We start from the raw sequence: 72089 nt of genomic DNA, 5'->3' as shown, positions 1-72089 counted from the left end.
ACATACAGCTTGCCATGGAAAGGAGTAAGAAGGATTGGATGAAGACAGTAGGAAAGCAGACAGAAGGGACAAAGCATCTCCATTCGCTTATCTGAAGTTCTCACCAATGAATTGCATAAGTATCTCTATCTTTATCTTTATGTTTTATTCATATATCATCCACAACCATTTGAGTCTGCCTGACTAAGATTTACAAGGTGACCATAGCTTGCTTCATACCAACAATCTCCGTGGGATCGACCCTTACTCGCGTAAGGTTTATTACTTGGACGACCCAGTGCACTTGCTGGTTAGTTGTGCGAAGTTGTGTTTATGCCATGGTATTGAACGCCAAGTTTTTGGATTCATTACCGGGGATTAATTGAGTTGTGAAAAGTAGTGATCACAATTTCGTGCACCATGGACCTCACCACCAACCAAACCCACCAATCACATTTCAACCCACTTCTCCAAATCCCCTACCCTCCTAACTGTTACCCCTTCCCCTATTAACCCTTCCTTTATTTTTTCTACCTTCCCATCTCCTCCCCTTCCTATAAATACACATCTCTACCACACACTTTCACCACAACAACTTTCCATCCCCTTTTCTATATTCCCAACCCCTCATCTCTTTTATTTTACTATCCCATTATTTTCCTCTTACGCACTAAATATCCCTTCCTTTTATTTTTCACACAACTTTCTTTAATCCTTTTCTTTCTTTCCCTTTAGCCTCCGTCCACCCACTGTCTTCTATATTTTCTGTTGTTTTCTTTGCTCAAGGATGATCAAATTTCTAAGTTTGGCGTGGCCGCGCTGCTATTTTTTTCTCTATCATTATTTATCTCATCCAAGGCTGGAGAGTCCTCCTCAGGTTTTCATTGTTGTTAATTTCATTAGTTTTGCTATTTTGGTTAGTGCTATTGAATTCTAGGTGTTTTGTGCTATTTTGCTTGCTTAGATGTTAAGATGGTTATTATAGATGTTTTTTTATATAAAGAGATAGAGAGAGGTCGCGCATACACTTGCCTCACGCGTACGCGTGGCACCTGGACAAAGTGTTTGGCCTGTTGTACCGGTGGCGTGCAGACACTATGCATTGGGCATAGTTGCAAGTCACGCGTACGCGAGCCTCACGCGTATGCAATACCTGGGCAGAGAGTTTTGCCTATCGTTCTTGTGTCGTGTGAATTCTATGCCTTGGGCACAATTGCAGGTCATGCGTACGTGAGCCTCAAGCGTACGCTGATGAGCGGATAATTTATACGCTTTTTGGCATTGTTTTTAGTATGTTTTAGTTAGTTTTTATTATATTTTTATTAGTTTTTCGTTAAAATTCACTTTTCTGGACTTTACTATGAGTTTGTGTATTTTTCTGTGATTTCAGGTATTTTCTGGCTGAAATTGAGGGACCTGAGCAAAAATCTGATTCAAAGGCTGAAAAGGACTGCAGATGCTATTGGATTCTGACCTCCCTGCACTCAAAGTGGATTTTCTAGAGCTACAGAAGCCCAATTGGCGCGCTCTCAATTGCGTTGGAAAGTAGACATCCTAGGCTTTCCAGCAATGTGTAATAGTCCATACTTTGCCCGAGATTTGATGGCCCAAACAGGCATTCCAAGTCAGCTCAAGAATTCTGGCGTTTAACGCCGGAACTGGCACAAGAATGGGAGTTAAATGCCCAAACTGGCACAAAAGCTGGCGTTTAACTCCAAGAAAAGTCTCTACACATGAAATCTTCAATGCTCAGCCCAAGCACACACCAAGTGGGCCCGGAAGTGGATTTTTATGTCATTTACTCATCTTTGTAAACCCTAAGCTACTAGTTCTCTACAAATAGGACATTTTGCTATTGTATTTTCTTCTTTTGATCACTTTAGATCTTAGGATCATCTTTGGACGTCTAGTTCTTAGATCATGGGGGCTGGCCATTCGGCCATGCCTAGACCTTGTTCTTATGTATTTTCAACGGTGGAGTTTCTACACACCATAGATTAAGGTGTGGAGCTCTGCTGTACCTCGAGTATTAATGCAATTACTATTGTTCTTCTATTCAATTCAGCTTATTCTTGTTCTAAGATATCACTTGTTCCTCAACTTGATGAATGTGATGATCCATGACACTCATCATCATTCTCACCTATGAACGTGTGCCTGACAACCACCTCCGTTATATCTTAGATTGAGTGGATATCTCTTGGATCCCTTAATCGGAATCTTCATGGTATAAGCTAGAATTGATGGCGGCATTCAAGAGAATCCGGAATGTCTAAACCTTGTTTGTGGTATTCTGAGTAGGATTCAAGGATTGAATGACTGTGACGAGCTTCAAACTCGCGATTGTGGGGCGTTAGTGACAGACGCAAAAGAATCACTGGATTCTATTCCGACATGATCGATAACCGACAGATGAATAGCCATGCTGTGACAGAGCGCGTTGAACATTTTCAATGAGAGGACGGGACTGTAGCCATTGACAACGGTGATGCCCAACATACAGCTTGCCATGGAAAGGAGTAAGAAGGATTGGATGAAGACAGTAGGAAAGCAGAGAGACAGAAGGGACAAAGCATCTCCATACGCTTATCTGAAATTCTCACCAATGAATTACATAAGTATCTCTATCTTTATTTTATGTTTTATTTATCTTTTAATCATTAATCCTCCATAACCATTTGAATCTGCCTGACTGAGATTTACAAGATGACCATAGCTTGCTTCATACCAACAATCTCCGTGGGATCGACCCTTACTCGCGTAAGGTTTATTACTTGGACGACCCAGTGCACTTGCTGGTTAGTTGTGCGAAGTTGTGTTAAAGAGTTGAGATTGCAATTGAGCGTACCATGTTGATGGCGCCATTGATGATCACAATTTTGTGCACCAAGTTTTTGGTGCCGTTGCCGGGGATTGTTTGAGTTTGGACAACTGACGGTTCATCTTGTTGCTTAGCTTAGGTATTTTTCTTCAGAGTTCTTAAGAATGAATTCTAGTGTTTCAAGGTGATGTTCTTATCATCACCAAAGCTGATTGATTCTCATCAATTTAGCTCTTGAATGCAATGTCCTGCTGAAGCTTGGCTAGCCATGTCTAATTTCTTTAGACTAAAGCTTTAGACTAACATTGCATGATTCCTGGAATTCTCATTAAGAATTTTGATATCCTTATTTTCTTTTTCACTCAATTTTCAAAAGAATCCAAAAAAAATTACAAAATCATAATAACCAAAAATATTTTATGTTTCTTGTTGAGTCTAGTGTCTCATTTTAAGTTTGGTGTCAATTGCATGTTTCTATTCTTCTTGCATTTTTCGAATTCATTCATGTTCTTCATTGATCTTCAAGTTGTTCTTGATGATTTCCTTGCTCTGATCTTTAAATTCTCTTGTCTTGAGTATTTTGTTGCTTCTCATATGAATTCTCAATTTGTTAGTGTCAGTAGTATACAAACTTCTAAGTTTGGTGTCTTGCATGCATTGTTTATTCAATCTTAGTGGCATTTTGATTATTCCTCATTATTAAAAATCCAAAAAAAAAATTTAATTTGTGTCTTTTCAAGTCAATAATACAGAGAATTGAAGATTCAGAACATTCAGCAGAGGAATTACACAGAAAAAGCTGGGCGTTCAAAACGCCCAGTGAGGAAGGAAAACTGGCGTTTAAACGCCAGTCAGGGTACCTGGCTGGGCGTTTAACGCCCAAAAGGGTAGCATTTTGGGCGTTAAACGCCAAAATGGATACCATTCTGGGCGTTTAACGCCAGGATGGCACAAGAGGAAAGATTTTGTTTTTAATTCAAATTTTTTTTCAAGTTTTCATAATTTTTCAAAATCAAATCTTTTTCAAATCATATCTTTTCAATCATATATTTTCAAAATCAATTTTTTTTCTATTTTTCAAAAATACTTGCTAACAATTAATGATTTGATTCAACATTTCAAGCATGTTGCCTTTTCTGTTGAGAAAGGTTTAATGTCTGAATCATATCTTTTAAATTTCTTGTTAGCCAAGTCATTAATTTTAAAAATCAAATCTTTTTTTAATTGTTTTTCAAATCATATCTTTTTAAAACTATAACTTTTCAATCATATCTTCTTAATCACATCTTTTTCAAAATAGTCTTCAATCATATCTTTTTTATTTCCACTTTCAAAAATCTTTTTCAAAAATCACTTTATTTCTTACTCAATCTTGATTTTCGAAAATCATCAATCAAAATTTCAAAATTTCTTTTAATTATTTTAAAATCTTTTACTTTAATTTCAAAAATTCTTCCCCTCTTCTCACATCCTTCTATTTATGGACTAACACTACTCCTCAATGCACAATTTGAACTCTATCTTTTTTGACAAGTTCGAATTCTTCTACCTCTTCCTTCTATTTTTATTTTCCTCTGACACCTCAAGGAATCTCTATACTATGACAAAGAGGATTCCATATTTTCTTGTTCTCTTCTCTTTCATATGAGCAGGAGCAAAGACAAAAGCATTCTTGTTGAGGCTGACCCTGAACCTGAAAGGACCTTGAAGCGAAAGCTAAGAGAAGCTAAAGCACAACTCTCTGTAGAGGACCTAACAGAAATCTTCAAACAAGAAGAACCCATGGCAGCCGAAAACAACAACAATGCCAACAATGCAAGGAAGGTGCTGGGTGACTTTACTGCACCTACTCCCGACTTCTATGGGAGATCTCTATCCCTGCCATTGGAGCAAACAACTTTGAGCTTAAGCCTCAATTAGTTTCTCTAATGCGACAGAATTGCAAGTTCCATGGACTTCCATTGGAAGATCCTCATCAGTTTTTAGCTAAATTCTTGCAAATCTGTGACACTGTCAAGACCAATGGGGTTGACCCTGAGATCTACAGACTTATGCTATTCCCTTTTGCTGTAAGAGACAGAGCTAGGATATGGTTGGACTCACAACCTAAAGAAAGCCTGAACTCTTGGGAAAAGTTAGTCAATGCCTTCTTGGCAAAGTTCTTTCCACCTCAAAAATTGAGTAAGCTTAGAGTGGAAGTCCAAACCTTCAGACAGAAGGAAGGTGAATCCCTCTATGAAGCTTGGGAAAGATACAAACATTTGATCAGAAAGTGTCCTTCTGACATGCTTTCTGAATGGAGCATCATAGGTATCTTCTATGATGGTCTGTCTAAACTGTCCAAGATGTCATTGGACAGCTCTACTGGAGGATCTCTTCATCTAAAGAAGACGCTTGCAGAAGCTCAAGAACTCATTGAAATGGTTGTAAATAACCAATTCATGTACACTTCTGAAAGGAATCCTGTGAACAATGGGACGATTCAGAAGAAAGGAGTTCTTGAGATTGATACTCTGAATGCCATATTGGCTCAGAACAAAATATTGACTCAGCAAGTCAATATGATTTCTCAAAGTCTGTCTGGAATGCAAGCTGCACCAGGCAGTACTAAGGACGCTTCATCTGAAGAAGAAGCTTATGATCCTAAGAACCCTTCAATGGAAGAGGTGAATTACATGGGAGAACCCTATGGAAACACCTATAATCCTTCATGGAGAAATCATCCAAATCTCTCATGGAAGGATCAACAGAGACCTCAACAAGGTTTCAACAACAATAATGGTGGAAGAAATAGGTTTAGCAATGGCAAGCCTTTTCCATCATCTTCTCAGCAACAGACAGAGAATTCTAAGCAGAGCCACTCTGACTTAGCAACCATGGTCTCTGATCTAATCAAAATCACTCAAAGTTTCATGACTGAAACAAGGTCCTCCATTAGGAACTTGGAGGCACAAGTGGGTCAGCTGAGTAAGAAAGTTACTGAACTCCCTCCTAGTACTCTTCCAAGCAATACAGAAGAGAATCCAAAAGGAGAGTGTAAGGCCATCAACATGGCCGAAATTGGAGAGGAGGAAGAGGCAGTGATCGCCACTGAGGAAGACCTCAATGGACGTCTACTGGCCTCCAATGAGTTCCCTAATGAGGAACCATGGGAATCTGAGGCTCAAACTGAGACCATAGAGATTCCATTGGATTAACTTCTGCCATTCATGAGCTCTGATGAGTATTCTTCCTCTGAAGAGGACAAAGATGTCACTGAAGAGCAAGTTGCTAAGTACCTTGGAGCAATCATGAAGCTAAATGACAAGTTATTTGGTAATGAGACTTGGGAGGATGAACCCCCTTTGCTCACCAAAGAACTGGATGACTTGACTAGACAGAGATTACCTCAAAAGAGACAGGACCCTGGGAAGTTCTCAATACCTTGTACCATAGGCACTATGACCTTTGAGAAGGCTCTGTGTGACCTAGGGTCAAGCATAAACCTCATGCCTCTCTCTGTAATGGAGAAGCTAGGGATCTTTGAGGTGCAAGCTGCAAGAATCTCACTAGAGATGGCAGACAATTCAAGAAAACAAGCTTATGGACTTGTAGAGGATGTTCTGGTAAAGGTTGAAGACCATTACATCCCTGCTGATTTCATAGTCCTAGAGACTGGAAAGTGCATGGATGAATCCATCATCCTTGGCAGACCCTTCCTAGCCACAGCAAAGGCTGTGATTGATGTTGACAGAGGAGAATTGATCATTCAAGTGAATGAAGAATCCCTTGTGTTTAAGGCTCAAGGATATCCCTCTGTAACCATGGAGAGGAAGCATGAAGAGCTTCTCTCAAAACAGAGTCAAACAGAGCCCCCACAGTCAAACTCTAAGTTTGGTGTTGGGAGGCCACAACCAACTTTTAAGTTTGGTGTTGAACCCCCACATTCAAACTCTAAGTTTGGTGTTGGGAGGTTCCAACATTGCTCTGAGTACCTGTGAGGCTCCATGAGAGCCCACTGTCAAGCTACTGACATTAAAGAAGCGCTTGTTGGGAGGCAACCCAATGTTATATTTATCTATTTCCCTTTGTTATTTTATGTTTTCTATAGGTTGATGATCATGGGAAGTCACAAAATCAATTGAAAAAGCAAAAACAGCATGAAAAACAGAAAGAAAAATAGCACACCCTGGAGGAAAAACTTGCTGGCGTTTAAACGCCAGTAAGGGCAGCAAATGGGCGTTTAACGCCCAGTCTGGCACCATTCTGGGCGTTTAACGCCAGAAAGGGGCACCAGACTGGCGTTTAACACCAGGAATGGGCAAGAAGCTGGCGTTAAATGCCAAAAATGGGCACCAGCCCGGCGTTTAATGCTAGGATTGGCAGAAAGGGCATTTTTGCACGCCACTTGGTGCAGGAATGAGCTATCCTTGACACCTCAGGATCTGTGGACCCCACAGGATTTCCACCTACCCCACCACTCTCCCTCTTCTTCACCCATTCACCAATCACCTCAACACTGCTTCCTCAAAAACCCCTCACCTATCAAATCCCACCATTCTCTTCACCACTCACATCCATCCTTCATAAAACCCCACCTACTTCACCATTCAAATTCAAACCACTTTCCCTCCCAAACCCACCCATACATAACCGAACCCTCACCCTCTCTCCACTCCTATATAAACTCATCTTCACTCCTTCATTTCCACACAACCTAAACACTACTTCTTCCCCCTTAGCCAAAACACAAAGCCACCTCCATCTCCTCTATTTCTTCTTCTTCTACTCTCTTCTTTCTTCTTTTGCTCGAGGACGAGCAAACCTTTTAAGTTTGGTGTGGTAAAAGCATTGCTTTTTGTTTTTTCATAACCATTTATGGCATCTAAGGCCGGAGAAACCTCTAGAAAGAGGAAAGGGAAGGCAAAAGCTTCCACCTCCGAGTCATGGGAGATGGAGAGATTCATCTCAAGGGTGCATCAAGACCACTTCTATGAAGTTGTGGCCAAGAAGAAGGTGATCCCCGAGGCCCCTTTCGAACTCAAAAAGAGTGAATATCCGGAGATCCGACATGAGATCCGAAGAAGAGGTTGGGAAGTTCTTACCAACCCCATTCAACAAGTCAGAATCTTAATGGTTCAAGAGTTTTATGCCAATGCATGGATCACCAAGAACCATGATCAAAGTGTGAACCCGGACCCAAAGAATTGGCTTACAATGGTTTAGAGGAAATGCTTAGATTTTAGTCCGGAAAATGTAAGGTTGGCATTCAACTTGCCCATGATGCAAGGAGATGAACACCCTTACACTAGAAGGGTCAACTTTGATCAAAGGTTGGACCAAGTCCTCATATGTGAAGAGGGCGCTCAATGGAAGAGAGATTCAAGAGGGAAGCCGGTTCAACTGAGAAGGCATGACCTCAAGCCCGTGGCTAGGGGATGGTTGGAGTTTATCCAACGCTCAATCATTCCCACTAGCAACCGGTCCGAAGTTACTATAGACCAGGCTATCATGATTCATAGCATCATGATTGGAGAGGAAGTAGAAGTTCATGAGGTTATATCCCAAGAACTTTATAAGGTGGCGGACAAGTCCTCTACCTTGGCAAGGTTAGCCTTCCCTCATCTCATTTGTCACCTCTGTAATTCAGTTGGAGTTAGCATAGAGGGAGACATCCTCATTGATGAGGACAAGCCCATCACTAAGAAAAGGATGGAGCAAACAAGAGATCCCACTCATCATGAAATCCCTGAGATGCCTCAAGGGATGCACTTTCCTCCACAAAACTATTGGGATCAAATCAACACCTCCCTAGGAGAATTGAGTTCCAACATGGGACAATTAAGGGTGGAGCACCAAGAACATTCCATTCTCCTCCATGAAATTAGAGAAGATCAAAGAATCATGAGAGAGGAACAACAAAGGCAAGGAAGAGACATTGAGGAGCTCAAGCACTCCATAAGATGTTCAAGAGGAAGAACAAGTCGCCATCACTAAGGTGGACACGTTCTTTAATCTCCTTGTTCTTTATTTTTCTATTTTTCGAATTTTCATGCTTATGTTTATCTATGTTTGTGTCTTATGATCATTAGTGTCTTAGTGTCTATGCCTTAAAGTTATGAATGTCCTATGAATCCATCACCTTTCTTAAATGAAAAATGTTCTTAATTGAAAAAGAGAAGAATTGCATGAATTTTGAATTTTATAACAGATTAATTATTTTGATGTGGTGGCAATACTTTAACTTCTGAATGTATGCTTGAACAGTGCATATGTCTTTTGAATTTGTTGTTCATGAATGTTGGCTCTTGAAAGAATGATGAAAAAAGGAGACATGTTACTGAGGATCTGAAAAATCATAAAAATGATTCTTGAAGCAAGAAAAAGCAGTGAATTCAAAAAAAAAATTTGTGATCCAAGACAAAAAGAGTGTGGTTAAAAACCCTGGACACCTCTAATTGGGGACTCTAGCAAAGCTGAGTCACAATCTGAAAAGGTTCACCTAGTTATGTGTCTGTGGCATGTATGTATCCGGTGATAATACTGGAAGACAGAGTGCTTTGGGCCACGGCCAAGACTCATAAAGTAGCTGTGTTCAAGAATCATCATACTTAACTAGGAGAATCAATAACATTATCTGGATTCTGAGTTCCTATAGAAGCCAATCATTCTGAATTTCAAAGGATAGAGTGAGATGCCAAAACTGTTCAGAGGCAAAAAGCTAAAAGCCCCGCTCATCTAATTAATACTTATCTTCATAGATGTTTTTAGAATTCATTGCATATACTCTTTTTTTTATCTTATTTGATCTTCAGTTTCTTGGGGATAAGCAACAATTTAAGTTTGGTGTTGTGATGAGCGGATAATTTATACGCTTTTTGGCATTATTTTTAGTATGTTTTTAGTATGTTTTAGTTAGTTTTTATTATATTTTTATTATTTTTTAGTTAAAATTCACTTTTCTGGATTTTACTATGAGTTTGTGTATTTTTCTGTGATTTCAGGTATTTTATGGCTGAAATTGAGGGACCTCAGCAAAAATCTGATTCAGAGGCTGAAAAGGACTGCAGATGTTGTTGGATTCTGACCTCCCTGCACTCAAAGTAGATTTTCTGGAGCTACAGAAGCCCAATTGGCACGCTCTCAATTGCGTTGGAAAGCAGACATCCTGGGCTTTCCAGAAATGTATAATAGTCCATACTTTGCCCGAGATTTGATGGCCCAAATAGGCATTTCAAGTCAGCTCAAGAATTCTGGCGTTTAACGCTGGAACTGGCACAAGAATGGGAGTTAAACACCCAAACTGGCACAAAAGCTGGCGTGTAACTCCAAGAAAAGTCTCTACACATGAAAGCTTCAATTCTCAGCCCAAGCACACACCAAATGGGCTCGGAAGTGGATTTTTATGTCATTTACTCATCTTTGTAAACCCTAAGCTACTAGTTCTCTACAAATAGGACCTTTTGCTATTGTATTTTCGTCTTTTGATCACTTTAGATCTTAGGATCATCTTTGGATGTCTAGTTCTTAGATCATGGGGGCTGGCCATTTGGCCATGCCTAGACCTTGTTCTTATGTATTTTCAACGGTGGAGTTTCTACACACCATAGATTAAGGTGTGGAGCTCTGCTGTACCTCGAGTATTAATGCAATTACTATTGTTCTTCTATTCAATTCAGCTTATTCTTGTTCTAAGATATCACTTGTTCCTCAACTTGATGAATGTGATTATCCGTGACACTCATCATCATTCTCACCTATGAACGTGTGCCTGACAACCACCTCCATTCTATCTTAGATTGAGTGGATATCTCTTGGATCCCTTAATCGGAATCTTCGTGGTATAAGCTAGAATTGATGGCGGCATTCAAGAGAATCCGGAAGGTCTAAACCTTGTCTGTGGTATTCTGAGTAGGATTCAAGGATTGAATGACTGTGACGATCTTCAAACTCGCGATTGTGGGGCGTTAGTGACAGACGCAAAAGAATCACTGGATTCTATTCCGACATGATCGAGAACCGACAGATGAATAGTCATGCTGTGACAGAGCGCGTTGAACATTTTCACTGAGAGGACGGAACTGTAGCCATTGACAATGGTGATTCCCAACATACAGCTTGCCATGGAAAGGAGTAAGAAGGATTGGATGAAGACAGTAGGAAAGCAGAGAGACGGAATGGACAAAGCATCCCCATATGCTTATCTAAAATTCTCATCAATGAATTACATAAGTATCTCTATCTTTATTTTATGTTTTATGTATCTTTTAATCATTAATCCTCCATAACCATTTGAATCCGCCTGACTGAGATTTACAAGATGACCATAACTTGCTTCATACCAACAATCTCCGTGGGATCGACCCTTACTCGCGTAAGGTTTATTACTTGGACGACCCAATGCACTTACTGGTTAGTTGTGCGAAGTTGTGATAAAGAGTTGAGATTGCAATTGAGTATACCATGTTGATGGTGCCATTGATGATCACAATTTCATGCACCATACGCGTAACATCCCAACCCCGAGCGAACCCCTGTTTGTGCGAGCATTGTGCCGCCACAGCATCCCTGCATGTCTTCCCTGTCGCGCGTATGCTTTCCCCACGAGTATGTGCGACCTCCGCTACTTGAATTACAGGGCACGTTGCCCTGTTCTCCATCTATTTTCCCTCTTCAATTTTTTTCTTCCTTCTTCCAACCCCCACTTCTTCTCTCCCTCTTCTGGTAGCCACCCTTCTCTCTCTTCCTCTTATTCTTCTCCTACTACCTTTACTTTTATTTATCCTCTTCTTCTTCTTCCTTCTTTTTCAAGGTTTCATTTCCTCACTTTCTTTTACTTTCTAAATTTCTTTTGGTTGTTATATTTGGATACCTTATTTGTTATTAGTTTGTATGTTAGCTTTGTTTTTGTAGCTTGTTCTTATTTTCCCTATGCTTCTTTTTTTCCTTGCATTGGTGTTGGATTTTTCTACTCCATTTTTGTGGATTTAATGAATTATTTTGGTGCTTCTTAACTTGTTTCATATTTTTTGGTGATGCTATGGTATTTGGCATTTCACTTGGTTTACATTATACACTTGGTTTCGTCAATTTGTTTGATGTTCATCTCATGCACACCAAGTGTTTGTAAAAAGGAACCAATGGAACTTGCTTCATTTTGGTTACGTTTTTCAAATCAATGCTTAATCATTTATAACACTTGTGTTCTTTGTGCATTGATGTGGAATTCTTTTCTCTTTAATGACCAAATTTTTTCTTGATTATGGCTTGCTATCTTTGTTCAATCATGCAAGATTAGTGCTTTAGTCTTCTTTAACTCAATATTTTTCACTTTTTGTGCTTCATTGTCTTGGAGTTAGATTGAGACCGGACTTTTCTCATGTTATAACTAATCTTACATGTGTTCATTGTTGTTCATCATTGATGTTTGCGATTGCTCTTTAAATACTATTTACTTATGTTCTTCTCTCCTTCTTGCATCAAGTGCTAGTTAATGTATCTCAATGCTTATATTGCTTTCTCACTTAAATTTTGTAGCTACTATGTAGTTGAGAATCTTTACCCTTGTATGGCATTATTTCTCACTTGTATCTAGACTTAATGTTTCTTCTTTTTTCTTCTTTTCAGGATGGCCACCAAAAAAGGAAAGGAAAAAACCTCTAAGAAGACAACTACTAGGACAGTGAGCAAGAAAGCACCTAGAAAAGTGTTGGCTCGCAAACTATTCATCAAGCCACCACCTCATAAGCGGCCAAAGACGGTTAAGTGCATAGATGAGGAGGAGAAACAAGTTCCCCCAGACAATCCTGTGAGATTTGCTAACCGCTATTGTGAGTGGATATATTCAAGGTTGCTTGAGAGAACCCCCCATTGTAAATAGAAACTCCTTGTGCCGGATTACCTAGCTAAATTTGTGGTGGACCACATCAAGTGGCGTGGTTGGGAGTTCTTAAATCGAGATGTGAGCGAGGCCAACCTATCTTTGGGGGATGAATTTTATGCCAATTATCACACACCATCCCTTAAATTGGTTTATGTGCACCAGAAAAATGTCCCAGTATCTGAAGACACTATTTAATAAGCGCTTAGACTTCCACCAATTCCGAAAGGGAAGGATGCTTATCAAGAAGTAGAGTTTCTCTGCAAGATATTCACTTTTAAGTGGGATGCCGTGATTAAAGTCATTGCACAACCCAGAAGCCGTTGGATTTATGCTCATGCAAGTATAATTCTAATTGCATCTAAATGAATGCGTTAACCATAGAGGCTAAGGTGTGGCAACAAATCATGTCTCACTATGTAATGCCAAGCACTCATGACTTTACCATCACTGCGGGTATGATCGTCTTTGTTTGGTGTATTTTGAAAGAGAAGCCTCTGAATCTCTCAAGACTCATTTGACAAGCCATGGGCCGAGTTCAAACAATTGACAATATCCCATTTTCCGCCTTAGTCACACGACTAGCATATGCGGTTGAAGTCCCACATGAGGCTGTTGATGAGATAGCGATAGTGCCTAAGGGAAAAGAATTTGTCCCGCATAAAAAATGGATCAAGCCTCAGGTTGCACCCAAGGACAAGTCCCCATCTTCAGATGGAAAGGGACCATCAATTCCATCATCACCATCTAAACCTATGCATCAATTGTTGATTGAGCTCACCAAGATAAATTGGCATGGCTGGATGGTCGAGCAAAGTGAGCGTTGCAACAAGAGACGCTATGAATACTTGAAGAAGCTCATCAACTATAGAAACTCTCCTTTGGAAGAGCCTGACACTCTGGAATTTACTTCAGATCATGGCGGAGAAAGTGATCAGGAGGTGGACATGGAGGCGTCCCCGTCACACCATCCTGAGGCTATTGGAGGTGAATATTTTGATCCCCTCTTGCTCATCACTCATGGAATGGAGAACCGTGCCAACGTTTAAGTGTGGAGAGGTCGGTGACTAACTTTTGTGGATAACAACTCTTATCTCCAACACCTAGACTCTAATTTCTTTTGTTTTTTATGATATTTAACGCTTTGTAGTAATTTGTTAGCATTTAGGTGTTTAGAACTCATTTTTAATACTTTTTGCATGATAGTTGTTTGTAAATATCTCTAGAACTTTGATTTGATTCTTAGTCCCTCTTTTAGGATATTTCGTTCACTTTTCTTTATTTTCATTGTGTAATTGAATGTATATAAATTGTGTTTTTCTTGCATTCCATCCAACCACTAATTTTTAGGACCACTTAGTTGAAGTAAAGATTTTTTTCAAGAAAGTTATTTTAGGGCATTCCACTAATTTGAATGAAAAGTTTTCATTGAACTTGCTTGAAGAAATCAATTTTAAAACATTGTTTAGAACTTGAACACATAAACCTAGTGAGATTTTGAGCATAATTAATTGGTTGCATCTTTTTAACTAATATATTATTGTGGTGTGTATTGGTCTCTCTAAGATTGTGATCTTTGACTTGTTTGATGCTATATATCTATTATTTGGTGTATGAATGCATTTATATAATTGAGACCTTTATTTCATTAAAGGTCACATACCCAAATGGCGTTACCCTTTCATCAACTCTTGTTAACCCATTTTGAGCCTATTTAACCCCTTTTGTTATTTACTTTAGCACATCACTAACTTTAAGTAAAAAATAATAAATGTCTTTAATTTGGATCTTTGATTAATTTAAGCTAGTAAGAGTGTACATGATTTAAGTGTGGAAAAATTGGATTTGGGAATATTGGTTGGGAGCATTGGGTATTTTACATTTTCTGTTGAAAACTTTGAAAAATTGAATACACATACATGCATCAAAAGAGAAACTATATGCATTAACCTTCTATTCATGTAAAAAAATAAAAAATAAAAATAAAAAAAAAAGAAAAAAGAAAATAAAGTAATAAAAAGGAGACAAAATATCCCAAAGTAAAGAAATAAAAACAATGCATATATAACATAAATTGAAAGGATGCATGAATGTATGGAAAAGAGGTTAATAATGGGCAGTTAGGCTTTGCATAATAGTTAAATAGGTTGTGTTAGGTTAGGTGGAAAGTTTAGGTTAATCAAAGATTTACATTTTAGTCCACTTAACCAAATACGATCTTACTTTAACCCTAGCCCCATCACAAACCTTGAAAAGACCTATTGATATTTGTATGCATGAATTGAATACTTGTTGATTGGTACAAGAAAAACAAGTTTTAAAAAGCAAGATTAGAAGAGAATTAAGAGAATCAACCCTCAAACACTAGAGAGATCAGAGTGCAAACACTTCCGGTGAGGGTTCGATTGCTCAATTCTATGTTTTCGGCTTTGATGAGCTTTCATCTTGCAAGTTTGTTTACATTTTGCTTTGAAAATCAAGCTAGTGGAAGTTGTTTTTGATAACCATACTATTTTGGCCCTATGTGCTCATATATTCTTGGAGATTGATTTATTTGTAACCAAGTGGATAGAAGTATTTTTCATTAGTTGCATTCATATGGATAGATTGTATCTCATAAGTCTTACCATCCCCTTTATTCGTTTGGTTTTCTAATGTTTAGCATGAGGACATGCTAATATTTAAGTGTTGAGAGATTGATAAACAACTATTTTATGGTTTATTTTGGATTAAATTGAGTAGATTTTTGTCAACTCTTTCACACTTATTCATATAAATTGCATGCTTTTATGATTTCTTCCTAATTATGCTTTATATTTGAAAACATTCTTCTTAGGCCCTAAAGATGCTAATTTTTAATTCTCTCCTATTATTATTTGATGTTGTGATACGTTTGCTAAGTGATTTTAGAATCTATAGGGTAAGAATGACTTAGAGGATGGAATGAACACATGCAAACATAGAAGAAACTTGAAGAATTGAAGTTTTGAGAGTCTAGTGCTCGCGAGTACGCTTGGCTTACGCGTACGTGTGACCTGTGCATAGCTCAACTTGCGCGTACACATGGCTCACGCGTATGCGTGATATGAAGCGCGTGATTTTATTAGAATTGCACGTGCCAGCAATTTCTGGACCTCTCTAGCCCAAATCAAGATAATTCTGAATTGAGGAAGGCCAAAAGTTGAAGGGGGAGTGGAAGCACACAAGCATACACACATTTACTTAATTTTTAGCTAGTTTTTGTTCATAGATTTCTAGAGAAAGAAACTCTTCATTCTCTCTAGGATTTTAGTGCACTTTAATTACATTTTGTCTCAATTACTCATTTAGATCTTGTTAGATTTCTATTTTATTGCTTTAATTGTAGTTTCTCTAGCTTAATTTCACTTAGAAACTTTGTTGACTATTCTCTCTTATTTTGTTAGTTTATGGATCTTGTTAATTTTAAATTTCCATTAATGCATTGAAGTTTCCATGATTTATATGTGTTAATTGAGTTGTGATTATTGCCAATTAGTAGTGGGTGGACTTAATTCTGTTTAATTTTCTCAATTTTATGATGTCCTTTAGTAGTGCTCACCAAGTGTTTGTGAAAATGCAACTTATGATTATGGAGTAGATTTCTATTTTTGGCTTTGAGGTTGAATAATTGGGGACTCTTGAATTGTCAAAATCAAATGTTGATTGGTAATTGAAGGTTGCTAGTTGGCTTGAATTTTACTAAAGCTAATCTTTTACTAGGATTTGATTAGGACTTGTGGACTAGAGTCAATTGTCCTCACTTGACTTTCCTTCAATTGTTAAAGAATAACTAAGTGAGAGTAACAGACAATTACCATCATAATTGATGATGATAATGAGGATAGAAACTTTAATTCTCACCCCTAGCCAAGGCTTTTTATATTAATTGATTGTCATCCCTTTTTGTCGACTTTAATCCTATAGCTCTCTTAGCTTAATTTCATATTTCTTAGTTATAGGCACTTTTTATTGCCATCATCTTATCGCATGCTTGTTAGATAGTTATTTACTTGAGTGATATTTCTAGTTGTTTTAATTTAATTGTTAATTGTTCATTGCTTTTAGAATTCTAGTCACTTTACTTTCTCCGCAAGCAATTCAAAACTCCCCAATTTTCCTAATCAATGATGTGCACTCAATAACAAGTCCTAGGAAAAATGGCCCGGGATTCTACTCCCGGTAATTGATTTAATTGTTGTGACACTCTTCTAACTTTGATTGGAGATCACTTGTCGGTTTAGGCTATACTTGCGACACTTGAGTTGAAAATCCTTTGGAATTTTTCTAGACCGGCATTTTTCCTCCATCACTAATCAATTCATCTAATAAGCAGTTTGCATTAATGAATAGTTTCTGCAAGAATTTTCAAAGTTGCAAAGTGTGTTAAATTAAATATTGCTTCCTATAAAATGTTTGTATGCATAAGAGCATAGTAAGCAACATTAGGTTAATAATCTTAAAACTGCAGCATTCAACATAAGTTAAATTTTGAGAATACACATTAGACTAGTGACTAGTTATATTAGTGTAGCGCTGTCTCAACTTATTATCCTATAACTACAAACTCTTTCAAGCCTCATACATTAGAGTATTTCTTGTGCTTAATTTCATAGTCAAATATATGTATCACATGCTTCTCTCCCATCTATATCCTCTCTTCTTACTTTCTCTTTTTATCAATGTAATATAACCATTAAATTTATATAAACTATAAGAGTTTAATTGTTATAAAATCTAAATTGGACCTTGAGAAACATTTCCAAAGGTACGTCACAAAATATTTACAAGTCTTGAAAGCTTCGTAGACTTTGACTTTAACTATATAATACATACCAAATATTGAACAAACAAAAACAAGAAACTACGGGTGAACTCTCATGAATGTCATTTCTTTGAACATCAGAGATTAAAGAGAATTCATAACTTAGAAAAGAATGGCTCAAGAAATGTAACAGCATCAACAAGTTGAGGGTCCAATCCAACTTCCTCCATTGCCTCTCTTTTTGTAGTGTTTCCATCATCCTTATCACCTTCTTCTGTCTTACTACTAGGCAAGGCCACTTCACCTGCAAAACATCACAATTTCTCTTAATATATAAAACGTAACCAATACATGTCTTACTACTCGACAAGTATCACAGCTCCATGCTCAACACATGTGTATGCTAATTTCATAATGTGGAGCCTGCTGGAAATATAGTAACGAAAAACTTTAAATATAATAATATTATTATTATATAAATACAATCTACATCATCTATACTATATATTATATAATATAAGACAAAATAATATATAAGACACTTTCTCCGTAATGTCTCTTATTTTACCCATTGGATTCAAAACTTCAATTTGAAACTCTCAAGGAATTTGAGATCTGATTCTTCAGCTACATATTCTAACATTGGTTATCTTTACTATATCACATACTGAATATTGAAAACAAGATGGGTGAAAATTACGACTATGTTTCTGATGTCAATGTAAGGAAGCTTTGTTGAAACTTTAAGGTATATGTGATCAGGATTTGGGAACATCCAACTAAGTTCAACGAGAAGGAGGTTGGAAGCATAGAGATGATCCTTCAAGATAGTAAGGTAACTACATTCCAAACAAAATTGCTATTACTAATATGTTGCACCTAAATCAGTATAATACACAAGTATAAATGTCTCTAATAAAATATATTTGTTGGTTTATTCTACTGAAAAATGCAGGGTTGAAGGGGTCATGCTTCAATACCCAAGTCTATAATTAAGAAATAGAGTGGTGTATTTCTGGTGTTTCAAATGTATTTATCACAAACTTTATAGTGGCGGACAAGAGGACCATAAAAAAGCCCACAACATATCGCTGGATACTGAATTTTTTCACACAGGATGGAGGTCAATCACGTTATGAATCCTACCTTTTCTCTTCACGCATTTCTATTCAAGACTATACCAGAATTGCTCATAGTTGATAAGATCGACAACTCAGAGCTATTTGGTTAGTTTTTTTCCGCAGGGAGTTTAAAATCATCATTATAGAAACTAAGTTTACATTAAAAATCTATTTTTTTTCCTTAGACATGATTGATGAGGTGGTTGGAAAGCATGATCCCGGAGAGTTGGTCACCAGCAAAGAGAAGGAGACACAACGGTTGGTTGTAGTGTTGCAAGATCTGGAGTAAGTTTTCTTATAAGGGAAAAACATGTAATTCATATAAAATAACTCAAATTCATATATTACCTGCATTCTTTTGTATGGTACTGATGGTATTCTTCTATATGTGTTATTTTAAAATATAAAAAAATAGGATTAACTGCATTTTATTTGGTGAAATGGTCGATGAGATACTACCACATCTGGAAGATGGAAGGCTGGAGCCACTTATTGTAGTTATACAATACTTTAAGACAATTAGGTGGAACGGTATGTACTTATAACCAGCACATAGTCTAATAAAATGATTCCATCCGGTATTTGTGAGTAATTCTAATTTTATCAAGGGCATATAGGACAAACTTTAGTCCTGAATAATTTTGAAATCTCCAAACTGCACATCAATGCAGAGTTGAAAGAGGTTGTTGGATTTAGGGACAGGTTAGATGATTTCATTTTACCTTTTTCTATTTTGTGGTAAAATTTGATTAAGCTAACGTCTAAAAATTCTGTAAAAATCACTGAAATCTATATGGTGTAGATTGTTAAAGGAGACACCATCCAATGCTTCAAGAATAAACCAAATGTCATCCCAAAGTGGCTGGTTTCGCATGGAAGAGATTACTAATGGGTCTGTATTAGTTAAAACCATTGATGAGGCCCTGAGTTCCAAAGAGGTAAATTAATAATTTTTTCGTTGGGATATAATAGCTTCATTGTTTCATTATGGAACTAATATTGCTTAAATATATAAAGTGTCTTTGATTATTAGATATATTAGGAAATTTAAATACCTTTTATTGTCAATGTTGGTGTTCAATCAACAAATTTGATAAGCAAAGAAAATAAATTTTTTATTTGGAATAACCACACAGAGCTTTATAAATATTGTCACTGATTAAAAGTTTTGCTTTTGGATTCCACTTTTTGTGAAATCCACATCTATAGATAAGTTGATTATTTTTTATACAACAAATTGTATCTAATATTAGCTTGGATAGAAGGAGGGTCCTATTTGGGTTGTTGGAACTATTATGGCCATAAATTTCAGCAATAAAGATTAGTATTACAAGGCTTGCAAAAGGTACACCAGTCGGTAATAGATACGAATTTGACAAATGTGGCCACACGCATGGAATCATTGCATTTATAAAGTGGTCGTAATGAAAATCTAAACCAGTGTTAATAGCTATTTCGGTTTGTTATAAAGCATCCTAATTATGAATATTTTTTGTGCTGATAAATAGATACAAGATGGAGGTCAAGGTTTTGATGGAACAGGCAGCATTTTCCTCTTGCTATGGGATAGAGAAACAAGCCAATTATGTGAAAAACAAGCTAAAAAAGCTTTGGAAGAAGATGTAAGTATTATTATGAACATTACATAATAAGTTATTTTTAATATGATAAGATCTATTCAAGCTGTTCTACATGATGCCAACATTTTATTTTTTAGGGTGGACATGAGGATGAATACCCCTTACCCTACAAACATGATAGATAGGAAGATTTTTGTTTAAGATAAATGTGAAATTTGATAATATCAGTGGCTATGATCAAGTGTTCATTATGATGAAGTTATGTGACGATGAAGAATTTGTTGACAAAAACCTATCCAAGAATTACGATGGCAATTCATCAGTGAATATGACGGTATTAAAAGAATTAACATGTATATTCAAATTTTTAGCTAATGCCACATCAACTGTACCCTATAATACTTACGTAGAATTATGTCAACACTTTTCACAAGAGAATGGGTGCAGTAACTCAGTTGATACATTTGGAAATGTCACTAATCTTAATACTAACACTGACTCTGATCCTCATTATACTATAGTAAGAAATTCAAGCAATGGTAAATTTTTATTGTTAATTTAAAAAAATTAAGATTGATTATAATATGTTCTTCTTTGTAGGATGCTAGAGAAGATTTCATATTCAGTCTTAAGTGTAAAACTCCTGCTAAAAGAGTTACAAATAGCTTGAGATCTGGCTCTAGCAGTGAAAACCAGAATGAAGATGAGGGACAACTCTCAACAAATAAGTTTAGCTGAAAGAATATCAAGAAGCAAAATTCTATAATGATAGATGGAGATAATTAAGTTTTTAAATTTGTGTTCAAGCATTGGCTTAATATTTATGCTATTTTAGTGGTGTTTTATTTTATTCATGAGTAAGACATCAGTATGCTTTGTTATTGGAGAAAGCATGTACTCTTATAACTATGAGTTTTCTCATTGTTTGTGATATTATTTTGATACCAATTTTATTTAAGCTTATGATATATGGCAGTCAACACATATTATGGAGTGAAAAAATCAAGTATAATGTAAATCATTTAAAATACAAACCGTGTTCATTATCTTACTAATACTTAGAGGTTATATTATAGAGATAAGAACTGAATTAAAATAAAATGACTATGGATTACAAACCTAATTTAGTATGTTAGTAAAACTCAATTTATCGCTTCAATAAAAAGAAGAATTCATATATGACTTTTTTCAATAATATGTTCTGTGTTAAAAGGGAGTGTTAACCAACAAAGAAGGATTATGATACTTAGTGTGAGAATCAATTTTTACTCAAGACTAAAAATATGTTCAAATTAAAAAAATGGTTTAGTAATTTAGAAAACAGTGAATAGAAACCTTGGTGTTTGAATCCAAAGGAACTCAATATATAAATTTAAACCCATATCCCAATGTATATATAAGAATCGAAATAAACGTTTTCGTAAAGTATAACAAGACAAGATTAAAAACCTATTACTTATATAAATTTTTATATAAGATTTACATCTTTACCTTTTATAGGCAAATAGATTAATACATTGACAAATTCAGCTTATTGATGGATGTGGTGTCAGTAAAAAAACACAAATCTATTAATATAAAGCTAAAATTAAATATATAAATAGAATAACTTTGGGATATGGGTTCACAGTTAAATCATTTTGAAAATTCTATCAGTTGATCTTTGGCACATATCTTATAGAAGGATAAATCATTCACCAAATGTCTGTTTTAGAAAATTTACTTACTAAAGCAAAAATAAAAGTAAAGATACAAATCGCCGGTTAATTTTTATGAAAGTTTACCAAAGATACATTTCTATCTAATAAAAAATGAATACATTAGCTAATAGTCAAAGCTTTCGTATACATGCAGTACCTAATGTATAGATAAACATTTTATAGTAAAAATTGAGAATGTTAATATCTACAAGATTATTTATAGAAAAATTAATCCAATACAATTTAGTTAATCTCTTACAAAAATTACTCAGAAATTACTTTTGTAATACCTTACACATGCATTAAGATTAAATAATTTTTTTTATCATAAATACTATTACTATATCAATATTTTATACTAACTGTAGAAATATTAATTAAAAAAAAAACTTTTTTCAATCAATGGTTTATTCTATTTTAATTTAATCGAAATGAGTAGGATGATAAGACCAGATCTGATATTTATTTCAATTCATCTATATGTTGATTGACTAAGATATCTTATACTTGAATTAATATTAAGTTAAAAGGTTGACCATAATAAAAAAAATAAAATAAAGAAAAACTATATATAAACCCTCAGTCCTAAATACAAATATAAATATCAATTCTATATTAGTATCATATATTAATCTAAATATTTAACATATTAACTTTATTGTAGGCAGTCAAAATAATTTTTTAAAATTTTAAATAATTTTCACCTAAACATAACATTCATTTAAACACAATTTAAACTTTTTAATAAAATAAACCTAAAATCATTAATAAATAAAAGTGGAATCATAGTTTATAGGAATATGAGTATCTTACTCACATATACATACTAGATACCTTTCCATGTATTATAGTCTCATCAGAACCTCCTGACGTTAAAGATTTTTTAGATATTTTACATAAAATTTTCTTAAAATATTTAGTAACAATAGGAGTAAGACATAAATCCCTTTAAATATTGGCCCAACTTTCTTAGTAACCTAATTAAAAGTCATCATTACCATAGACAATTTTAGCAACGTGACCAGTATAAAAGTGCATTAAGTTTACATCATCGTATATATAGCCTGTAGATTGATATCTTTGGATATAAATTTACAATTAAATCATGAGATGTGCAAGAACATTAAGGAAGCTGTTTTGACGGGAGAAACAACACCCTCATTAGTAGGGAAGCGTATTATACTGTCTTCATAATTTACCGAAGAACCTAGATATATGATACAAAACTATTAAAATTTAATGGCAATTTGTAGAGTAGCTGGGTATCCAGATTTTTTTCTAACAATTTACATGTAATTCTAAATGGCCAAAACTAGAAGACTTTCTTAAAAATAGAAAATTAAATGTAGAAAATCGTCCAGGCATGGTGTACAGAGCTTTTAAGCTTAAATTAGATCCTCTGATAAAGAACACAAGGGTGAATAAGATATTTAGAAGAGTGGTTGCAGGTATATTTTAATATGTTACGAACTTTTTTCAATATTTTTTATTACATATCCAGATTTTGATGTATTAGCTATAATGATTAAACGGTGGACTATATAATAACCGAAAAAAAAAATCCAAAATTATAACTTTTAGTTAGTTGAAAGAGATGTAATTGCATTGGCATAAAAAAATACATGAAAAACAACAACTATATAATGTTTAGTAAATAAGAATATAATTTATAATATCAAAAAATGAGAAATTACATGTGTAAAATGAAAGCAAATTGTTTGTATAGGTAATTTAGTACGAACTGAAAATATGAATATTAAAGTGCAATTTTTCATAATGAAATATTTAGAGAGTGGCTGTATTAATTTAATTTTAGCAACTAATTAGTTTATTCAATTTTTACAATTGTATACACAATTAAATTTTAAAAGCAGGTTTTGTCTCATGCACACATTCTCATATTCCTGCACCGTGATGACAAATATCCCACCGGAGAAGGCAGAGATTAAATTATCAATGATGAGATTTCATACAAGTAAAAAGACCCGGTGTATTATTAAGCTGTTGAAAAACACATGATGCATGGATCATGTGGTAGTACTAAGAGAGACTCTCCATGTATAGAGAATGGCAAATGTATTTTGTCACTTACCTAAAAAATTTGTGGACAATACAACAGTTGATGATTATGGATATCCAATTTATAGATGTAAAGATGATGGAAGGACAATAAAAAAATTTTATGTTAATTTGGACAATCGTTATGTGGTCCCACACAACATGATGCTATTATTAAAATACGGAACTCACATAAATGTCGAATGGTACAACCAGTCTAGATCAATCAAGTACGTCAATAAAGGTTGTGATCGTGTAACTGCTTCATTTTATAGGAGTGCCACAGCACACTCTAAAAGCAACGATTGTGATGAAGTGAACATGTATTACGATTGTCAATACATATCACCATACGAGGCTGCTTGGAGGGTCTTTGGGTATAACATGTACTACAGAGACCCTTCTGTTATAAGGTTAGGTTTTCACCTACCCGACGAACAACCGGTTATTTTTAAAGACAATAAATGCTTAGACGACATTGCTAGAAAAGCATCAGTTAAGGAGTCCATGTTTTTAGGATGGATCGAGTCTAACAAAACTAATGCAAAAGTACGCTACCTAACATATGTGGGATTTCCTTCTAAGTTTGTTTGGAAGCCAGATCCAAAGAAGTGGTTTCTGCGAAAATCAAATTCAGTCATAGGAAGTATTTTCCATGTTCTACCAGGATCAGGAAAAATTTATTACCTAAGGTTACTCCTAATTTTTGTAAAGGGTCCTACTTGCTATAAAGACATCAGAACTATTAATGGTGTCGTATATTCATCATTTAGAGATTTATATTATGCAATGGGATTGTTGGATGACGATAAAGAATACATTGATGCAATCGAAGAAACAAGCCATTGGGGTTCAGGAGAGTAGTTACGAAAGCTTTTTGTCATTCAACTCAATGGAGATATCAGAACATATTTGAAAAAATACATCAAAATTGCAAGGTGATAACATACTTCATAAACAACAAAGAATGCTTGACAATCAAGATATTTTAATTCTCAAAAAATTGGAATTGTTTCGGATGTTTTATATTGTCTGATTGAGAATTTAAGTGTGGACTATATATACAATTATATAATTTAGTAAACTACAAGATGACGATGAAATAAGTACATAATCTGTTCTTATATATCATAATATTATAATACTATTTTTTCCAATTGTTCAAAGTATTTTAATTCCTCAATGTATTTTATTTCATTTAAGGTTTTAGTTTGGGTGGTTTATGGACTAGATCTTGGAGTTTAAGACTTTATTCATGGATCATTTATATAATTATTTGCTTACTAAACTACAACAAAACTAAAAATAAGTACATTTGCCATTTCTATATATCATAAAACAATTAAACAATTTAAGTATGGTAATTGTATATCACACTTATTTAATATATATCTAAACACTAACTACATATATTTAAGTACTAAATTATATATTATGCTTATAGATAATATATTTAAGCACAAACTTTGGATAATCAATAAGATATTAACAATAGAATTAAATAGATTGATTATGAGATAATTAATAAAAAACTTACATGATTATTATAGTTTATAGTCTGGTATAAATTTCTGTGTAGAATAAGCTTATACCACTCCAAGTCATTTCAGTTGTTGACAATTTTATTACTCATAGTAAGAACGTGTTTTGCTGTTGTCTGACGGATATTGCAACACCTTTGAAAATAATAAAAATATTTTATATAAGATTATATTGTTGAAGAAAAATAGTGGCTTTGCAATGTTTATAAATATATAGATGAATAAGTTAAACTACTGCAACATAGTAAACATGTAAATATTAAAAAATCTTCTATAAAATTTTTTGATCATGATTGTTACAGGGTTAACATATCACTATCCTGCGTAAAGTAAAACTACTTTATTAAGAACAATTTAAATTATAAATATAACATGTAGTTGAGATAGTTACAAAATGTTAAATTCTTCCCTTATGATACATATATCAAGACTAATTTGTAAAATTATATTGTTTAAAACCAAAGGACCACAAAAGACAACATTTTTAAATGTCTAGATATTTCTAATCACATGTTAAATTTGTGTTGTCATTACTGTTTTATATAAATTAATTTGAGATTAATATACATACTATTTTATATAAATACTTTACTTCTATACAAGGATAGTTCATGAAGTCACTTATTTATTTGCTATAATGCATAAAAATAAACTAAAAATTCACTAAACTAACTAACTAAACCAGCTAAGATGCTCATGCATCAGTTGGTTACAGAGTAATTTTGTATCTAACACCTAATTTTGGTGAAACTTTAATATATATTTAGTTTTTATTTTTCTATTTTTTGAATGTAGTATAGTATTAATCTGAATTTTGGTTAATGATGTAATAACTACGAAATTATATCTTTCTTGGACATAAGTATTTATTGGGAGTTTGATTGGTAGCCAGAATTTGTGGACAATGACTTTATTTCAGTTATGTCTTAAAAAGAATCTTTCACATCAAGAGCATTTGATGAGACTATAATACATGAAAAGGTACCTATTTTTTATATATGTGTGAGTAAGATCTTCGTATTCTTATAAACTGTGACCGAATCTTATTTACTAGTGAATTTAGTTAAATTTATGTGTTTTATTTAATAATCAAATGGAGGTCGTAATAAACTAGCATTGCCTACATTATTCATTTAGAAATTAATAATCGAAAAAATGGTGCGCAAAAATTGTTCAAACATGTATTCCTACTTAGATCCTTAATTCTGCAAAGCTTTCAACACAAATTATGGAGGATTTAACATGTATGTTCTCTTTCCAAACATGGTGCATTAAATACTCTATCCTAGAATGCATGAACCTAACATTGACACGGAACTTCAAATAAATTTATGAAGGGTTTATACATGATAAGTGAAACTTATCAACCAAAAGTACACCAAAGGTCTATATATACAGCACAGATAAATCACATTTTTAAACATTGTTTTCAACCACACTTCCACCAAGTTATGTTATAAAACTACCAAATCAGGAGCTAAAGGCAATATTTTAGTTTATAGGCATATACAGATGAGTCTTTTTTTAACAGCCTATCAATAATAGGTTCAAAGAGTGGTACTCATCGACTACTGTAGAATCACTCATTCTGGATATATTGTATTTTGGTTTTGGATAAACATGAAAAGAACACTTTGGGAGACTCCTTCATAACCTACGTTTGCACTAATATATATATTACTTTTGTTCAACTAAAATAAAAAGCAAAAAGTTAGGCAGAAAATAAAAAGCAATATCCTTTTAGATTTTTTTTCAAAATAACAACACCAGCAACATAGAAAGTACATTGGAATTTCATGAGTATAATTACTGGTGAATTTAATAATTTAGTAATTAAAGATTCTAAATTAGAATTTGTATCCCTTTTTGCTTAGAAAATCTCTAGATTGAATACCAATACTAGTAGTAAGAAACTATTTAATTTACCTATTATGGTCATCTTTCTTTATCAAGTTTACAAATACGTCAAGAATTACAACAATAAAATATAACAAATTATTTTGATAATTATCTATCACACTGATGGTCTTTTCACATGGTTTACATAATTTACAAAAATTAAATAATTGACAATGAAGATTATCTAAAAAGAGGAAATTGCTTAGCAATTAACAAAGACATAAACTCCAACCAATAAGGTTGCCATTATTTCCTATTAAATTTATAGAGGTCTCAAGTTATCAAAATTTTTGGAAGAAATAATACAGAGAAAATACAAATATATACATCAGAGAAAATCATAAAGATACTTTAATAGCAATAAAAAGGTATTTAGTGAGAAGAATGAAACCTTCTTCACCACCAAATTAAAAACCAAGCTTCTTTATTGTGTTGCCAAATGGAGTACTAGATCTGCAACTAAATAGATAGATTCAAGTTAAAAAAATAAATGTAGGTTAGTAATGGTCTATACATAAAGTCTTAAACCCGAAGATCTAGTCCACAAACCATCCAATCTAAAACCTAAAACAAATTAAAAGGCATTGATGCTGATAGCTTTGTAGAAAATATAACGCATGCTTGAACATTTTCTTAGCTATTACTAATGATAGAATTTAGACAATAAATAAAAACATAATGAATCAAAAAGTAGAGTACCGTGAGTTGTTGAATTTAAATTTTCATGTAAATGATATCTCTAGATAAATCACAAATGATAGAGGATTCAACATGTACGTTCTCTTCACAAACATGGTGCAATAAATGCTCTATCCTAAAATACATGAACTTAACATTTTACATAGAACTTCAAATAAATTTATGAAGGGTTTATACATGATGAGCGACACTTATTAAAAAAAATATGTCAAAAATCTATATATACAACACAGATAAATTACATTTTTAAACATTGTTTTCAATTCCACCACCACCAAGTTATGTTATAAAACTACCAAATTCGGAGCTAAAGGAAACAATTTAGTTCATAGACATATATAGATAAGTCTTCTATTAACAACCTATCAATAATAGGTTCTAGGAGTGGTTCTCAATTCTCATTGAGTACTATAGAATCACTTATTCTGGATATATTGTATTTTGGTTTTGGATGCACATACAATTAACACTCCGGAGATTATTTCATAACCTGCTTTTTCACTAATGACACATTACTTTTGTTCAAGTAAAGTAAAAGCCAGAAAGCTAAGGGCCAACAATATGAATAGAAATTAGTAAGACTCTATTAAAATATCTAAACATATATGAACATTATTTAATCAACTCCTCCTGAGAAGTATTTGTTGGCTGAAAATAAACGTACAGCAACAAATGAGCTCTTGAAGTACCGAGACATAAATTGGTCTTAATAAATTCTGTGCGTTATGCAAATTTCCATGTGCTTAAGGTCTCAAGTGAACAGCTACAAGGGTACAACATATAAATTTGATATTTGTAATGATAAAAAAATTAATCTATAAAAAAAATCAAATTAACGAGTAAGATGTCTTTGAACTTGCTACTCTAAAACATATACACAATACGAATAAAGAGGCTTGGGTTACACTCAGCTATCTAATCCGGTCAGATATGAAACATCCCGGTTTCTGCATTAGAGTCGTGTATGCGAGTTTTACGTTTTATTCGCATAACATCTATGATAAGTTTTTCTTTCTGCGATCTTTAAATAAAATGAATAATAATGTAATGTTAATATTATGTTATTAATTAATTTTATTTGACAAAGGATGGTCACTTGATATTGGACCCGGAAGATTGAAAAAAGCTCAATTTTACTAATGTCATTTACATTAGTAATTTACCCAATCTTTATTCTAATTAAATACCACCACTTGAGATAAATAATTGAGTTTTTACCATGTCCAACTACCTTAATTACCTTCCAAGATTTTAAAAATTAATCTCACTGACTCAGCAGCTCAAAAACGCGACATGCAGCACTTGATGCGCCACGTGTTGCAATGCATGCATTTCCCATTTAATTAAGTGACATTAGTCACTAATTACACATTATATAAGCACATATCTTCTCTCTCTCTCTCTCTCTCCTCTAGTCCAGTCAAAGCCATGCATGGAAAAGAAAAGGGGAGGTTTTGTTAGTTTTCTGACTTTCCGAGATTGATTTTTTTGAGATCCGTGACCCCACAAAAATTCTGATCCGATAGAAATCATCATATCTTCATACTTTATGTGGTGACGTATAATTTGTTTGGTGGAATCGTGAAGTGGAGCTGTCCCTACCAGGAACTAGTTTGGCCGAACCAAAGGAGGGAAGGAACCACCGAGTTTTTGACGTTTTTGCTCCGTTTGACCGATCAGAAATCTCCTCCGATATCTTGTGTGTTTTGTGATTGACAGAGGATTGGTTAAGATTATGAAATAATTGATATATATGGTTGGATTGTTGTCTGTTGATATCTATTGCTCGAATTTATGATTGTTGGCTGTTGAAATTTTAGCTGAATTGCTACTATATTTGTTGTTGTGTTTTGGCCATGTTGAGAAATAAGGCATTGAGATGTTGTTGTTGAATAATTTGCTGAAATCTGAGTTATATGATAGTATGCAACTGAGTTCTAACGGTCGAATTTTGATTTGGAATTAATTATAGCTAATGAGTATTTTGAACGAAGTTTTCGAGTAAAAAGGAGCACAAGTTTGACTTTTGAGAAAGATTTAATGAACAAAATTATTTATTTATAAATATATGAATTTTTATAGAAATTAATTGAGTTTGTTTTTTGAAGAAAAAATAATGGGTTGCAATAAAGAATTTAAAGCAGAAGACGGTTTTGGGAGAAATATGATTTTAATTGAATGAAAAGGGTTTATTTTAAAAACAGAGGAACTGTGCCCTATTTACTTATTTTTAATGAAGTTTCGGGTGTTTGAAAGTTTATAAAATATTTTGAATAATTTATAAAGTAACTAATGAAGATTGTGTCGATTTTATAAAAGTTCAGAATTATTTAGAGTAATTTTGAAGTACTTCAATTTAATTAAAGTAACTTATAGCCCAAGAGTGTGATCCGTCACTTTAATCGTGGGAGCAGTACGGGCGCTTTAGCGCAAGAGCGTGCGGGTGCTATAACTCAAGAATGTACCGGACACTATACCCTAAAGCGATGGCAACAAGAGACAATGTCCGTAAGAATGTAATGTCAGGCGCGGGTCAAAAACTGACGGATGAGCTCATTACCTGTACTAGACTAAACATGCATCATACTTGTTTGCACATATCTCTTGTGTGTGTTTTTAATTCGTTCTTATGGTTGTATGTCATGTGCTGATTGCTCTTGATTGTTGTTTGCACTATGTTCCTTTGTTGTGGTCTGATTGATCTGGGACACGTGGCTGATTTATAAAAAAAATAATAATTTAACTTGTTTCACCCCGACCCTACTAAGAACTCCTTAATTCTTACCCCCTATCTTCCTTCCTCCTTCTCCTCCTTCAAATGGAGAAGGGTGTCATTTTCTATGAGCTCGAGCAGCCTTATGTGTACGAGGATTCTGTCCTTCACATATTCTATATGATGGCCGTGGAGTCTCGAGTTCGAATGTACGTAGTTAGAGATCATCCATTTCAACACTCGTTAGCTTCATCCCTCTTTGATTCTGATGTACGTAGAGTTTAAGAAAATAATAATTTTTTATTTTACTTCAGAAAAAAAAAACCTTTTTGGTCTTTTTAAGGCAAATGATCTTTTGCATGTCTTAGACTTGGATGTTATAGGCTTCATTGATGTGATCTCATGTTTCATAATGAGTCATCTATGTTAGGTTTTATTCGTTTTTCCTAGTTTCTCAGTAACTCAAAATACATAAACTAGATTGCTTCCAATTTAAGGGCTCTAGAGACTAGAATGTACCAAAGCATGTTAATGTAATCGTTGTAATCTATTTCTTTAACCATGATCTCCAAATCACGTTTATTTATCATATCTAAGTCCATTTTAAAAAACTTCTCCACTTTATTATCATATTTGTATCTCAAAATTCCTTTATTTTTTATAAACTACCAGAAAATTCGTACAATGTACAGGTCGAAAATATCTGTTCGCCAAATTGGTTTTTTTTTTTAGTTTTCTTGAATTATCACCTTTTATATTAGTAAAAAAAATCTTTGTTGTCCAATTTCATAATTAAAGATAAATTTTTTACTAACTCTATCACCATACACATCTAATATATCACATATCGATAAATAGGCATAATTAAAATGATTTTCTTTTTCAAATCAAAAGAGACACGCTTGAAAATTAAATCGAAATGTGTCAAAGCAAGTGTGCCTTTACTATTTTATATCATTTAAACTGAAATAAGTAAAATTTTATATATGTATAATATGTTGATTGTTGAATTTATTTTCAGTGTTATATTAAATAAATTTTCAATGAGTTTGAAACTACGTAGGAAACTAAGCAAATCAATAAATAGTTAATTTTTTTATCCAAGATTCTTGAACAATTTTTTAGCTGACTTTAACAAGAATTTTTTCCCCTTTCATGCTTTACATTTTATTTATTTTTCATTCTTATTTTCTAGCAAAACAAACTAGCTAAACAATTTATCTTTTACCTCTATTTTGTTTTCTTATTTCTTCTGTATATCAAACAATCTGTCATTGTACCTTATTCCTTACATCTTATTTTCTAGTATCACACATGTTCTTTGGGGTATTCTTCTATATAACTGTTTCAAAGAGGAATATTTCTATTTGCACAAATAATTTACTATATATTACTATAAACTTATAAATTAATTTGCTACATATAATCTGCATAAATAATAACATCATTATTTTCTGGGTGATCATCAGATGTGCCTAACACGACGCCACATGATCAATTTAATATGATATGACACAAGGAAAAATTGGGAGCTTATGAGTTAAAAGGCAAATTCTGAACTAAAATATAATTGAAACGCAGTGAATAAATTTTTAACTTTCAGATAATAAAAGATATTTACAAAACGAATTGTTAAAGATATTATATTCAGCGTAAAATCACCAAATTATTTTTAACTAATAGGTTACATAAAATATATGGGATAAAGATGTTTATTTCATTTTTTACTAAAAAAAATTTTTGTATTGTGTTTTAATTGGTTTTTGTATAATTGATTTGGTGTTCCTCGTCACATATTATTAAATTTTTTAAAAAAATTTCTTTCCAAAAATAATAAAAAATATTTAAATTAGACTAAAACCAAAAAAGTAATAAATTAACTATTAGATTTTTTTCTGAAATTGTCACACTCATCATAATATATATATATATATATATATATATATATATATATATATATATATATAAAACATGCTCAAATCTCTTAAATTTTTTACAAATAAAAAAATAATTAATTTATATTCGTGATATATAAAATAATTACCATATTATTACATTATAGATTAAAATTCATTAATTTAAATTTGTATTTATTTTTAATATAAGTATTAGAAATAAATAAAATTTTTATAACTAGATATAGTGTAACAAAATATATATAATATTAATTAGTTTTAAAAAAATTCTGAAAATTTTCTAAAAAATTTCTCAAAAATTCTGAAAAAAGTAAACGTAAAAAGTATTCATAGAAGTACATATGTTTAAAAATAAATTATTTTAATATTTTTTATTTTACAAATATATTTGATATCCGATCCAAACATAAAAAGTACGGATATCGAATTTGATCTGATAAGTTTAGTGTAGATTGTATCAAAATTTTAGCTATATCTAATTTGCGAACATCTCTAACAATAATAATTAAAAAAATTATAATGATTATACTTTTAGCTAAGAGAAAGTCCCAAAAAACAAGAATAGTAAATACAAGAACAATTTAATCAAATATTAAAAAAAATTTACTTTAAATCACTTGGACTCTTTTTGCCCACATATATATATATATATATATATATATATATATATATATAATGTAATAATAATAATAATATGATAATTATTTTATATGTTACATAAATATAAACTTAAAAAAGGTTTTGTAAGTCGCTAGTCATGTTATCGATTTTTTTGGTATTATTTGGTGATATGCTTCTCTTTTTATTGTGATATATTATTATTATTATTATTATTATTATTATTATTATTATTATTATTTTGCACATTCAAAAATTTATAGATAAAAGTGAAAAAATCATGAAGTGCAATCATGACTTTAAAAATAATAAGACCAAATTATTGTTATAACATAATGGAAGTATGGAAATTTATCATTCTCCTCTAATGAAGGAAACAAAATTCATTTTAATAGTTTATTTAACGTTTAATAGAATAAAAATGAATTTTACTCAAATAAATTTCAGTATGAGTTTAATATTTTTATTCATCATAAAATACTTATAGAATTACTCGTAGATAAATTTTAAAAAAATAAAAAAGCATGATTTTTAATTTTATTTTTAAATAAATTTTATTTTTAATTTTAAAATAAATTTTAATTTTATCTTTTAATAATATTAACTTTTTACCGTATATAATTATTCAATTATATTTTATCACATCTAAATAAATTACTCTTAATAAATTTTTTTGTGTTATTCAATTATCTTTTTTAGAAAATAATTAACTATTAGAATAATTAAACTTTTCACAACAAAAATAATAAAAAAATTATGAATGAACAAAATTAACCATCATGATAATTTTTTGTATTTTTATTTATATTTTAATTATAAATATAAATATAATTTGATTATATTATTTATGAAATGTGGCTATAGATATAGATAAAATTTAATTATATTATTTATATATAATTTTATTGTATTGCTTATAAAGTTAGATTATAATTATGACTATAGAATTGTTTCGGTATTTTTGTATGTGTGGCTAATTGATGGTGTTGGAACATTACCTTTAATTATAAATAAAATTTATATTTTAAAAAATCAAAGACTCAATTAAAAAAGATACAAAAAAGATGATGTTAAAATATTCCAATCCTTTAAAATAAGAATATTTGAAATTCAATTAAAAATTATTTAAAATTTAAACTCAACAAAAGTTTATATTCAATGTGTTTTATATTAAATATATTTAATAACCTATTATATCGTATTGATTGAAATTAGTTTTTATATGTTAATTTTCTAATAACTCTTTATTAGAAAAAAAATATTTTTTAGAATTTTTTAAAAATTAATTAATATTATATATTTTGTTACACTACATTTAATTATAAGAATTTTATTTATTTCTAATGCTTATATTAAAAATAAAAACAATTTAAATTAATAAATTTTAATCTATAATATGATAATAATATAGTAATTATTTTATATATTGTATAAATATAAATTATTTATTTTTTAGTTGTAAAAATTTTAAGAGTTTTGAGCTTGTTATCGATATAATTTGTCGTATGATCAACTTTACTTTAAAAAAATTATATATATATATATATATATATATATATATATATATATATATATATTGATTGATGAGTGTGACATATTTTTTGTATATAAATAATTTTAGAAAAAAATCTAATAATTAATTTATTATTTTTTTAGTTTTAGTTTAATCTAAATATTTTTTATTATTTTTAAAAAAAATATTTTAAAAAATTTAATAATATGTGACGAAAAATACTAAATAAATTATACAAAAATCAATTAAAATATAACACAAAACATCTTTAATAAAAGATAAAATAAACATTTTATTTAAGTGTTCCTCAAAATATATAAAACAATTAACTAAAATATACATAGTATACACAAAGCATATGTATCTAACTCTTTCTACATTCCTTATGTAAAAAATATTTTTTCATTCTTAATGTTATATTAATTATTTCTTGCATTAATTTGTAGAAATTTAAACAAAATCCAAATTTGAATTATTTACTGAAATATCTGCTCCTTAAATTTGTTTAAATTTAATGTTTGGTTGTTAAGTAATGATAATGAAATTAATACCGCATTTAATGCAAGAATTTTACTAAATTTATTTCACCAATAACATTGCCTTTTAAAGATACTAAGAGGGAGGTATAGTCATTTCCATCTCATTCTCATTGAGACTCATTAAATACTCGATGTATCTAGATACAATCTTCATCCTCACAACTCACAATTTGTTCACATCTTTTATAGATTTGGATCTTTTGAATTTTACTTTAAAAAATAAAGTATAATTTTTTATTTTTAAATAATTTTTTTTATATTTATTTTTAATTCTATCTATGAAATTAATGATAAAAAAATTATATTTTACTCTTTAAAATAAAATTTAAAATTTAAAAAATTTAAATTCATCTTCTATTACACTCTAAAACCACTTTATTTGTTGAATATTCTTCTTAAATAAAATTACACGTGTCAATCTTAGAAACAATAAGGTGGATATTTTTTTTTTTTGAATAAAAAATTTGAAAAAGGAATAAAAGAGAGGAGAGGTAGGAGAGGGTATTTATAGAAGGAACTTAAATCTCATTAGACCTTTTCCTTTCTTTAAATTATTTTCCTCCAAAATTACATGGGATTTGACAATGAAAGGCACAATAAAACGTCTTTTTTTTAATATTTATAAATAGATTAATAAATTATATCTTGAATTAGTTTAAATTAATATATAAAATTATGTTATTTTTGTCAAAATTAAATTAAATAAATTGATTTAATCCAAAAATTAATAAACTATATCTTGAACTGGTCTAAATTAATATTTTTTTATAAAAAAATTAAAATTATTATTATAAAAAATAACTAAAATTATTATTATTATTATTATTATTATAAATTTTAAAAATCCTAAATTCTAATTTTTTTCTTTTCTCTTGGTTGTTATAGGGTTAAGACTTAAGATTTTTAAAATTAATATATATATATATAGTTATTTTTTATAAAAAAATATTAATTTAGATCAGTTCAAAGTTCGATTTACTAATTTTTCGATCAAATTAATTTATCTGATCTAATTTTGACAAAAAAAATATAGTTTAATCGATTATATATATTAAATTTAAATTATTAAAAAACATCTTTAAAAAAAATATTTTAAATATTTTTATTTAAGTGGGTCTTTTGGCAATATGTTATTGTCTTATTGAACTATGTAATGTATGCGTTTTTATGCCAAATAGTAATTGGATTGAAAATTTATTTGCCACAAATAATAATTACATTATTTTCTGCGTGGTCATCGGTTGTGAGCAACATAACGCCAGATGATTTATTTAACCTGATAGGGAATAAGGAAAAATTTGGAAGCTTATTAGTTAAAATTTGGTGTCCTTTGGGTTAATAGGCACGTTATTTATAAGAATTATAAATAACTAGTTCAATTTAGTATATATTTTGCAAAAATAATAGTAAAATTATTTTTTGCGTGGTGCTAAGGCAAAAGCAACATAATGCCACGTAATAAAAAATATAAATTAATTAATTAAAATAATACATAGTATGTATAGAAAATATTTATCTAATTCTTTCTAGCTATATTCTATATGTAAAAAATAAATTTTCAATTTCAATGTTTTATTACTTATTTTGCAAAGGTTTAAACTATTTTGTTTAGTCTAAACCAATGTGTCAAATTCAAAATTGAATTATTTTTTAAAACATATAATCATTAAATTTATTTAAATGTATCATTGTTAAAAGTAATGAATATGAAATTGATACCGCATATAATGCATGGATTTTATTAAATATATTTCACCAATAACAGTATTTGTTAAAGATAGTAAGAGGGACATATCAAACCAATGTATCCATCATTTCCATTTCATTCTCATTAAGATTGACTAAATATTCGATGTATACTGCATATAATTTGGAAAGAGGAGTGTTAGGAACAATAATTTTTATAATTTATTAATTTATAATCATTAATTAATTATTATTAGTATCTAATAGTGTAAGAATGTTCATTTTTTTTGTTAATTAAGTGTTGACCAAATTTTAATAAAATTGTTTGTTCCTTAAATTTTTTCTTTAATTAATTGATATATGACATGGCAAGTGGCGAAACTTGAAACAAAATTTTGGGGGACCAGATAGAAGATAATTATCAAGATGCTTTTGGTATGGACTCCGTTTAAGATAAGTTCGTCTAATCTCATCTCTCTCTCATTTGAGTGATATTGCCGAATTTGAAGCCGTTTTTTAGGGTCTCGTTCCAAAGAATTAAGGTCAAACTTATTAGATGTAGCTCTTTAAACTTTTGAAGGTTGTATCTCACTTTCTTCGTGATTCATTAAAGTAGAAGAACTATCTACAGGTGTTAATATTGTAAAAGTTATATGTTCTCCTTATTGAATATTAGCATTCCTCTTAAAAAATGCATCCATTCTTTGATTTTTTATGATTATTTTATATAAAAATTTGAATATATATCTTGTAAAATATGTAAAAAAGAAGTTAGAATGACAAATATGAAAATTTATAATATTTATTGAAATTTTTTTTCAATTTATACAAATACAATAATATCAATACTTATTGAATATTTTAATATTTTTTATCATATAAAAAATTAAATTAAATAAACAGTAAAATATAAAATAATATTAAATTACATAAATAAAAAATACCTATTTTTTTATATTAGAAACTCAAATGTAAAATGAGTGTTGCTTATTGAATAGAGAGTTGTGAAATGCAAATACATTCAGTTCAATCTAAATCCAACATGTTTTGAATGTTTAAAACTAAAAATTATTGTGTAATAAAAACAAAAGATAAAAATTAAATTTTAATATTTTAAGTCATAGTAAAATATTTAAACTAACTAAATTATTTTTTATTTTTTTAAAAAATATTACTAATTTTTTTAATAAAAATTTGGGGACATAGTCCTCTTTGTCTGAACTAAGCTCCCTCCCGGCCACCTAAGATACCCTGCTCGTCCTCGCTTCTACGACTGGTTTTCTTCATCTTCTCCAGCAAGTCTTCTGCTCAAGTTTCCCACTTTCAAAGTAGCGAAAAAATAAATTTTTTTTTTGTCAGATGGATTAGAATATCCTAATCCTAGACATTATTTATTGCTGATCACCATGGGCCAACACAACAAGTCAATCCCTTGGGCTTAACTTCAGCCCAACACAATGCTCTTCTAGCACTTCTGAAAAATATGGAGGCCCAAACTCATAAATGCAAAAACAGCAATAATGTTTCTCAAAACTAAACTCAATCTGGGCTTCTTCCAGGCCTAGGTTTGGTACCCACTTTCCTTGCTCCTCTCATATTTTTTTTGTTTTGCATAATGTTTCTTCACAAAATAAATTTTCAAATGCTTGGAATTTTTATTCCGGAGCCACCCACTACATTACATCTAATCTTCTCAATTTTTTTCTTACTCTCCAATTAATCCCATCTTAGTCCATATGCCAAATGGTTCCTAAATCATACCTCAATTTATTGGAATTATGAAATTTTCTAATTCTTTAATCCTTACTAATGTATTCTAAGATTGCTTCTATTAAAAAAAATTTGGATATTCACTTTAAGATTGGGTATCTTGATATATTTTCTGAAAATATAAGTTGTATACTCTGTTAAAGAGATATTCTTTTTTCAACATAAATATTACTTGAATTTATTGAATGATTCAAGTTTATTGAGAGCTAGACCCACTTCTTCATCTATGAACAGTATCACCAGATTATTCTAAGATAACGATCTTTTACTTTCTGATCTCATTGTATACTTCTGTCTTATTGATTGTCTTTTTTATCTTACAATAATTCGGCCCGACATTACATATGCAACACAATAATAAAGTCAGTTCATGATTTTTTTGGCCACTACCGTACTACCATTAGGATTAAGACCTTTTTCTTCTCAGAACTTCTATACTACAATTGTATGATTTCAGTAATTTTGATTGGGTTGGCTATCCAGATACAAGATGCTATTTAATTGATTTTTACTTTTTCTTAAATGATTCATTAATTTTTTGGAAAAACTAAAAAACAAACGACAGTCGCTCATTCCTCAAGTAAAGCTGAATATTATGCTCTCTCCAATACAACTTGTGAATTCTAATAAATTTTGAATTTGCTAAAAGTTATAAATATATCATGCTGTCAACCTCCAGTGTTATATCGTAAGTTTGTAACAATCAAAGTGCCCTTCACATTGCGGTGAATCTTATTTTCTATGATCGAACCAAGCACCATAAAATTGATTGTCATCTAATTCGCAAGGCAGTGCCATAAAACTTCTTTCTGTCTCTTTCTCCAATCAACTGACCGATATCTTTATTAAACCTCTTTCTCTCCAACCGTTCTATACAAATTTGTTCAAATTGGAGATTCTCAACATCTATCATCCTCTGGCTTGTAAGGACATATTGGAGCATAGTAATGCACAAACAGCCCAACACCCAAAAACTACAGGGGCCCAAATATAAAGTTTTCGTCCATTTTTCCTAGTTGTTAGTATTCTTCTAGAAGATGATGACTTGTTGATTTCTTAGTTATTTTTTCTTGTGTGATTCATTTATTTTTTTGTCAAGAATACCCTCAAAGGCCCACAGTATTAATGGGGACTAAGACGTGGCCTACACTAAGACAATTTTGGTCCCCTTTTGTGGTCCTATTACACAGTTATCTTTGTAGAAAGCATAAAGCCAAACTTTAAATACCAACAAAAAAAAAGCCAAACTTTAACTTTATAGAACACAGTTATCTACCTCAATTATTAGTCCTTTGTTTCGAGAGGCATATACTATAGTTGATCCATGGCTCCACCAACTCCAAGACTAGTTGTGCCAATAGAGCTGAAGAAGAAGCCATGCGAGCAAAAGCTTCCCCTCCATAACCGATGGCACCCTCATATACCATACGTTGCTGAAGTTAACACTGGTGAAGTGTTTAGAATAGAGATGGTGGATTGGACAGGTGGAGCTATTAAAGATGATAATTCAGCAATGGACATAAAACTTTTAGACCTTTCTATTGTAAGTATGAAAGAAACACAATCCATTCTCTCTCTACGTTAGAAATTTAGGATATGCTTGTTTTTTTTTTTTTTTTTTTAAATCATTACTTTTAGTACTTTTTGCTTATAAAATCTTAAAAGGTAAAAATATATATGATATAAATAAAACTAAGATTATTTTTAATTATTATTTTGGATATAACTAAAAACGTGATTCTTTAGGCCACACAATTAACGCACTGTAGAAACAAAGTAGTTGCTACATAGCATGTGAACCGACTCTGTTACGATTTATGATGCGAATTTTGATTTGCTGTGAATAAAGTATTGATAAATGTTAGGGAGCAAATATTTTTATCGATATTAGCTAGATTAAATATTGCTACGAAAACATGAGATTAAATATTTTCATAATGTTTTTCTTAATATTATTGCAGCATAACTATATTATAATGGTTTTAAAAGAAGCCATTAGAATTGATTTCGGTGAGAATGAAGTTTGTATAATAAGAATATGTTCCTAATAAGTGGCTATTATTCAGCTTAAGAGTTCGATACTTGGATATTTTTATTTATTTACTTTTTTAAAGTACATTTTGGTGAAGAAAAAAACATGAAGTAAGTGTAACCCTTGATTCTTATAAGATATACATACAACATGGTATCCCATGAAAAAGTTGAGGATACCAAAAAATTCCCCTTTGTCTGTTTCCTTTAATTAAAATTCCAAATGTTGCGTGATTCTTAGAAAATTTTGCATGATATATATGTAACCAGCAGAGGAAGGTAAGCCATTGGATAAAATCTCACACAATCTTACACTATCAAATTATCATTGATGATTAGTTGATGGCTAACAATTACAAAAATTACTGGTCCTTAGCATTGCTCTATATATATATATATATATATATATATATATATATATATAGTGGATACAAAAAATCAGCCACCAAATCAATTAATGGATATTTGATATATAATTTAATTTATTTTTAATATATATTTTTTATTAGTAGTAATATATACGTAGCTTGGCTTTTTTTTTTTTCGGTTAATGATTTTTTTTAAGATAGTCTATAACTAGCTAGTCTTTTTATTCAAGTGAATGATTATTTATGGTTAATCAATTGTGGATTTGGAGTCTAACCGGGGTAGTTGAATGATTCAGACCCATTATCTTAGTGGGCCAATTAGAATCATTGACAGTGATGGTGTAGCAGCAAAGCCTGGAGATGTTCTTGCTGTTGAGATATGCAACTTGGGTCCTCTGGCCGGAGATGAATGGGGGTATACAGGAATATTTGACAGAGAAAATGGAGGTGGTTTCTTGACAGACCATTTTCCTAGTGCTGCTAAAGCTATTTGGTACTTTGAGGGTATTTATGCTCATTCACCTCAGATACCAGGTGATTTACTATTGGGCATTTTAAAAATGGTGAAACTCAGGTGAAGTCGACTTCACATGAAGTTGATATCTGAAAGTCGTTAGATGATTTGATTGATTTGATTAAATTTTTATCTAACGGCTTTGAGGTATCAACTTCACATGAAGTCGACTTCACCTGAGTTTTCACCTTTAAAATTATTTATATCATTCCATAAATTAGGATCTGATTCATTTATGTTTTTAAGAATTAACTACCAATTTGAAAGGTTTTGACGCTGAAAAAAGATCTCTAAAAAATGTTATCGACAAAACAATCTTTAAATAATTTAAAAATGTAACAAAAATAATCAATAAATATTATATCTTTTATAAGTGACAAAAAAATTTTGTATTTAGCAAACGATTAATTTATTTGATCCGAACTTTTGGGACAATATTTGAGCAAATATTTAGAATGTGTATCAAAAAAATTCGAGACAAAATTTGATCTCTAAATTTTTTTTTATTTTTCAAAACAAATTTGTCTTTCACAATAAATTTTTTTTTTAAAATAGTTACTTGACATAAAATTATCAAATTTTAAGGATGTAAAGATCTTATTTTTCTAATAATACTTGCAAAAAATTGTATCAAAATCTTTTCTCTAAAATCTTTTTTTAAAATATATATTTAATATCTAGTTCTTTTTGTCGTATTTTTAAATATTTCGAGAATTTATTTGTCATTATCATCTTTTGGAGTTATTTTTGTCAATAACATAAACTTTCGGGTATCATTTTAATAATTTATTCCTTTTGTAAATATTTTGTGAAAAAAGTGAAATCAATGAAAATAATAACAAATAAAAAATAAAAAATAAAAAATACTAAAAATAAAAATATATAACATAAAAACAAAAACCAATCAAATTCTTAGTAATCACTAATAAAATCTAAAATAAAAAATATGTATTTAATGTTTCAAAATGTTAGATAATTACTTTGTTATTTATAAAATATAATTGAAAAATAATTTATTAGTTTATTTTTAAGATTTGAATAATCCAATATTTTACAGATTGAAGAACTAACTTTTCAATTTTATGTCTTTTTATCTAATTTATTCAATATAAAATTTTGTAAAATTAATTTAAAAATTGTATAATATCACAGTGCCGTCAAAATGAGTCGTGACTCACGAACTTGATTTGCTCATAAAAAAGGGTGAGTCGAGTTATGACTCATCATTTATAAGTGAAGATTTTAACTCTATTCGAATAACTTGTGAGGTTTGAGTCAAGCGAATGTGTGTCGAATTGTTTTACCCGTTTTTATTTTTTAAAAAATGGAAAAGTATAGAGAGATAAGACAATGAGAATAGAACAACGTGAACCATAGAATAAAAAAGAAAATTATAATTAATTTTTAATTATTTTAAATTTTAAATTTTAAAAAAATAAGAATTTGTAAATGGTACAGTTATATCTAATATTATACTAATTTCTCTTTTCTAAAATGTAATATATTTTTATTTTATTGGATCAATTTTAGAATCTATTATTCACGTTATTTACAAAAATAATTGTTTACTTAACAAAATCTTTAAAAAATTTAAACCTTCTTATTGTAATGCTAACTTCGTAACTAGATTTTTAGACTTTTCTTTGTTTAATACGAAAATATATAAAAGTATGACAAACTTCCTTATTTCTATATATTTGCTTAAAATAAAAAATACAAGAATTATTTAGTATTTTTTTAATTTCTTTTTTTAATTAAAAAAAAACAAGTCTACTCATTTTAACTTGTCATTTTAGATGAGTCGAGTCAAATCAAAATGTTTTCTTGGTTCATCAAAAAAAAAAAGAAAGGACAAATCAATTTTTCAATTTGAACTCGTTCTTTGTGACAAGTTGGCTTGAATCTGCCCGCCCATTTAGCTAGACTGCTCTGATAATTCATATTTTATTCATCATTAAACGACGAATAAATCCTACTTAAATTGACACTACATATCTGATGGTAAATGTGATAACTGATATGAGTCAATAGATTATTCAGTAAGTACCTGATATTTATTTTAAGCAAATAAGTGAAATAAAACAAACCATTCACAAACAGTGGCACGTAAATTGGTTGTTTTTCTTAAAACCCATACTACACCAAGAGTACTTTAAAATTAAAATCATAATGTTCATTACGATACAATCTCTTGAATTGGAAATAATAAGTTTTTTATAAATGGTTTGGTACTTGCATATTACAAATGAGCAGGAGTACGATTTCCAGGGTTAACACATCCTGGAATAATTGGAACTGCACCATCAATGGAACTGCTGAATATATGGAACGAAAGAGAGAGGCTTGTTGAAGAAAATGGGGTCAAGTCTCTTAAAATATGTGAGGTTTTACACTCACGACCCTTGGCAAACTTACCATCAACAAAAGGTTGTTACCTTGGGAAGGTACGCATTATGAATTTATGATGTTGAAATCCAAATTCTATGTCATTTTAAGGCTTTTATTATTTTTCTTACTTTAAGTGTCATTGTTGTAGATTCCAAAAGGCACCGTTGAATGGGAGAAGATTGCGAAAGAGGCTGCAAGAACAATACCGGGAAGAGAAAATGGAGGAAATTGTGACATCAAAAATCTTAGTAGAGGTTCAAAGATATACCTTCCAGTTTTTGTGGAAGGAGCGAATCTCAGCACCGGTGACATGCATTTCTCACAGGGTGATGGAGAGATCTCATTTTGCGGTGCCATGGAGATGAGTGGCTTCCTAGAACTTAAGTTAGTATAAGTAAAAATCATAATTTATGTCTTTCTTATTCTATATAATTTGTGTCTGTATCTGGTGAATGGGGTAGAACAACTGTATATATAATGTAGCCAATTTTATGTGTTAGGTGCGAAATTATAAGGGGTGGAATGAGAGAGTACCTTACACCAATGGGGCCCACTCCACTTCATGTGAATCCAATATTTGAGATAGGCCCTGTTGAGCCAAGATTCTCAGAGTGGTTGGTTTTTGAAGGGATTAGTGTGGATGAAAGTGGGAGGCAACACTTTCTAGATGCAAGTGTTGCTTACAAGCGAGCAATCCTCAATGCTATTGACTACCTATCCAAGTTTGGATACTCCAAGGAACAGGTTTGACCTTAACCATAATCTTCACATATACGAACTGGGAATTACTAATAAATTTTCAGTTCCCTTTTATCCAAATACATTAGAAAGAGCAAAAATACCATTTGAACCCTAAAATTGAGCCAGAAATCAGTCACATATAATTACCATTAAGTATTATTTTTGGTTATTCAAATATTTTGGATTAATTATTGTAAGGTTTTGTTACATTAACTCCAAAGTATGATTGTATATATTAAAATGTTTGATTATTAATGACTTGTTTACCTTCACTAGAACATTTTGAATATTAATTGTTCGAGTAAAAAGTAAAATTCGTTTTTAAAAGATGATCTGTTATTTAAATTGATATTTATATAAAAGATTTTTTTAATTAAATTCGTCCTTCAAAAGTTTTAAATTGATTATATTAGTCCTTCCGTCAATTTCATTATTTATGGCATTAGCATTTACGGATATGACACATTAAATGACATCAAACATGGACCAAAGATTTCTCTTAATTTGAAGTTAATTTCATCTAATTATTTAAACTTAATTAAAACTACTGAATATATATTATGATAAGTGTGATATCACTTAACATACCACATTAACAACGAAAATAATAGAATTATATAACTAATTTAAAATTATTAAAAAATAAATTTAATTAAAAATTTTCTTTTAAAAAATAATTTAAAAAATGAATAATCTTTCGTAAATAATTTTGACCATTATTTACTCTTAATTGTTTTCTTCACAAAACATTTTGGTTAAGGATGGTATTAAATTTGACTATTTCTGGTGGAAAGTTTGATTATTGACATTAATATTAAAATGTTTGATTATTAGGACTGTGAATTCAGATTTTTGAGTTAGGGGGTGGGCGGTGGGCGGTGGGTGGGTGTCGAAGGAAGTGGTTATTAGATATTTTACAACAGATGGGATCATGGTGTTTTTTCTATATATAATAGGTGGCTGTATTTTTCTTTTTCCCACAAGAAAAAAGAGTTAAAGTCTGTATCTAATTTAAATACAATGAGCATATTGAAAATTTTAATTCATTAATATAAGTTGAAGTTTATTATATATTAAACTGTAATGTGAATTTAAAAAATCAGTTATCAAATAAATTATTATATATTTGTGTATAAAATATATACATTATTTATCTTATTTTTAAAATATATTTTATATTTAATCATATTATATGTATATAAAAATTAGTTATCAAATTAGTTACTATATATTTGTATATAGATAGATAAATGTATTTATTAAAATACTTTAAATATATATTTTGTGTGTCTGATTTAATGTTTAATTTCTTGTGTGTATGTAACAAAGTTTATTGTATTGGAAACATTAAAAATTAACCTAATTATTAGGAAAATCTTATTTTTAAATTTCACTGAAAGCTAACCCCCAAAAAAAAAGAAAAAAAAGGAAACCAGGCTAATAGAATTGCTAATTTGCTGTGTATGTGTTGAACAATAGGCATATATTCTTTTGTCTTGTTGCCCATGTGAGGGAAGAATATCTGGAATTGTTGATTCCCCTAATGCTTGTGCGACATTGGCCATTCCAACAGCTATATTTGACCAGGTAAATTAATCTTCACTTATTTTCTCACTGTTGCAAAACATCATGTATGGCCTTAATTAAGTATTGATGATGTCCTAAATAATATAAGTTTTCAGTAGTTTAAGTAGTATAATATCAAACCATATTATTGTATGGATTAATTATATTATCTTGGTCCAAAAATGCATTAACAAGAGAAAATAATTATTAAGCTAATTGTTAGCACAAGAAAAATGTTAATATGAATTCATGTTTGTGTATGTGTGCAGGATATTCGTCCTAAAAGTAGCAAGGTGCAACTTGGACCTCGTCTTGTAAAGACACCAGATGTCTTCAAATGCACTTATGATGGAAACTTACCAACTACAATGAACCTTAGTGCCGCATTTCATGATTCAAATTAGTTAGACAATTGTTGGAGAATGATGTTAAAACTTTATGGATTCTAATAAATTATGTAAACTAGAATAAGCTCGTACAGGGTTGATCGAATACATTAATGGTATTTATCTAAAGATACGAGCTTTAATTTAGAGAAAAACGAAAATATATTTGGAATCATGGTCCTAAACTTAGAGATGGGTGGTGGAGAAAATCTAAAAGAAACTGTAAACGAAAAGCAGGCTTACTATCTCATGCGGGAAGACTCACAATAATAAGAGTGGTAATAAGCAACCTCCCTCTATATTATTTGGGCTTATTTATTTAAACTACTAAAATCAATGACGAAAAATATTATTTCACTACAATTTGAACTTTTGTAGGGGTCAAAGGATAGTAAGAAGAAAGGTCTGGGAATTGAATATTATGTTACATAATATTGCTTTGAATACAGGTGCTAAAGACAAAGCAATATGGGCTTTTTTTGAGTGAAATGGTATCAGATTCAAAGAAGAAGATTAAGGAAGAAAGGAGTTGCAGAATGAAGGAAGAATGAAGAGCAGAGTTGTTCTGCACTTTTGGTATTGAAGATTGAAAAGTAAAGTGAAAGTTAGTCACATGGGTTCAGTTGTGTAACTTATAGCATATCTGTTACCCATTGTAAACCACACGTGTTTTAACAAACTTAACATAATAAACTGAACTAACAGAATCAACTTGCTAAGCTAACAACTAACTAAGCTAACAACTAGCAACTAACTGTGTGTGTATGTGTGAGCTAAGCTTAACAGAAGGCTAAAGCCAGCTAACTCCCTTTCTCTTAGCTTACTCTATCATGACCCCTGCTGTTCAACTTCATTTTTGGTGCTCACAGATTCATTTTGCTCATTAGTTATCTTGCCGTTATGACTCCTGCTGTTATTACTGCTGTTTTTGGTCTCATCTTTCTCATATTGTTTTGAGTTCACTTGTTCCTTTGAATCTTCTTCTTTGAATCTGACAGAGAGGAATTTGTATTGTTCCAAGTCTTCTACCATTAGCTTTGTTCTTGACTCTAGAAAAGCAGTACTGGGCAGTGACTTTGTTAGCACATCAGTCAACTGCACAGTTCCAAGAACATGAGTGACTTGAACAGCTTGTTTAGTAACATAGTCCCGAACAAAGTGTAAATCCATCTCGAAATGCTTTGACTTTGAGTGTAGGATTGGGTTTGCCGCCAACAATACTACACTAAGGTTGTCACAGTATATTAAGGGAGATGCTTGAAGTTGACTTCTTAGTTCAATCATGAAATTCTTTATCCAGATCAACTCAGCAACTAAGTCAGCCATAGCCCTATATTCAGCTTCAGTGCTGGACCTTGCAACAGCTCCTTGTTTCTTTGAGCTCCACGACACCAAATTTTTTCCAAGAAAGACACAAAATCCTCCAGTTGATTTTCTATCATCTAGATCACCTCTCCAATCCGAGTCACTGTATGCTGCAATGTTGTGAGGGCTTGTTCTGTGTAAATGTAACCCAAAGCTTGTTGTGCCACTGATGTACCTTAGCACCCTCTTTACCAACTTCCAATGCTCATCCAGAGGTGTGTGCATAAATTGTGAGAGTCTCCCAACACAATAAGATAGCTCCGGCCGAGTGACTGTGAGGTATTGTAGGCTCCCTACAACTGACCTGTAAAACTTGGGATTGTGAAAGACTGAACCACCAAAGGCAGAGAGTTTGACTGAGGATGGAAGAGGTGTGTGGCAGGGTTTGTAGTTTTCTATATCTGCCTTTTTGAGTAAGTCTTTAACATACCTCTCTTGGGATAGAACTAGACCACCAGCGTCAGTCTTGGTTACCTGAATCCCAAGGAAGTAGTGTAAATCTCCCAGATCCTTGAGAGCAAATTTATGATTTAGTTGCTGAATCACTTGGTCAATTGCCTCTTTTGAATCCCCTGTGATTATTATATCGTCCACATATACAAGCACAAACATTGTAGAGTTTTATTTGAAGCTCACAAAAACAGAGACATCAGATTTTATGGCTCTAAATCCAAGGTGTTGCAGAGCAGTAGAGAGCTTGTGGTACCAGGCCCTTGGTGCCTGCTTCAGGCCATAGAGCACCTTCGTGAGTTTGCACATTAGCTAACCATCTCCTTGCTCATAGCCTCTTGGTTGCCTCATGTATACATCCTCGGTTAAATCACCATGGAGGAATGCATTGTTCACGTCCAGTTCTCTGATTGTCCAACTTCTACTTAAGGCCAAGGTAAGCACAATTTGAATCGAGGTGGGTTTGACAACAGGGCTGTATGTCTCAGTAAAATCGAAGCCTGGCCTTTGTGAAAAGCCCTGTGCCACAACCTGGCTTTGTATTTTTGGAGGCTGCCATCAGAGTTATACTTAACACGAAACACCCACCTACTACCTACTGCTTCTCTTCCTTTTGGTAAAGGAACCAGCTTCCAAGTGTGATTTTGGAGAAGAGCATTATACTCTGCATCCATGGCAGCCTTCTAGGCTGGATTTATTAAGGCATCTCTTACTGATCTCGGTTCAAGTTGAGCAGAGAAGACCCTAGGCTTAAACACTCTATTCTTACTTCTTGTGACCATGGGATGAATATTTTGTGGTGTAGGCAAGGGTTCCTCTACTAGAGGGAGAATAGTTTCAAGATCTGATATAGGGATTGGGACTGGTGTGGCTGATGGTGCCGATGGTATAGGAAAGAAGGAGGTGGGATTGGGTGGCTGTGTGTTTATCATGAATGATGGGTTAGGATTTGAGTTTTAATTTGAGAGTGGTGAGTTGAGGTTGGTGGTTGTGGAGAATGAGAGTTGGTGAAGCTGTGCTGAATAGGAATTGGTGTATGTGAGGTATCATTTGTATTTTCTTGTAGGTTATCTGTTGAGGCTGAAGTTGGAGTTGCAAGGATTCTTAGAAGAGGAATGATTGGAACTGACTGAGTTTGGGGTGTGGAGCCTCCTTCTTCTGGTAGAGAGGGTTTGAACTGTCCATTTTTTAAGGGAAATTGGTGTTCATCAAATACCACATTGCTTATGATCACTACTTTTCCTTGTTTAGTAAGGCATTTGAGGCCTTTATGAATTGTGTTATAGCCTAGGAATACACAGGGTGCTGATCTGAAGTCCAATTTGTGCCTGTTGTAAGGCCTCAAATGAGAAAAACACAGACAACCGAACACTTTGAGACTTGTGTAATCAAACTGTTTTGCAAACAACTTGTTGAAGGGTGATTGACATTGCAGCACTTGACTTGGCAGCCTGTTTATCAAGTATACTACAGCTGAAAAGGCTTCTCCCCAGTATTTTGTTGGCATCCCAGCACCTGCAAGCATTGCAAGGCCCTTCTCCACTACGTGTTTGTGCTTCCTTTCAGTACTACCGTTCTGTTGGTGTTCATGGGGGCAGGAGAACCTGTGAATTACTCCTTGTGCCTGTAAATCTTTAGCTAAGCTTGCATATTCAGCAGCATTGTCAGATTGAAGCATCTTAATCTTAGTGTTTAATTGCAATTCAACCATTTGTTGGAAACATTTAAAAACTGATTTAACTTGAGACCGAGTTTTAATGAGATAGAGCCAGGTATATCTACTATAGGCATCAATGAAATTCACAAAGTAATAGTTGCCATTCAAATCAGAAATAGGAGCAGGGCCCCAAACATTTGTGTAGACTAACTGTAAAGGAGCAGTATAGATAGTATTAGAAAGAGGATAAGGGAGGCAGTGAGACTTCCCAATACAACATGACTCACAAGGGCTTTTATTAAAAGAGGCAACAATGTTATAAGACTTTAAGACAGCAGTAACAATATTATTGGAAGGATGGCCTAGTCTATTGTGCCAAAGAAGAAATTGGTTATTATCAGATGTGGAGACAGTTGAGACAAACGCAGCTGAGTTTCTTGATGGAGTGAAGTTAAGAAACTTGTACATTCTCTGTTCAACCTCCCCATGTATAACAATCTGTTTAGTTGCCTGAGATTTTACCCAGCAGCCATTAGAGTAAAATTCAAAATAAACATCATTGTCACAACAGAATTTGTACACACTTACTAAATTCTTTGTAATATCAGGGACATGAAGTAGTTTATGCAGCAGGAAATTTTTGTTACTTAAATCAGTTTTGAAATAAGAGTTTCCAACAAGGTTAATGTGCAAACCTGATCCGTTCCCAACTATGACTTGATCTGTGCCTTCATAGTTACTTTTCTCACTCAGGTTTTGCTGGTCTAATGTCATGTGGTGTGAGGCACCCGAATCTGGATACCAGTTTTGGTCTTGTATGGTTGCTGGTGTAGTCAGAACGTTGCTTAAGTTGACTTGAATTTCTTGCAGTGGATGTGCACTTGACCTATCGTGCTGTGTTCTTGAATCATCATTCCTCTCATACCTATACCAACACGTCTTGACAGTGTGTCCAGGCTTATCACATACTTGGCAAACTGGTCTAACATCATATCTTGAATTGTTTTTCCCTTGAGTTCTTGAATTGTAATATTGTCTACTATTTTCATTGCTAAAATTGTTCCCATCAGTTCTTGAATTGTAACTGTTTGGACCAAATTACTGTCCACTTTCATTATAGAAGCTTCTGCCACCTCTCATGTTCCTGCCACCACCACGAGTGCCACCTCGAAATTCACCTCTGTTGTTAAAGTTCTGTGAGTATCCTTGTGTGCTCTGTGCTACATTGGCTTGTATAAAGGAATCTGACTTTCTAAACCTTTCAAGCATGCTTTCATGAGTCAGCAGCAATGATTCTAGCTCTCCAACAGTGATGCTCACTAGTCTTGCAACCACAGAGGTGATTACAGTACCATATTTCTCAGTCAGACCATTCAAAATTGCATTAACATGATCACTCTCCCTCATTGGTTCTCCTACAGAGGCTAGGGCATCAATTGTTCTTTTTAAAGCTAACACATACTCACTGACAGAATTTTCTATCTTGATCGTACTCAATTTGTTCTTTAATTGAATAATTCTTGCTCTAATTTGTGAAGAAAAATGGTCATCTAACCTTTTCCAGACCCCGTGAGAGTAAACACAGCCTACCATCCGAGTTGTGAAGGGCTTGGTCATGGAAACAAGGAGCCAAGACTTCAACAACGCATCTTGTCTTTTTCAGATCGCGAATTCTGGTGTTATGCATCCAGATCCATCAAGCCGTTGAGGAATTTGTTCTCTCGTGATGTGATGAAGCATATCGTGACCTTCGATTGTGTACTCCGCTTGATCTTTCCATTGCAAGAAGTTATCGTCATCGAGCTTCATAGGGATTGGTGAAGAGGTGAAGCTTGGTACCATGGCTATGGCTGATTGGTGTGATGTAGTTTCTGTCGAGGTTGTGCTGTCCGCCATTGAAATTGAAGTATAGCTCTGATACCATGAAATGGTATCAGATTCAAAGAAGAAGATTAAGGAAGAAAGGAGTTGCAGAGTGAAGGAAGAATGAAGAGCAGAGTGTTCTGCACTTTTGGTATTGAAGATTGAAAAGTAAAGTGAAAGTTAGTCACATGGGTTCAGTTGTGTAACTTATAGCACAGCTGTTACCCATTGTAAACCACACGTGTTTTAACAAACTTAACATAACAAACTGAGCTAACAGAATTAACTTGCTAAGCTAACAACTAACTAAGCTAACAACTAGCAACTAATTGTGTGTGTATGTGTGAGCTAAGCTTAACAGAAGGCTAAAGCCAGCTAACTCCCTTTCTCTTAGCGTACTCTATCATTGAGGATGGATTTTTTTTTGGTCAAATAATTTGTGGATACACATATTGGTCAAATGTTGGGTGTGGCTTAATCTAAGTACATTTTTCGTTGAGGCTTTAGTTCAAGTGATAAATTATGTTTTTTAAGGTGGATTTTATGGTATAAAATTTGTTTAAGTTCTTTATATGTAAAATTGACGTAGATCTCTCTTCATAAAGACATGTGTCCATCTGAAAGCTACAATTTTTGTCAAATAATAACAGAATGAAGAGATAATGATCATTTTTACAGATTTTTAAAATTCATTACAGTAGATTAGTTATACTTTAAGATAATTACTATATAAAATTATGTTGATGATGTACATATTCTTTTGGAGAAAAAAATAAAACATAAAATAATATTAACCTTTTTAAAATAAAAAGATTAAAAAACTTTAAGAACAGGATAGAGGGTAAGTAGATCTAACTTTTAAATATCTAACACGCATTTTAATGGATTCATTCACGGAAGACGTGGAGGTCGATCGGAGCGGCAACAATGACGTTGATCGGAATAGAGCTTGCGAATGGTAGCTATAGCAGTGGAAGCATCAGCACTGGTGACCATTCCACGTCATCGGTGACTTCATCAGTGGATGACGGCGACGCAGTAAGACCGGCGAGTGCGGGAGGAACAAGAAGGTTCTGTGGTGATTTTTTAAAATTTCTTGAAAGGTTAGGTTACGGTAACTAAAAATAAGTGTTTGAGTGTTTTTTTTAATTGGACTTTTTTGTTATGGAGCCCATTTAGGTTGGCTGGTAGTTGACAGATATTAAGTTTGTTACCTAGTAGGATTCATAATATTTTCCAAAACTAAAAGAAATCATATTTTTACTTTCTAAATTTTATTTATTAAAAAATGTCTTCATTAATTCTATAATTATTGTACATAGCATCTGTTAATCACCTGACTAGCACTCTTTTTCAAGAGTTCTGAATTGTCGCTTGAAAATAACAATGATGTTAAGATGGATATGTGTCTTTGTAAAGGCCTACTCACGTCAGTTCTACACATGAGGAACTTAAAGGAATTCTATACTATAGACTCCACCATCTTTTAATATGTTATATTCAGGTTAGAAATTTGGCAAAAATCAAATAGTGAATAAGAACCTTAAGTATTAAAAAAAATACGTTTTTTTTAACAATTATAGAGATGAATACTACCAAAGAATGAAGACGATGGGAATGGTTTACCATACTTGATGAAATGAACACGAAAAAAATACTAGCAAGATTTAACATAATAAATAATTTTAATGAGGTAACATGTATATCTTGTGTGGTTTGTTTGATGAGAATAAAAATTATTTCTTAATTCACTATAATTTTGTTGAAAACCTGTGAGTAAATGCATTACAAGTAGGAGGTATTATCTGGGTTAAATCGAAAGGCATGAGGAGTAGTTTTTTGAATACTAGTGTGATCAAAGTGATAAAAAAAGAGGTCAATTTATAATTTGTTGTTATGTGAACTACATGTGAAGTGAGAAATCAAAGATCTTTTGAAAACAAAATAGTCCAATGAAAAGAGGCCGTCAAGAAGCTAGAAATTAAAGCATTGGATATTGTTCTGGACAATAATAGCGAGAATCCGACTACACGGAATCATGCGTCATCAATGTTATGCGAAAAACACGAATAATTCATATGAAAATAACTTTAGGTCAGCAAAACGACAAGCAAACAAGATAAACGTATGTCCGACAATAAATTCTCAACGAATACTTAAGAAGCACATAAAACGGGAGCTCCAAAGACAGGTAGGACAAGACACATTATCTCTACTAAACGCACTACTAACTTAAGTTTTGGAGCGCCATTACAGGTTGTAAACCCTAAGAAATTAATAAATAATTAGCTAATAAATTAATTATTATTCAAAGAAATTAGAAAATTAAATTTTTATAATCTAGAGAGGTAAAAATATTTAAAATACAAATTTTAACACTAATTTTAAGGATTTTGGCCTAAAACCAGGCCAACGGACCGAATTGGTTGGACCGAGTCCAAATCAGACCCATGGCCCAATATATATAATACACAACTCAGTCTTCCCTCCCTAAAATTAGAAGAAGCACGCGAAGGAAGAAGCATTCTACCAAAAACCCTAACCTCCATTTTCAATTCAATATTCAATTCTCCATATCTTTTACTCCGGAGCTTTGATTGACGAGCCGTCAGCGGCCATGCGTTCGTCTCAGAATTCTCTTCAAAACTATACAAACAAAGTGGTAAGAAAATTGTATTTTCTCACCCATTCTTCTCCTATTCAGTTTTAAAATTTTGGGATTTTGGTATTGAGGAATTAAATGAGTTTGATAGTTTAGGTAAACTCTAGCAGTGGGTAATCACTGGGTTTCATCCAAAACAATCATGGGTACCATAAGAAATTATTAAGCCTTTGCAAATTTTTGGATTAGTGAACTCTATGTTGATTATAGTGATATTGTATGAATTAGATTGAGTTTCATGTTGAATTGGAGTCCAATTGGTGGTTTGGAATAAAATTCTGGTGGTTAAGCTTGTGGAATTGATATTTGGAGACTTAGAGCTTGTGGTGGGGAGGATTTTGAGGTGTTCTGAGTTTAGGGAGAAATCGGCCAAGGTATGGTTTCGATTTCTCGTAGTTAATATATAATATTACGTGAAAACTTAGGCTAGTTGACCGTAGGATAAGTTGAACTATGCGTATTGTTGAGGATTAGTGATTAATGATGTATATTGTTGAATGAATTTGTATGTGGCATGTTGTGGTATGAATGGGAAGTGTGTGAATGTAATTAGGGACATGAAGTGCTATTTTGGGTTGTGGATAATGAATTTCTAATTGAGGATTTTGGAAAAAATTGAGATTTAGTATTTTTGAGTAAAAACTGATTTTTGACCAACTTGGGCAGGCCATAACTTGGCTTTCGAACCCCAAATATTGTTAAAACTTATCTTGAATGAAAATTGGGTCTGTGAAGTTTCCAACCTTTGAGAAACAGACGAAAAATAATTTCTAACGAAAAAATTATGCGTGAACAAAATTGGGTGTGTAAAACTGATTTCTGCAGACTTAACATCTTTTCCTGAAAAATGCAATGCATGCATATATGGAAACATGCCTGTGTATGCAAGAATTCTCTTTGTCCAACACACTCACGTATGCATGGGGTGGATGCGTACACGAATATGTCAAATTTTCAATCATGCATTTGCAGGGATGTGCATGCGTCTAGGAAGCACCGATATGACACGCGATACGGACAAGACAATACACGGATATGCCGACACGTTCTTTTTATAAAAAATTTGATACGACACATTTAGGATACGTTGTTAATTAAAATTTTAATAATATATTAAATTAATAAAATATCATATTGTAAATATAAGAGTAAATATAGTTGCATAAAAAAGTCTTAAAATTATGCAATTATTAAAAAAATAAAAAATTTTAATTTACTCTTGTCATCTCGCTAGCAGAAAATGTATTAATTTCTTCTCCTTCAAGTCCATCATCCGCAAACACCACAGCTTCAAGTCAATCATCCTCTGTATCTTCTATTCTTCTTCTTCTTCTTCTTCTTCTTCTTCTTCTTCTTCTTCTTCTTCTTCTTCTTCTTCAATATAACGTAGAGAACCAAGAACGGCTAAGCTAGTGAGTAAGTAAGTAACCAAAAACAAACGGTAAGTAGATTTAGGTTTTGATTTATTAATTATTTTATTTTTAAATTTAAATGTTTTTATTTTAAAATATTTTAAAATTAAAAAGGAAAAATCGGTTAATCGGGCCATAAAATCACAAAATCAATTTCAGAATTGCAACCCAGCAAAAAGATTCGTCTCATGAACATCTGAATCGGGTCAGACTCGTTCGGATTCGTGACTGCTTCACCAAAATTCTGCACCGCAAGAAAACATGCCGCTGATATGCTCATTTGACGTATCCACCGCGTTTCGGCGTCGGATTCGCGTCCGACACGGATACGCCGGCACTATGAGCGAATCCGTGCTTCATAGGCATGCATACGCGAAAATGCGTAATTTACACTCATGCGTACGTGACTGAGAGCCTATATACGCAGAGACCCCCTTATGTTTCACGAGATTGTGTACACAGATGGTGCTCGTGTACGCAACTTTGGCATTTTAACACTCATGCGTACGTGAGAATGGGCTTGCATATGCATGACTCATGTTTTGAGAAAAACTATAGTTTTCAAGTTTTCAACCATTCCTCAAACTTTCCAAACCTCTATAATACATGTTTAAGGTCCGTTAGCAAGTTTTTGAGCTTTGGAACAAAGATGAATATGTAGAATGAGTTAAGGGGATGTTGAGAAGGATTTGCGGAGTGATAACTAAGTAATGAGGCGATGGTAATGCTGTATAAGAAGTGATTAATCCTAATCAGACATCGTTGAACCAGGTCAGGAGAGCAACATGCAAAATACTTCAATGCTTAAGTCAGTAGTGTTTTAGGTGATAGTGTATTGAGAAGAAGCTACTCAACAAGAAAATATACTACTTATTTGAATCATCCAAAAATGAGAATTGGCTTAGTAAAGCTAGTAAATATTAAAGCCAGGAAAATGGTAAATAATAAAAGTGTTTAAGTAGTATAGAAGCAAAGTGCTTCAAAGTTCAAAAGTGACAAATACTAAAGTCGCTCAAAATAAAACAAGCATAAGTAAAATGTTATCTAAGTAAGTCCCGAGTTCACTACATGAATACACTTAGAAATTTAACAAAGGGAAATTATATTATATCAACTATTTTCCCATCCACCACCTTTTTAAAGACCCTAACTTTGGAGACATCCAAGTCGGGAGCTATAAGTTTGATCTGGTCCAGCATATTCTTTTCATATCAAAGGCTCTGTCCACAGCAGCCTATTCGGCCTTTCTAACTAAAAGGGAGAGATTGTCAAGTTGTTGCATAAGCTCTGAAACTTGCTTCTTATGCTTCTCTTCCCTAACATTGGAAGCCGCTTTTGCCTCTTCTAGTGTCTTAACTTTGGCTTGCAAGCTCTATTTTTCTTCCCTAAGAACTTTCACAAACTCATTTAGGTTTCCAACCTTTGACTTTGCCTCCTTTAACACTTTCTCCTACTTTGACCCCTCATATCAGAAGATCGCAATCTCTTTTTCGGCATCTCTAATATAAGTGGCTGATGAATCCATATTTGATGATAAATTTTGGGTTGAATTGAGTGGATTTCATTATATAAACCCAGATTTATTCATTTAAATAGCATGCTTTTGTGTTTTTCTCTCTCTATTGTGCCTAATTGTGAAAACATGCTCTGTTGTGCTTAATTTAATCAATTTTATTCCACTTTCATTTCATTCAATATCTTGATGGTTTTGATGAGTGATTTCAGGTGTAATAGGTAAGAATGGCTTGATAAGAATGGAAAAGAAGCATGAAATTGGGAGAAAACATGGAGAAAACAAAGGAGAAAAGCATTTCAGAGTATGCGCACTCACAATCACCTATGCGTATGCACAGAATGAGAATCGGCCAGTATCCTTAGTTACAAATACCAGAGTGTGACTTCATTAAAAGGGGCAAGCATGAGATGACCATAGCATAACATTAGGAACATTATTAGATAGTTTTAGAAGTTTTTAGTTTTAGTTTTTCTGAGGTTTTTCTCTCAACTTTTTTAGAGTTTAATTAGGGTTTATATTACAAGTTGCAATTTCCATTTTTGATCTTGGATTCTAACTTTCTTCCATTGTAAGTATTTCTTGAGTTTATCTTTAATTTCAATACTTGAGCTACACTTTCTTATAGTTTAAGCCACTTTGTTTATATATAAACACTTTTGTAATTTTGATTTCTAGTTGATGAATTTGATAATTGTTGGTTAATCCATGTTTGTTTGAGTTACCATTGTTGATTTTGTTCATTAATTGCTCATAGTTTTAAGTATTTTTGTAATATGGCTATGTTTGGTGATTATGCCCACCAAGTGTTTGTGGAAATGTCAATTTTGAATATGGAGTAAATTTTCACTCCTTAGCTTGGAAAAAATGAGTATATAGGATACTAGAGTCATAATGTCCAACATTTAGTGATAATTCTTGGATTGTTAGTTGTTATTGTTTCCACTAACGCTAGCATTTTACTAAGGTAATTAGTAAGTTAGCTAGGATTTGTGGATTAAGAACAATTATGCTCACTTGACTTACTCTTCGATGTTAAGGGTTAACTAGGTGAGATTAATCCATTATAATTATCATAGTTGTGGTTATGACAAGGAAGGAAATTACTAACTCAACCTAAGCCAAGGTTCTATTTATGTTACACTTCCATCATTTTTTGAGCTTTACTTGTTCTTACTGCATTGATAGTCTTTAATTCATTTATTAGTTCATTAATTGTAATTTTGATTGTTCATTAATTTATTTAATTGTTTGCTTCATTATTGAAAACCCCCGAATTCACAACCAAACTTGTGAACTTATGGTCACTAGTTCCTTGGAAAGATGACTCGGGATCCTACTCCCGGTTAATTTGGTTTGAATTGTGACATCTCTATTCTAAACTTTGGTCGAAGGTCACCTTGTCGGTTGGGGCTATACTTGCAATGCAATCTTCATTCTTGAGAAATTCCTAACCGACGATCCGACCTCCACCAAGTTTTTGGCGCCGTTGCCGGGGAGCTTAGAGCAATGAGTGCTATAACTTTGGTTGTTGTGAATATGTGAATAGTGTGAATACTTGATTTTTGTTTCACTTGACACTAATTGGTAGCTAGTACCTTTATTTAGATAGTTTTGGTAGTTATTGACTATTAAATTGCTTTTTATTTACTCTCTTACTCTTGCTTTGTTTTGATAATTGCATGATTTCTATGATTCCTCAGTTGAATGACACGGTCACTTTCAGACCCGAGCTTGGCCTCTTTTGATCCTAAAATAGAAAGGACTTTAACTCATTTTAGGCAAGCTCGGCACCAGTTAGAATTTGTGCATAGTGAATCGGATTCTCTTGGAGAGCGACCCGATTCACCGTCAATTTCTAACTGTGATTCTCATTCTTCATTTAATGAGAGAATCTTGTATTCTTCTGTTGGAAGTGCTAAAATTTTTGTGAGTGAATCAGGTGATAACAACATGGCAGCACCACCTCGGAGAATCCCCCTCAAAGAGGCCGGAGCTCCAGACATCACTTTGCAACCAGTACAAGTTCGTTACCTGGATTTAGATGAGAACTTTGAACTCAAGACGGGTTTGATCAACTTACTTCCGAAATATCATGGTTTGCTGGGTGAAGACCCCCTCAAGCACTTGAAAGATTTTCAAGTTGTGTGCTCGACTGCGAGAAGGCATGGCTCGGATGAGATAGCTATGATGGTTTTTGCTTTCCGTTTCTCCTTAGAGGAAAAAGCAAAAGAATGGTTTTACACCCAATTTGATGAAGTGATCACTAATTGGAATTTATTGCGAAAGGAGTTTCTTGAGAAGTTCTTTCCACCTCAAAAGACGGATCGTTTGAGGAAAGAAATCTCATGTATCATGCAAAGAGATGGAGAAACACTTTATGAGTATTGAAAAAGATTTAAGAAGTTGTTGGAGTCTTGCCCTCACCACCGCATTATTGAATTGGTGCTCATAAGCTACTTTTCCCAAGGCTTGGTCCCTCAAGACAAGCTAGTCATTGACGCCTCAAGTGGAGGATCTCTCACTAAAAAGAAGACCACAGAAGAAGCTTGGGAAGTCATTGCAGATTTGGCGGACTCAACTCAACATCTAAGGGCAAGAAACACCCAACCAAAGGCTATAAGTGAAGTCTCACCTTCTGGTGATGCTATCTTGACCAAGACACTTAGTGAAATGACGATTTTGCTAAGAAAAATTACTCAAAGTCAACAAATTTCACCAATGTTTCTTGCTCCACTGATGAGCGGATAATTTATACGCTTTTTGGCATTGTTTTTAGGTAGTTTTAGTAGGATCTAGCTACTTTTTAGTATATTTTTATTAGTTTTTAAGCAAAATTCACATTTCTGGACTTTACTATGAGTTTGTGTGTTTTTTTGTGATTTCATGTATTTTCTGGCTGAAATTGAGGGACTTGAGCAAAAATCTGATTCAGAGGCTGAAAAAGGACTGCTGATGTTGTTGGATTCTGACCTCCCTGCACTCGAAATGGATTTTTTGGATCTAGAGAAACACAAATGGTGTACTCTTAATTGCGTTGTAAAGTAGACATCTTGGGCTTTCCAGCAATATATAATAGTCCATAATTTGCTCGAGTTTTGACGACGCAAACTGGCGTTCAAACGCCAACTTCCTGCCTTATTCTGGCGTTAAACGCTAGAAACAGGATAGAAGCTGTAGTTAAACGCCCAACTTGGCATAAAAACTGGTGTTTAACTCCAAGAAAAGTCTCTACACATGAAAGCTTCAATGCTCAGCCCAAGCACACACCAAGTGGGCCCGGAAGTGGATTTCTACATCATTTACTTATTTCTGTAACCCTAGTGACTAGTTTAGTATAAATAGAACTTTTTACTATTGTACTCACATCTTTTGGAATATCTTTTGGAACATCTTTGGATTATCCTTAGATCATCTTTGGAACATTTTTCCTTAGACTTGGAGGCTGGCCATTCGGCCATGCCTGGACCTTCATCACTTATGTATTTTCAACGGTGGAGTTTCTGCACACTATAGATTAAGGTGTGGAGCTCTGCTGTTCCTCGAGTATTAATGCAAAGTATTATTGTTCTTCTATTCAATTCAAACTTATTCTTATTCTAAGATATTCACTCGCACTTCAACCTGATGAATGTGATGATCCATGACACTCATCACCATTCTCACTTATGAACGCGTGCCTGACAACCACTTCCGTTCTATCTGCAATCGCTTGAGTGTATAACTCTTGGGTTTCTAATCAACGATTCACATCGACTCCCCTCTGACAATGGGGCATTTGAATATGAGATTAGAACCTTCATGGTATAGGCTAGAAATATTTGGCAGCATTCCTGAGATCCGGAAAGTCTAAACCTTGTCTGTGGTATTTCGAGTAGGATCTGGGAAGGGATGACTGTGACAAGCTTCAAACTCGCGACTGTGGGGCGTAGTGACAGACGCAAAAGGATCATTGGATCTTATTCTGACACGATCGAGAACCAACTGCTGATTAGCCATGCGGTAGCTGTGCCTGGTATTTTTCATCCGAGACGAGAAATCTGACAGTTGATTAGTCGTACAGAAACCGTAGAGGACCATTTTCACTGAGAGGACGGGAGGTAGCCATTGACAACGGTGATCCTCAACATACAGCTTGCCATGGAAAGGAGTATGAATGATTGAATGAAGACAGTAGGAAAGCAGAGATTTAGAAGGAATAACGCATCTCCATACGCTTATCTGAAATTCCCACCAATGAATTACATAAGTATCTCTATCTTTGTTTTATGTTTATTTATCTTTTAATTATCAAAACTCTATAACCATTTGAATCCGCCTGAATGAGATTTACAAGATGACCATAGCTTGCTTCAAGCCGACAATCTCCGTGGGATCGACCCTTACTCACGTAAGGTATTACTTGGACAACCTAGTGCACTTGCTGGTCAGCTGTGCGAAGTTGTGAAGAGACGTGTGAATCATGGTATTGTGCACCAAGTTTTTGGAGTCATGCCTGGTGATAACAATTTCGTGTACCATCCACCTCAACCTCCTAGGATTGAAGGACCTACTAGATCTTATGGTATTTGTGCTTGCAATGGTCACTACGTCGATGAATGCCCCCAAATCCAAGAAAACAACACATTGGTGGTGGCAAATTCTTATCCACAAAGGTCCAATTTCAACCAAAACAATCAAGGATCTTACGACTATCGAGGGAACCAAAGTCAAGGGTAGAGAGACAACACAAATAAAAAATGGAATCAACCCTCTCAAGCTCAACCTTTTCAACTCAACAAGTTTATTATCCCTAACCCTCTCAAGGCCAACAACCTTAATATCAACCACCTCAACCTCATTACCAATCATATCAACTACAAAACCCGCCCCACTCACAACCTAATCAACAATCACACTCCCAACCTCAAGCAAGATATCAACCACCACATACTAGGTGGTGCGCGAAATTGTGAACAATACTTTTCACAACTCTCATAATCCCCGGTCATGAACTCCAAAAACTTGGTAGTTCAATTCCATGGCATTACACAACTTCGCACAACTAACCAGCAAGTGCACTGGGTCGTCCAAGTAATACCTTACGTGAGTAAGGGTCGATCCCACGGAGATTGTTAGTATTGAAGCAAGCTATGGTCATCTTGCAAATCTTAGTCAGGCAGACTCAAATGTATATGGTGATGAACGAAAATAACATAAAAGATAAAGATAGAGATACTTATGTAATTCATTGGTAGGAACTTCAGATAAGCGCATGAAGATGCCTTCCCTTCCGTCTCTCTGCTTTCCTACTGTCTTCATCCAATCCTTCTTACTCCTTTCCATGGCAAGCTCGTGTAGGGTTTCACCGTTGTCAATGGCTACCTCCCATCCTCTCAGTGAAAGCGATTGCATATGCTCTGTCACAGCATAGCGGAATTCAGCTGTCGGTTCTCGGTCAGGCCGGAATAATATCCATTGATACTTTTGCGTCTGTCACTAACGCCCCGCCTGCTAGGAGTTTGAAGCACGTCACAGTCATTCAGTCATTGAATCCTACTCAGAATACCACAGACAAGGTTAGACCTTCCGGATTCTCTTGAATGCTGCCATCAGTTCTCGCCTATACCACGAAGACTCTGATCTCACGGAATGGTTGGCTCGTTTGTCAGGCGAGCACTCGGTTGTCAGGCGATCAACCATGCATCGTGCAATCAGGAATCCAAGAGATATTCACTAGAGCCTTGGTTGCTTGTAGAACAAGAGTGGTTGTCAGTCACCTTGTTCATAAGTGAGAATGATGATGAGTGTCACGGATCGTCACATTCATCAAGTTGAAGAACAAGTGATATCTTAGAACAAGAACAAGCGGAATTGAATGGAAGAACAATAGTAATTGCATTAATACTCGAGGTACAGCAGAGCTCCACACCTTAATCTATGGTGTGTAGAAACTCCACCGTTGAAAATACATAAGCATAAGGTCTAGGCATGGCCGAATGGCCAGCCTCCCAATGATCTAAGATAGCGTAAAACGAAGATAGCTACCAAAAGTCCTCTAATACAATAGTAAAAGGTCCTACTTATAGAAAACTAGTAGCCTAAGGTGTACATAGATGAGTAAATGACATAAAAATCCACTTTCGGGCCCACTTGGTGTGTGCTTGGGCTGAGCAATGAAGCAATTTCGTGTAGAGACTCTTCTTGGAGTTAAACGCCAGCTTTTATGCCAGTTTGGGCGTTTAACTCCCATTTGGGTGCCAGTTCCAGCGTTTAACGCTGGGATTTCTTGAGGTGACTTTGAACGCCGGTTTGGGCCATCAAATCTTGGGCAAAGTATAGACTATCATATATTGCTGGAAAGCCCAGGATGTCTACTTTCCAACGCCGTTGAGAGCGCGCCAATTGGGCTTCTGTAGCTCCAGAAAATCCACTTCGAGTGCAGGGAGGTCAGAATCCAACAGCATCTGCAGTCCTTTTCAGTCTCTGAATCAGATTTTTGCTCAGAACCTTCAATTTCAGCCAGAAAATACCTGAAATCACAGAAAAACACACAAAATCATAGTAAAGTCCAGAAAAGTGAATTTTAACTAAAAACTAATAAAAATATACTAAAAACTCAACTAAAACTACTAAAAACATACTAAAAACAATGCCAAAAAGTGTATAAATTATCCGCTCATCACAACACCAAACTTAAATTGTTGCTTGTCCTCGAGCAACTGAAAATCAAATAAGAAAAAGAAGAGAATATGCACTGAATTCCAAAAACATCTATGAAGATCAGTATTAATTAGATGAGCGGGGCTTTTAGCTTTTTGCCTCTGAACAGTTTTGGCATCTCACTCTATCCTTTGAAATTCAGAATGGTTGGCTTCTTTAGGAACACAGAATCCAGATAGTGTTATTGATTCTCCTAGTTAAGTATGATGATTCTTGAACACAGCTACTTTATGAGTCTTGGCTGTGGCCCAAAGCACTCTGTCTTCCAGTATTACCACCGGATACATACATGCCACAGACACATAATTGGGTGAACCTTTTCAGATTGTGACTCAGCTTTGCTAGAGTCCCCAATTAGAGGTGTCCAGGGTTCTTAAGCACACTCTTTTTGCCTTGGATCACAACTTTATTCTTTCTTTTTCTTTTCTTTTCTCTTTCTTTTTCGTTTTTTTTTCTTTTCTTCTTCTTTTTTTTTTGTATTCACTGCTTTTTCTTGCTTCAAGAATCATTTTTAATGATTTTTCAGATCCTCAGTAACATGTCTCCTTTTTCATCATTCTTTCAAGAGCCAACCTTCATGAACCACAAATTCAAGATACATATGCACTGTTTAAGCATACATTCAGAGAACAAGAGTATTGCCACCACATCAAAATAATTAAACTATTATAAAATTCAAAATTCATGCAATTCTTTCCTTTTTTTCTCAATTAAGCACGTTTTTATTCAAGAAAGGTAATGGATTCATAGGACATTCATAACTTTAAGGCATAGACACTAAGACACTAATGATCACAAGACACAAACATAGATAAACATAAGCATAGAATTCGAAAAACAGAAGAATAAAGAACAAGGAAATTAAGGAACGGGTCCACCTTAGTGATGGCGGCTCTTTCTTCCTCTTGAAGATCCTATGGAGTGCTTGAGCTCCTCAATGTCTCTTCCTTGTCTTTGTTGCTCCTCCCTCATGATTCTTTGGTCTTCTCTAATTTCATGGAGGATGATGGAGTGTTCTTGATGCTCCACCCTTAGTTGTCCCATGTTGGAACTCAATTCTCCTAGGGAGGTGTTTAGTTGCTCCCAATAGTTTTGTGGAGGAAAGTGCATCCCTTGAGGTATCTCAGGGATCTCATGATGAGAGGGGTCTCTTGTGTGCTCCATCCTTTTCTTGGTGATGGGCTTGTCCTCATCAATGGGGGTGTCTCCTTCTATGTCAACTTCAACTCATGAACTTCCACTTCTTCTCCAATCATAATGCTATGAATCATGATGGCCCGGTCTAGAGTAACTTCGGACCGGTTGCTAGTGGGAATGATTGAGCGTTGAATGAACTCCAACCATCCTCTAGCCACGGGTTTGAGGTCATGCCTTCTCAATTGAACCGGCTTGCCTCTTGAATCTCTCTTCCATTGTGCGCCCTCTTCACATATGACTGTGAGGACTTGGTCCAACCTTTGATCAAAGTTGACCCTTATAGTGTAAGGATGTTCATCTTCTTGCATCATAGGCAAGTTGAACGCTACCCTCACACTTTCCGGACTGAAATCCAAGTATTTCCCCCGAACCATAGTAAGATAATTCTTTGGATTCGGGTTCACACTTTGATCATGGTTCTTGGTGATCCATGCATTGGCATAGAACTCTTGAACCATCAAGATTCCGACTTGTTGAATGGGGTTGGTAAGTACTTCCCAACCTCTTCTTCGGATCTCATGGAGGATCTCCGGATATTCACCCTTTTTGAGTGAAAAGGGGACCTCGGGGATCACCTTCTTCAAGGCCACAACTTCATAGAAGTGGTCTTGATGCACCCTTGAGATGAATCTATCCATCTCCCATGACTCGGAGGTGGAAGCTTTTGCCTTCCCTTTCCTCTTTCTAGAGGTTTCTCCGGCCTTGGATGCCATAAATGGTTATGGAAAAACAAAAAGCAATGCTTTTACCACACCAAACTTAAAAGGTTTGCTCGTCCTCGAGCAAAAGAAGAAAGAAGAGAGTAGAAGAAGAAGAAATGAGGGAGAAAGGGATGGCTTTGTATTCGGCCAAAGAAGGGGAGAAGTGGTGTTTAGGTTGTGTGAAATGAAGGAATGAAGAAGGGTATTATAGGAGAGAGGGGAGATGGAGTTCGGCCATTATGGGTGGGTTTGGGTGGGAAAGTGGTTTGAATTTGAATGGAAGGTTAGGTGGGGTTTATGAAGGATGGATGTGAGTGGTGAAGAGAAAGATGGGATTTGATAGGTGAAGGGTTTTTGGGGAAGAGGTATTGAGGTGATTGGTGAATGGGGGAAGAAGAGAGAGAGTGGTGGTGGGGTAGGTGGGGGTCCTGTGGGGTCCACAGATCCTGTGGTGTCAAGGAAAAGTCATCCCTGCACCAAATGTTGCTCAAAATCACGTTTTGAGCCATTTCTGGCGTTAAACGCCGGGCTGGTGCCCATTCCTGGCGTTTAACGCCAGGTTCTTGCCCTTTTCTGGCGTTTAACGCCAGTCTGGTGCCCCTTTCTGGCGTTAAACGCCCAGAATGGTGCCAGACTGGGCGTTAAACGCCCAACAGCTAACCTTACTGGCGTTTAAACGCCAGCAACATCTTCCTCCAGGGTGTGCTGTTTTTCTTCCTGTTTTTCATTCTGTTTTTGCTTTTTTCATTGATTTTGTGACTTCTTATGATCATCAACCTACAAAAAAGATAAAATAACAAAAGGAAATAGTTAATTATAAAACATTGGGTTGCCTCCCAACAAGCGCTTCTTTAATGTCATTAGCTTGACAGAGGACTCTCATGGAGCCTCACAGATACTTAGAGCCATGTTGGGACCTCCCAACACCAAACTTAGAGTTTGAATGTGGGGGTTCAACACCAAACTTAGAGTTTGGTTGTGGCCTCCCAACACCAAACTTAGAGTTTGACTGTGGGGGCTCTGTTTGGCTCTGCTTTGAGAGAAGCTCTTCATGCTTCTTCTCCATGGTGATAGAGGGATATCCTTGGGCCTTAAACACCAAGGATTCTTCATTCACTTGAATGATCAACTCTCCTCTATCAACATCAATCACAGCCTTTGCTGTGGCTAGGAAGGGTCTGCCAAGGATGATAGATTCATCCATGCACTTCCTAGTCTCTAGGACTATGAAATCAGTAGGGATGTAATGGTCTTCAATCTTAACCAAAACATTCTCTACAAGTCCATAAGCTTGTTTTCTTGAGTTGTCTACCATCTCTAGTGAGATTCTTGCAGCTTGCACCTCAAAGATCCCTAGCTTCTCCATTACAGAGAGAGGCATGAGGTTTACACTTGACCCTAAGTCACACAAGGCCTTCTTGAAGGTCATGGTGCCTATGGTACAAGGTATGGAAAACTTCCCAGGATCTTGTCTCTTTTGAGGTAATTTCTGCCTAGACAAGTCATCCAGTTCTTTGGTGAGCAAAGGAGGTTCATCTTCCCAAGTCTCATTTCCAAATAACTTGTCATTAGCTTCATGATTGCTCCAAGGTATTTAGCAACTTGCTCTTCAGTGACATACTCATCCTCTTCAGAGGAAGAATACTCATCAGAGCTCATGAATGGCAGAAGTAATTCCAATGGAATCTCTATGGTCTCATTTTGAGCCTCAGATTCCCATGGTTCCTCATTGGGGAACTCAGAGGAGGTTGGTGCACGCCCATTGAGGTCTTCCTCAGTGGCGTCCACCTCCTCTCTTTCCTCTCCATATTCGGCCATGGTTATGGCTTTGCACTCTCCTTTTGGATTTTCTTCTGTGTTGCTTGGGAGAGTACTAGGAGGGAGTTCAGTAATTTTCTTGCTTAGCTGACCCACTTGTCCTTCCAAATTTCTGATGGAGGACCTTGTTTCATTCATGAAACTTTGAGTGGTTTTGATTAGATCAGAGACCATTGTTGCTAAGTCAGAGGTATTCTGCTTAGAACTCTCTGTCTGTTGCTGAGAAGATGATGGAAAAGGCTTGCCATTGCTAAACCTGTTTCTTCCACCATTGTTGTTATTGAAACCTTGTTGAGGTCTCTCTTGATTCTTCCATGAGAAATTTGGATGATTTCTCCATGAAGAATTATAGGTGTTTCCATAGGGCTCTCCTAGGTAGTTCACCTCTTCCATTGAAGGGTTCTCAGGATCATAGGCTTCTTCCTCAGATGAAGCATCCTTAGTACTGCCAGGTGCATTTTGCATTCCAGACAGACTTTGAGAAATCAAATTGACTTGTTGAGTCAATATCTTGTTCTGAGCCAGAATGGCGTTCAGAGCATCAATCTCAAGAACTCCTTTCTTCTGATTAGTCCTATTGTTCACAGGATTCCTTTCAGAAGTGTACATGAATTGGTTATTTGCAACCATTTCAATGAGTTCCTGAGCCTCTGTAGGCGTCTTCTTCAGATGAAGAGATCCTCCAGCAGAGCTATCCAGAGACATCTTGGATAGTTCAGATAGACCATCATAGAAAATACCTATGATGCTTCATTCAGAAAGCATGTCTGAGGGACATTTTCTGATTAATTGTTTGTATCTTTCCCAAGCTTCATAGAGGGATTCCCCATCCTTCTGTCTGAAGGTTTGGACTTCCACTCTAAGCTTACTCCATTTTTGAGGTGGAAAGAACTTTGCCAAGAAGGCATTGACTAGCTTTTCCCAAGAGTCCAGGCTATCTTTAGGTTGTGAGTCCAACCATATTCTAGCTCTGTCTCTTACAGCAAAAGGGAATAGCATCAGTCTGTAGACCTCAGGGTCAACCCCATTAGTCTTGACTGTGTCACAGATTTGCAAGAACTCAGCTAAAAACTGATGAGGATCTTCCAATGGAAGTCCATGGAACTTGCAATTCTGTTGCATTAGAGAAACTAATTGAGGCTTAAGCTCAAAGTTGTTTGCTCTAATGGCAGGGATAGAGATGCTTCTCCCATAGAAGTTGGGAGTAGGTGCAGTAAAGTCACCCAGCACCTTCCTTGCATTGTTGGCATTGTTGTTGTTTTCGGCTGCCATGTGTTCTTCTTCTTTGAAGAATTCGGTCAGGTCCTCTAAAGAGAGTTGTGCTTTGGCTTCTCTTAGCTTTCTTTTCAAGGTCCTTTCAGGTTCAGGGTCAGCTTTAACAAGAATGCCTTTGTCTCTGCTCCTGCTCATATGAAAGAGAAGAGAACAAGAAGATGTGGAATCCTCTATGTCACAGTATAAAGATTCCTTGAGGTGTCAGAGGAAAAGAAAAATAGAAGAAAGAAGGTAGAAGAATTCGAACTTGATGAGATAAAGTTCGAATTGTGCATTAAGAATGAGTAGTACTCCATAAATAGAAGGATGTGAGAAGGAGGGAAGAGAATTTTCGAAAATTAATTAGAAAGATGTCAAAAACATTTTAAAAATTGATTGATAATTTTCGAAAATTGAAAGTGGAGAAGAAATCAAGTGATTTTTGAAAAAGATTTTGAAATTAGAAGTTAAAAAGATTTGATTGAAAACTATTTTGAAAAAGATGTGATTAAAGAGATATGATTGAAAAGATTTGATTTAAAAACAATTTTAAAAGATATGTTTTGAAAACAATTTTTTTTAAAAGATTTGATTTTGAAAATCAATGACTTGTCTAACAAGAAAAGATATGATTCAAACATTAAACCTTCCTCAACAGAAAAGGCAACATATTTGAGATGTTCAATCAAATCATTAATTGTTAGTAAGTATCTTTGAAAAAGGAAAGAAATTGATTTTGAAAACATTTGATTGAAAAGATATGATTTGAAAAAGATTTGATTTTGAAAAACTTAAAAAACTTGAAAAAAAATTGATTTGAAAACAAAATCTTCCCCCTTTGCCATCCTGGCGTTAAATGCCCAGAATGGCCTCCATTCTGGCGTTTAACGCCCAAAATGCTACCTCTTTGGGCGTTAAACGCCCAACCAGGTACCCTGGCTGGCGTTTAAACGCCAGTCTGTCTTCTTCACTGGGCATTTTTGAATGCTCAGCTTTTTCTGTATAATTCCTCTGCAGCATGTTCTGAATCTTCAATTCTTTGTATTATTGACTTGAAAAGACACAACTTAAAAATATTTTTGGATTTTTTAATAATCAAAATGCAACAAGAATGAAATAACAATGCATGCAAGACACCAAACTTAGCAGTTTGTATACTACTGACACTATATGAGACACATAAACACTCAAGCCAAAAGAATTCAAAGATCAGAGTAAGAAATCATCAAGAATTACTTGAAGATCCTTAAGATACATGAATGAATGTATGCAATTGACACCAGACTTAAGATGAGACTAGTGTCTCAACAAGGAACATAACATATTTTTGGTTTTTATGAAATTTTTTTGAATTTTTTTTTTGTGTTTTTCGAAAATTAAGTGGAAAAAGATATCAAAATTCTTAATGAGAATTCCAGGAATCAGTGCAATGCTAGTCTAAGACTCCGGTCCAGGAATTAGACATGGCTTCACAGCCAGCCAAGCTTTCAAAGAAAGCTTCGGTCCAAAACACTAGACATGGCCAAAGGCCAGCCAAGCCTTAGCAGATCACTGCTCCAAAAGCAAGATTGATAAAAATCAACAAGCTCTTGTGATGATAAGTTGAAACCTCGGTCCAATGAGATTAGACATGGCTTCCCAGCCAGCCAGATTTCAACAAATCATCATGAAACTCTAGAATTCGTCTTCAAGAATTTCGAAAAAAAAAATACCTAATCTAAGCAACAAGATGTACCGTCAGTTGTCCAAACTTGAACAATCCCCGGCAACGGCGCCAAAAACTTGGTGCTGTTGCCGGATTTTGGCACTGATGTTACCGGACAAAGAGCTTGCTCAAAACTTGAACAATCCCCGGCAACGGCGCCAAAAACTTGGTGCGCGAAATTGTGAACAATACTTTTCACAACTCTCATAATCCCCGGTCATGAACTCCAAAAACTTGGTAGTTCAATTCCATGGCATTACACAACTTCGCACAACTAACCAGCAAGTGCACTGGGTCGTCCAAGTAATATCTTACGTGAGTAAGGGTCGATCCCACGGAGATTGTTAGTATTGAAGCAAGCTATGGTCATCTTGCAAATCTTAGTCAGGCAGACTCAAATGTATATGGTGATGAACGAAAATAACATAAAAGATAAAGATAGAGATACTTATGTAATTCATTGGTAGGAACTTCAGATAAGCGCATGAAGATGCCTTCCCTTCCGTCTCTCTGCTTTCCTACTGTCTTCATCCAATCCTTCTTACTCCTTTCCATGGCAAGCTCGTGTAGGGTTTCACCGTTGTCAATGGCTACCTCCCATCCTCTCAGTGAAAGCGATTGCATATGCTCTGTCACAGCATAGCGGAATTCAGCTGTCGGTTCTCGGTCAGGCCGGAATAATATCCATTGATACTTTTGCGTCTGTCACTAACGCCCCGCCTGCTAGGAGTTTGAAGCACGTCACAGTCATTCAGTCATTGAATCCTACTCAGAATACCACAGACAAGGTTAGACCTTCCGGATTCTCTTGAATGCTGCCATCAGTTCTCGCCTATACCACGAAGACTCTGATCTCACGGAATGGTTGGCTCGTTTGTCAGGCGAGCACTCGGTTGTCAGGCGATCAACCATGCATCGTGCAATCAGGAATCCAAGAGATATTCACTAGAGCCTTGGTTGCTTGTTCAGTCACCTTGTTCATAAGTGAGAATGATGATGAG

At 33.7% G+C, this 72089-nt stretch overlaps 3 protein-coding genes and 2 non-coding genes across 5 annotated transcripts; 3 read left to right on the top strand and 2 right to left on the bottom strand.

Moving 5' to 3' along the window:
- Positions 1-4983: 4983 nt before the first annotated feature.
- LOC130937603 (small nucleolar RNA R71) lies at positions 4984-5091 on the bottom strand. The gene has a single exon (XR_009068814.1). It is a non-coding gene; the product is annotated as a small nucleolar RNA R71 (small nucleolar RNA).
- An 18819-nt stretch (positions 5092-23910) lies between these two features.
- Positions 23911-24765, top strand: LOC130934129 (uncharacterized). The gene has a single exon (XM_057863718.1). The coding sequence runs from the start codon at positions 23911-23913 to the stop codon at positions 24763-24765; it is 855 nt and encodes a 284-aa protein (XP_057719701.1).
- Positions 24766-40043: 15278 nt separating this feature from the next.
- Positions 40044-47421, top strand: LOC130932991 (uncharacterized). The gene is made up of 8 exons (XM_057862468.1): positions 40044-40338; positions 41491-41728; positions 43962-44152; positions 44245-44480; positions 44597-44840; positions 46317-46424; positions 46673-47067; positions 47168-47421. Exons 1-7 carry the CDS (start codon positions 40120-40122, stop codon positions 46805-46807), a joined length of 1371 nt encoding a protein of 456 aa, XP_057718451.1. The 5' UTR covers positions 40044-40119; the 3' UTR covers positions 46808-47067; positions 47168-47421.
- A 196-nt stretch (positions 47422-47617) lies between these two features.
- On the bottom strand, positions 47618-48766 carry LOC130934128 (uncharacterized mitochondrial protein AtMg00810-like). Its single transcript, XM_057863717.1, has one exon. It carries the CDS (start codon positions 48764-48766, stop codon positions 47618-47620), a length of 1149 nt encoding a protein of 382 aa, XP_057719700.1.
- Positions 48767-68888: 20122 nt separating this feature from the next.
- On the top strand, positions 68889-68996 carry LOC130937914 (small nucleolar RNA R71). Its single transcript, XR_009069105.1, has one exon. It is a non-coding gene; the product is annotated as a small nucleolar RNA R71 (small nucleolar RNA).
- The last annotated feature ends 3093 nt before the right edge of the window (positions 68997-72089 follow it).

This window comes from Arachis stenosperma, chromosome 6 (assembly GCF_014773155.1).
Source record: "Arachis stenosperma cultivar V10309 chromosome 6, arast.V10309.gnm1.PFL2, whole genome shotgun sequence".
Taxonomy (NCBI): Eukaryota; Viridiplantae; Streptophyta; class Magnoliopsida; order Fabales; family Fabaceae; genus Arachis; species Arachis stenosperma.
Note: the sequence above shows the minus strand (reverse complement) of the source record. Positions and strands in the feature narration are given on the sequence as shown.

Bases quoted from the DNA above. Each gene is read 5' to 3' on its own strand.
- LOC130934129 (XM_057863718.1), top strand. From the start codon at position 23,911: ATGGCAAATGTATTTTGTCACTTACCTAAAAAATTTGTGGACAATACA.
- LOC130932991 (XM_057862468.1), top strand. From the start codon at position 40,120: ATGGCTCCACCAACTCCAAGACTAGTTGTGCCAATAGAGCTGAAGAAG. The intron at 44,481-44,596 runs GTTAGTATAAGT...TTTATGTGTTAG, and splicing joins AGTGGCTTCCTAGAACTTAA to GTGCGAAATTATAAGGGGTG. The intron at 44,841-46,316 runs GTTTGACCTTAA...GTTGAACAATAG, and splicing joins TTGGATACTCCAAGGAACAG to GCATATATTCTTTTGTCTTG.
- LOC130934128 (XM_057863717.1), bottom strand. From the start codon at position 48,766: ATGTTTGTGCTTGTATATGTGGACGATATAATAATCACAGGGGATTCA.